This window comes from Arvicanthis niloticus, chromosome 3 (assembly GCF_011762505.2).
Source record: "Arvicanthis niloticus isolate mArvNil1 chromosome 3, mArvNil1.pat.X, whole genome shotgun sequence".
NCBI lineage: Eukaryota > Metazoa > Chordata > Mammalia > Rodentia > Muridae > Arvicanthis > Arvicanthis niloticus.
This window is the reverse complement of record NC_047660.1, coordinates 65,438,038-65,510,126: the sequence shown is the minus strand read 5'-3', so window position 1 is coordinate 65,510,126 and position 72,089 is coordinate 65,438,038. Positions and strand designations below refer to the sequence as shown.

At 39.4% G+C, this 72,089-nt stretch overlaps 1 long non-coding RNA gene across 2 annotated transcripts; it reads right to left on the bottom strand.

The window, feature by feature from the left end:
* Positions 1–21,193: 21,193 nt before the first annotated feature.
* On the bottom strand, positions 21,194–55,821 carry LOC143441725 (uncharacterized). Of its 2 annotated transcripts, none has more exons than XR_013109366.1 (6): positions 55,626–55,821; positions 54,882–54,949; positions 48,715–48,823; positions 43,394–43,562; positions 41,922–42,053; positions 21,194–24,156 (listed from the first exon to the last, which is right to left on the bottom strand). It is a non-coding gene; the product is annotated as an uncharacterized LOC143441725 (long non-coding RNA). The 2 variants fall into 2 exon arrangements; XR_013109365.1 differs by lacking the exon at positions 21,194–24,156 and adding an exon at positions 27,044–27,381.
* Positions 55,822–72,089: the final 16,268 nt, after the last annotated feature.

Here is a 72,089-nt window from a genome sequence, read left to right as displayed (position 1 = left end):
GCTGAGGAAGCATCAGTGCTGTGGAGGACAGAGGAGGTGAGCTGATCACAGAAGTATCTTGCCTGGCTGAACGCCACAGTCTGGAAGGAGAGCAATGAAGACAGTGACTGGACCTTTGTTCCTGTGCTTGTGGCTGCAGCTGAACTGTGAGTGAGAGTTTTGGGGAACAAGGTATTGGCCAGTGTTCATTAACAGTCCGTGGAGCAGACTGGCCTTGTCCAGATTGCCTGAAATCACCATAGGAAGGAAAGCAGTGTCTGGAGAATGGCAGCCTGATGGTCTTCTGCTGTTTTCTTTTGCACAGGTGTGAGCAGAGGCGAGCAGATGGAGCAGCGCCCTTCTCACCTGAGTGTCCAGGAGGGAGACAGCGCCGTTATCATCTGCACCTACACAGATCCTAACAGTTATTACTTCTTCTGGTACAAGCAAGAGCCGGGAGCAGGTCTCCAGTTGCTTATAAATGTTCTTTCAAATGTGGACAGAAAAGAACAAGGACTCACTGTCCTACTGAACAAGACAGACAAATATCTCTCTCTGAACATCACAGCTGCTCGTCTTGGGGACTCAGCCACCTACTTCTGTGCAGCCAGTGCACAGTGCTCCCCAGGCACCTGCTGCCTGCACACAAACCTGATCCCACAAAGACATATATTTTCCACCTTTAAGATGAAGATATTTCTGTATTGTATTAACAATGGGACATTTTGAAACATCCTGAAATTCTATTTTCAAAAGATACAATGAGTTCTAGAATATTTCAGATTATGTATAGATGAAAGTGAATTCTTAGCTATAGAGGGTCTAGAATCCAAAGTTCAGGATCCATTTAGATTCACTTCCCCCACCAAAGGAACACAGTGTCACTAACAGAGAATACTCTACTCGTCTTCATGAAGAAGCTCTTAATTTTTCATAACTATTTATTGTTTCTTTTAGAAAATAGCAGGCAAAAGAAGAAAAACATGAAGTGTAAAATTAAAGTGTCTTCTAATCCTATATTATAGATAAGTCATGATTCTGTGTGTGTGTTTGTGTGCGCACGCACACACACACACGCGTGTTTATAAAAACAGCATATACTAAGTTTGGTTTCAGCCATCCATTAGGAGTTTTGAGACATATCACCTGTTGACAGTAATGGTAGACTAGGCTTTGATGCAGTTGACATGGAAACCACCAGAGATCACTGCTATTATAGATGTGGTTTCATATGCATTTGGGGCATCCTAGGCTGAACACACATATTTCCTTTTATATTTCCTTTTTAGACACACACATGCAGAGAGAGGGAGGGAGGGAGGGAGAGAGAGAGAGAGAGAGAGAGAGAGAGAGAGAGAGAGAGAGAGAGAGAGAGAGACTATTGTACAGAACCAGTTTCTTGCCTATGGGAGAGTAGTTTCTAGAAAGTATTTTTGGAGCCTAGCCTTGTAAGATTGGGTGTATTGCAAGAATCAAGGATCAGTTTCTTCTACTAGCATGCTTTCTATCATTTGGTCCAGTATTGTGATCCTCTTACTATTTGGTAAGTAACATTTTCTTCTAAAGTCAAAATGAACTTTATTCATCTCCCCCTATAGCAAACCAATCTTATTTATTTCTAGAGTTGAGCAATGAAAAGTCCATAACCCTCACAGTGGGGGCATCTCTGATCCTGAACTGCACTTATAAGACTCCTTATTTGAATACTCTGCTTTTATGGTATGTTCAACATCTCCACAAAGCCCCTCAGCTACTCCTGAAGAGCTTGGAAGATAACAAGGGGACCGAGTACCAAGGATTCCACGCCACTCTTCACAAGAGCAGCAGCTCCTTCCATCTGCAGAAGTCCTCAGTGCAACTGTCAGACTCTGCCCTTTACTACTGTGCTGTGAGAGGCACAGTGAGGGAGGCTGTGGGGGAAGGTGCACACAAATCACGCTGCAGGAGGGCTGATGGAAGTGGCCCTGTGAAAGGGTTGTGTGTGTCTTCTCTCAGTACTATTGACTTGGCTTTCACAAGAACAGCACCAAATCTCTAGGTTAAATTCCAACACCTGGAAGATCATGAGTTGATTACTTTGAGGCAGCATAAGATGGAACACAGTGTTTGAGAGAACCACCATTGAGATCCACAAACTCAGTGCTCAGCCAGGAAAGCTGATCACCAGGAAATCTCACAGCAAATGTTCATGGAAAGCCTGTTTGCAATTAATCTTCGCCAAGACAAAGTACAAAACTAGCTTTAAAAACTTTCACAGATTTTGTGTTCCCCTTGCACTCAATTGTAACCCAAATAAAGACATATAATTTTTTATGAATCCACTTCAGCCTTTACAAGTAAGACTCTGCATTCCCTTGGATCACGTTGCAGTGCTCAACCTAAACTTCCACCAGCCTTCACTTCATGAGGATCTTACGAGGCTGAGATGTCAAAAGACACTCAGTGAGGTCCTGAGAGTCAATCCTTCCATGTCCTCACTATGTATACTGCATGAAGAGGCAGTACAGTTAAGAAATCCTATGTCCAGGAAGTCCTTCCTCTTTGTGGCAATTTTCCTCTGTAATCATCTGACCTTAAATACAAAGATATGTCTTCTGTAGTTATACTTGGATTCTCTGATAATTCTGAACAAGAAAGAAAGAGACCAAGATTTGACCCACCTCATGTTTTAACACAAAATAGAGCTAAAACTTATCAATATTCTACATTTCCTCTACTGTACAGGAAACACAGTATAAAGATACAGATGCCTCTCATAAGAGAAAAAGTTTGTCCACATGTACACAGAGCAGTAAGATAAATGCTGTGTCATATACTGAGGGAGCCAAATGGAACAGCAAACCTTGTTTCTGAGTCAATAGTCAATATTAGCTTGTGTTCTTATAATTGGTCTCATGAGTTCAGCTGAGCGATGCATTAATGAACTTACTGAGGGCAATGAAGATATTCAGAGTTTAAACCTCTCTCCTTCTTATTTGGAGTTTTATTCTTTTTCCCAAAATTCATGTTTTCTCCTTAACTGTGCTACCCCGTGCTACAATAGTTCAACTATTGTGACCTGCATCATTCAGGTCTATTCTTTTCTTATTCTTTCTAGAGTCAGTCTCTGCACAGAAACTGGGGAGACCAGTGAGCTGGCATTCTTTAGTCTAGTTGAGTTAATACAAGGTTAGCCATTATAACATTCTATTGTGAGAATTCATCCCATAAAAGAAATCTCCATCCTTCATTTATTTTATCATCATTAACGCTAAGCTTCCTAAACATCACCAACTGTATCAGGCATCATGGCACATGCCTTTAATCTCAGCATTTGGAAGGTACAGGCAGGAGGATGGCCAGCCTGATCTATGTAGCAAGCTCTAAACCAGCCAGAACCACATAGTGAGACCCTTTCAAATAAAAACAAATAGTATGAGCTCTAAGACTAGGGTTCTCAGTAAGCAAGCATGAACGTCTGAGTTTGAACCCATATAAAAAGGCCTTGACAGGTAGTAGATATTTGTAATATCTTCTACTATGATCCAAAATTTACATGCAAAACATACATGTAAGTATGCCTTCACATATGTGCATGCATACACACATGTACAAACATACATATGTGCATATAAGAATGATATGAGCTATATTATGGAGTAATAACTATAATCATAAACATACTGACACTAATTTATACCCAACACATATCACCAAACTCAATTACAACAACCCTGTTTTGTGTCAAGTAATAACACTGTTAATAAATTTCAAGGTTCATAAACACTTGCTTTTAATCACAGGTGGGTTAACACGAAATTTAAAATTTGAAATCTTTATAAGGTAATATATATTACCTTTGATTAACATATTATTTTATGAACACATTAATAATAAAAGTAAGGACATTCACTATGATGTTCTATACCATCATATAATGTGATTTGACCTAATTCACCCATTTATATTATTATTGTTGGTTTTTTGGTTTTTCGAGACAGGGTTTCTCTGTGTAGCCCTGGCTGTCCTGGAACTCACTCTGTAGACCAGGCTGGCCTCGAACTCAGAAATCCGCCTGCCTCTGCCTCCCAAGTGCTGGGATTAAAGGCGTGCGCCACCACTGCCCGGCTGTTGTTGTTGTTGTTGTTGTTGTTGTTGTTGTTGTTGTTATTCCCTTTCCTCATTTTTAACATCTATGGTGCTTTTAGTTTTTTATTTATTCTTCTCTCATACATTACATCCTGACTGAAGTTTTCCCTCCCTCCACTCTTCCTAATTCCTCCCACATCTCCTCTCTCCCCCAGATTCACTTCTACTCAATTTCTGTTAATAAAATAGTAAGCATCCCAGCAATATCAATCTAAGACAGCATTATAAGTTACAATAAAACTAGGCACAAGCCTTCTTAAAATCTTCCCATATCCTCCTCCACTTAGATCCCTGGTATCTCTAGTATCTCCAGGACATTTATCATAAAAAGATGCTGGGTTTTGTCAAAAGTCTTTCTGCATTATACTATTTTTATTACTGTGCCCCTGTAGTATATTTTGAAATCTGGAATGGTAATCCTTTCTTTGTTTCTCAGAAATTCTTTGGCTATTCAAGGACTGAGCTGAAGGGGTTTGCAACCCCATAGGAAGAACAACAATATCAAACAACCAGACCCCCCAAAACTCCCAGAGACTAAGCCACCAACCAAAGAGTACACATGGAGCAACCCATGCTCCAGCTGCATATGTAGCAAAGGATAGCCTTGTCAGGCATCAATGGTAGGAGAGGCCCTTGGTCCTGTGAAGGCTCGATGCCCCAGTGTAGGGTAATGTTAGGACAGGGAGGCGAGAGTGAGTGGGTAGGTGGAGGAGCACCCTCATAAAAGCAGGGGGAGGGTGGATGGGATAGGAGTTTTCTGGAGGGGAAACTGAGAAAGGAGATAACATTTGAAATGTAAACAAAGAAAATATCCAATAAAAGAAAAAAGATTATTTTTTTCTATTCTTATCAAGACCATGATGAGGATTTTTTTGTATTGGATATTTTATTTATTCACATTTCAAATGTTATCCCCTTTCCGGTGCAAACCCCCTATCCCATCCCTGCTCCCATTGCTTATATGAGGATGCCCCCCCCCTTAAGTTTTCTTTGAATCTGTAAATTGCTTTTGGTTGAAATTGACAATTTGATTCTCCCAATCTATGAGCATCAGATATTTTTCCATTTTCTAATGCCTTCTTCAATCTCTCTCTTCATGAATTTTGAGGTTTAGTTGCAAAGTCATTAATCTCAAGGGTTAGGCTTATTTCCATACTGTTTTTTACTTGAAGCTACTATGTTTGTCATAATCATGATCCTATTCTCTCTCTCTCTCTCTCTCTCTCTCTCTCTCTCTCTCTCTCTCTCTCTCTCTGTGTGTGTGTGTGTGTGTGTGTGTGTGTGTGTGTGTATTTGTGTAGCAGGAAGTATTAGAAAAGGTGGTGGCATGGCTCTGGTTAGCTCCCTGGCCGCTCCCATGTTCCTGCTCTTACCCAGGCACCGGCTAGCCAGTGGCGCTGGCCTGGGACCCATGAGAAGTTGTCATGGCTGCCTCCACCAGTCAGCTCCATGGAGTCCAGGGCTCTAAGCACGACTCTTGGGCCAACTCTGCCAACCTCATAGTGCTTGGTTCAACCCCAGACAATAACCACCATCCTCTCACTACCGGGTAGAAATAAGACTCTTAATTCTTAAGATTATCCAATATATTAGCAAATGCTCAATATACAGGATGCCCACACAATTAGAATTGTTAACCCAATATCTAACCTTTTGACATGAATAACTACCCAAGACTCCTAGACATGTACATCTGCCTCCATCTTGCTTCTCCTCTCCCTTCTCCTTCTTCTTCCTTTCTCCTTCCTTCCTCCTCCCAACTCCTAGCTCCACCTGCCTCTTCTACTACTCAATCACAAAGCTTCACTGCAAATACAATGGGCAGGAAAAGTCTTGCAGGGTCTGGCTCGCTGGGTCTCTCTCGCTCTCTGTCTCTCTCTCTCTCTCTCTCTCTGTGTGTGTGTGTGTGTTGGTTGTGTACAGAAAGGCTATTGATTTTGTGAGGTGATTCTGTAAGCTGCTATGTACCAAAATTGTTGATTGTTTCTAGAAGTTTTCTGGTAGAATTTTTAGGATATCTTACATATAATGCCTTATCATTTACACATAGAGATAACTTGATCTTCTTTTCCTATTTGTATCCATTTAATTTCCTTCTCTTGTCTTATTGTACTGGCTAGTGCTTTGAGCACTATATTGAAAAGGAGTGGGGACTGTGAACATCCCTGTCTCATTCCCGATTATCAATATACATCCTTGTTGCTAAAATTACTTCTCCTGGATAGCAACCTCTATTCTTCTTTTCAGATCAGAACAACAAATGAGGCAAGATTCCACCAAAGTTTACTCTGTGAAACCAATGAGTTTATTGGGCTTCCTTACAGAGCATAAGTGAGGGTTTATATAGTGGAACATGCATGTTCCTCCTTCAAGTAAGATGCCTTATTTAAAGTAAGATAAAGCTAAATAAGATAAGCACTTACCCAAAAGGGATGAGGGCTTCCACATAGCCACAGAGATGGAGCCCCTGCTCTGGATAATCCTCTTCCCTGACCTACATATACTCTAGCTCCTCCCCTATGCCATGTGTTGAGTTAGCACGCGGCAGGGAGCAGCTGGATAGTCAAGCAAAAATCTTGTGCTCTATTCTGTCCCTGTATGTGGAGACTATGAAAAGTTAGATACAGCTGGGATTGTGCAAGATGACACAATAAAATGCCCCAAAGTGTCAGTTGATTATCTCAGAGGACAGTTACTCATGATGAGCATTTACTATATAGATGTATGTCCCTTCCAATCTTACCCTCTAGGACTTATATTATAAAGGCATGCTGGATATTTTTTCAAAAAAAATTTTCTACATGTATTGAGATGATCATGGAGTTTTTGTTTTTAAGTCCATTCATGTGATTCATTATGTTTATTGACTTATCTGTGTATGAAAAACCAAATCAGGTAACAGAATCATTATTTTATGTATATCTAAAATAGCATATAACATGTATATGTGTGTACATCTAATTATAATTTAAATGAAGTTATGCCACTTGGGGTCATAATGCTACCTTCAAAAGTCATGTATTATCTAACAAAATTCTAAGTACTAGGTATAAGAAACCCCCTTCCAAGTTGTAGGTAAGAATCCAAAACAATATAGGCTATTTGAAGATAAGTCCCCATTACTGAAGACACTATGCATTTCAAACACAGGACTTGAAGGATTCAAGCTGGACATAGGCTAGAAACCTTCTCCCCAAGAACATTTAGAGTAAGGTGCTACTCAAGTTGTCAGTGGAGAAAAGTAATCAACAGTTCTATTCTGATTTGAAGCCTACAAACCAATTACCAGCAAGGCAAAATATCCCCAAAGGTGCAACAGTGCCACTTAACATCTGGTCAAGAACCACTTCACCAGCTATCAAATTGGGTTTATAACTCACTCAGTGGGATGGAATTCATACTCAGAACTATAAGCCTAGGAACCAGTGGTTGGGTACATAGAGCCTAGAAGAACAAACTAGTATAATCTCTAATTGTATTCTTGTCCTTATGCCCACAGATAAGTGTAGCTCTCACCTTTCATCAAAGAAGCTTCATTTTGCAAATGATGGAGACCATTGCAGAAATCCACACTTGGAAAAAAATAAAAAGAACAACTGACTGTGAAGTTCCCAACCCAGCTGAAGAATCTACAGAACAAATACTCTACCTAATGCTCAAGGAACATCATGTAAAAGGCCTGGAAGGATGGAAAGAGCACATGTAACAGAGCATCTGCTGAGATTGTATCTTCTATGTAAGATAACTAACCTTCCACCCATGATTTCTCAACAATATGGTTGACTAAACTACACTTGATCAATGACACCCACTGACAGTGTCAGCATAGATGGAGTCATGCTCATGAGGCCCCCTCCTACATGAAGAGCTAAAGGCAATTCATGACTGCTGGGAAAGTGAGAATCAGTCTTCCCCAAAGATGAACACCCTATGTGGTTGTTCAATACTACATCCAGTAATTTGTCAGTCCTGAGAACACTGCAGCTTTGTGAAACAGTTCAGCTTTTGCCACACTTCTGACCTACAGAAATTGCAGGGCAATAAACAGATGTTTTTATAAGTTCCTAAATTTGTGGTGATGTGTTACACAACAGTGGGAAACATAAAAAGTTAATGAAGTGATTAATGAGTGTTCATGACACTCATGACCTATTACAGCATTAGAATACTTGAAATGCAGTAAAGTGTATTGTACACATTTCCCCCAATGTAACTATATCTCTAAAATTACACATGATGTTATCATAATGCAACATGAATAAAAAATTAATGATGTGGAACAGTCTGGGACCTCCCTGCCACTTCTCCCACCTTTATCAGACCTGCTGAGCCTGAACCATACAGATGGAAGTCTAGGTGGCTGTCCTCTGAGAGGATCCACCCAGCAATTGACTCAGATGCAGACACCCACAGCCAAACAGTGAATGGAGCTTGGGGACTTTTAAGAAAGAATAAGAGGAAGGATTGCAGCCCTGAAGGGAATAGGAACTCCACAAAAAGACCAACAGACTCAATTAACCTGGGCCCTTGGGGATCTCAGAGTCTGAACCACCAACCAAAGAACATTCATGAGCTGGACCTAGACCTCCCGGCACATGTGCAGCACATGTGCAGCTTGGGTCTTCATGTGAGTCTCAAACAACTGAGCAGGAGCTATCCCAAAAGCTGTTGTCTGTATGTGGGATATTTTCTTCTAGGTGGGCTGACTTGTCTGGCCTCAATGGGAGAGGAAGCACCTAGCCTTGTAGAGACTTAAAGTTCCAGGGTTGGGGGGATACCCAGAGGAGGCCTCACCCACTCAGAAGAAAGGAGGAGGGGGAAGGATTGTGGGAGAGGTAGCCAGGAGGGTGACAGTGATTGGCCTATAAGTGAATAAGTAAAGAATTCATTAATTAATATAACAATTATAAACTTAGTATGGGGATTTTCTCTGTATATTAATTGATGTTCGAGAAATATTCAGTCATGTTATGATGTCTCCCAACCACTGACTCCAACAATGGAATAGAAACTCTCTCTACTCAGAGGTGGAATGTGAAATAGTGTTCCCCTTAAATAACCACTATTTAGAACTTGATGGCCAATCTGGCAGCCAATAGCCAGAAGCATCTATTGAGCTCTTGAAAGTGCCAGCTTAAGTGAGGAGCTAAATTGTTAAATTTCACTGAGATGGGTTCTAAGTGGAATATATGAATTGAATTTTGAAGATAATGCAAAAGTGGTAAATATTACAGTAATACTTTTTAATATTGCTTACAAATTAAAATGATGTTTATAACTACATTGAGTAAGAGTATTATTAAAAGTAATTTTGTCCCCCAAAATTAATGATGCTAGGTAGACTGTGTTATCTTTCTTTTCTCTCCATTGGAAATATTATGAATATGTTCTCACAAAAAAGAGTATAAAATTATGTCAATAAAATAAATATTAACATTATACAACTTTCTGAATTCTGTTGAATTGTCCTTTTTAATTTGTCATTATTATGATTTTTTTCTAAAAGTTTTTGTGTGCCTATTTTCAATCTGTAATTTGGATACTTCTTTCATTTAAGAGTATTATAATCTAAAAGATTTACAAAACACAAAACCTCCCCTATACATAATCATAAAGTTTGACATTCAAGCCTGGGAAGGACAGGAAGGATGGTTGAGCATTCACTATAATCAGGAATTTGTCCTCAATTTTCTATTTGGCTCTTAGAGGGTGGTATTACTTAAGGAGGAAATGACAGGCACCTGTTATCCAAGTGCTGGGAGCAGAGACATGTGATCACTGGAGCTCACTGACACATTAGCCCAAACGTCAAGTTTAAAGTTCAGAAACCATGTCTCAAAATTTAAAAAGTGATAGAGGGAGACACCCATTGCCAACCTCTAGATTCCACATCTGCCCCACATGTGAGTGTATGGGTACACACACACACACACACACACACACACACACACACACACACACACACGGGGATGGGAGGGGTCACTCAGGACACCAATTGAGCAAGATGGCATGAAGTTGGCTGTGAGTTGTTTTTAGGCAAATCAGAAATTCGCCTTATATTATTATTAGTCTCATCCTGCATTCAGTAAAGCATCCCAGAACAATTTTAAAACCACCTTATTTTTCAAACTGCACTATCTCCATCATATTCTACCTTATCTCTTGACTTCAGTAGTCTGATTCTTCTGATAAAGAAGGATTTCAGCTCACTCACTGAAGGGCATGAGGCTGGAGAACGTGGTCAAGGCTGTCTTAACAACATGTAAATGACTTTATAGAAATCTATGAAAAAAAAAAAAAAAAAGACTTTACACAATGAGGCTAGTAAACAGATACTGCTACTTAAACTTAAGGTTCCACAGTGTCTCCATGTGACCTTGTGAGTGGTGTGTGAATGAGCTTGCTTTTTCTATTTCAGCCATGCAAGTTACTTCTCTCTCTTTCCCTCTCATGCCATCACTTAGGAGGTGCTGAGGATTGACTTCAGGGCTTACATCTGTTAGTAAGTACTGTCTCTTATCTATGTGCTCAGACCCCTTTTTCTCCCTTCAAGTTAGATTTTTTTAATTTCCGTTAAGTACCCATTATCAACTGAAAGGCCTTTCCCTCCCTACTTTGTTCCCCACAGTGCCCATCACAAGCAGCTGCAGCAGACTTGAACAGCTCATCTGGACTTCAGTCTTTGCAGTTAACTTTGTCCTACTCTGATATAAATAGAAGGAAGAGCCCACATTTCCCAGTCTTCTTTCTACCCTACTCCATCTACAGTGGGTTCTCATTTATGATTTGGGCAAAGACATAAACTGTATCTTGCTCTGTGTTGGATGTATACATATGTGTTTTAGTGAACACCCACATGGGGAGGCAGTGACAGGACTACAGGAATGTGTGGCCATGCCCTGCTTTGTACATTTGTGGTGGATTTGAAAGCAGGTCCTCTTCCTGCAGCTGGAGAACTTGGTCAAGTCTGTCTTAACAATGTGTAAAGGACAACTCCGTAGAAATCCATGGTAAAAAGAGCCAGTGCTTTCATTGAGCCATCAATCATCCTAACCCCTAAAATTATTTTCCATGTAAACTTCCCAAATCAGCATTTCATTTCATTCAAAATATTTAATGTTACCTACTAAAACAGAAAGAAAAAATTACAAAATCCAAAACATTAACATTTTAAATGAAATTTAACAAAAATTAAAATTTCGCATTCAAAATATTCAATGCTAGGTCACTGAAATAATCAATATATGATTTTTCAAATCAGAGTTTCCTAAGTAACTAAGGCTAATCTAGAATTCACTATAATGTAGCCTGACCTGACCTTAACTTGCTGCAGTTCTACTGTCTCTGCCTCACAAATTTTTGGGATTACAAACATACACTGTTATGGACTATAGTTTCAGTCTTTTTGCAGGTTAGCAGTCAATGTATAAAAGCAATCTTAAACAACTGTTGCAAATAGTGTCCTAATTTGTGATCCCCTATCTGTGCTATAAATATATGCAGAAAACAAGCAAGAATCAAAACACCAAATGCCCCAAACAAACAAAATATTAAATATTAAAAATATAAAAATATTGAAAGCAGTAAGAAAAAATGGTCAAGTGACATATAAAGGCAGATCTATCAGAATTATACCAGACTTTCACCAGAGACTATAAAAGCCTGAAGATTCTGGCCAGATGTCATACAGAACCTGAGAAAACACAATTGCCAGCCCAGGATACTATACCCATCAAAACTCTCAATTAACATAGATGAAGAAACCAAGATATTCCATGACAAAACCAAATTCACACAATATCTTTCTACATATCCATCCCTACAAAAGATGATAAATGAAAAATTCCAACACAAGGAGGGAAACTACATCCTAGAAAAAGCAAGAAAGTAATCTTCTTTCAACAAACCCAAAAGAAGATAACCACACAAACATAATTCCACCTCTAACAATAAAAATAACAGGAAGCAATAATCACTATTCTTTAATATCTATTAACATTAATAGACTCAATTCTCCAATAAAAAGACATAGACGAACAGACTGGATACCTAAACAGAACCCAGTATACAGGAAATGCACCTCAATGATAAAGACAGAGAGACCTCAGAGTAAAAGGCTGGAAAACAATTTTCTAATCAAATGGTCCCAAGAAACAAGCTGGAGTAGCCATTTTAAAATTGGATAAAATCGATTTTTATCCAAAAGTTATCAAAAAAGATAAGGAAGGACACTTCATACTCATCAAAGGAAAAATCAACCAAGATGAAATCTCAGTTCTGAACATCTATGCTCCAAATGCAAGGTGACCTACATTCATAAAAGAAACTTTACTAAAGCTCAAAGCACACATTGCCCCTCATACAATAATAGTGGGAGACTTCAACACCCCACTCTCAGCAATGGACAGATTATGGAAACAGAAACTAAACAGTGACACAGTGAACTAACAGAAGTTATGAATTAAATGGATTTAACAGATATCTGTAGAACATTTCATTTTAAAACAAAAGAATATACCTTCTTCTCATCACCTCATGGTACCTTCTCTAAAATAGACCATATAATTGGTCAAAAAACAAGCCTCAACAGGTACCAAAAGACTGAAATAATCCCTTGCATTCTGTCAGATCACCACGAACTAAGGCTGGTCTTCAGCAACAACAAAAACAATGGATATCCCACATACACTAGCAAGCTGAAGAACTTGATACTCAATAATAGCATGGTCAAGGAAGAAATAAAGAAATTAAGGACTTTTTAGAATTTAATGAAAATGAAGACACAATGGAGTATTACTCAGCTATTAAAAATAATGAATTCGAGAAATTTTTAGGTAAATGGATGGATCTAGAAATTATCATCTTGAGTGAGTTAACCCAATCACAAAAGAACACACATGGTATTTACTCACTGTTAAGCGGATGTTAGCTCAAAATCTTGGAATAGCAAAGACTCAACCCGCAGACCACATGAAGCTCATGAAGAAGGAAGACCAAGAGGGGATGCCTCAGTTCTACTTAGAATGAGTAACAAAAATACTCAAGGGAGCAAATATAGAAACAAAACATGGGGCATAAACTGAAGGAGGGGCCATCAGGAGACCATTCCACCTGGGTATCCATCCCATGTACAGTCACCTAGGCTAGACCCTGATGTGGATGCCTGGAAGTGCATGCTGTCAAGAATATGATATAGCTGTCTACTTAGAGGTCTGCCAAAGACTACATTCAGAGGATGATGCTCACAACTAACAACTGATATGATCAAGGGTTTCCCAATGGAGAACTTAGAGAGAAGACTGAAGGAACAGAAAGGGTTTGTGACCCCAGGAGGAAAGCAACAATACCAAATAACCAGAGCCCTCCAGGGTCTAAACCACCAGCCTGGGAGCACATAGGGAAGGACCCATGACTCCAGCAGTATATGTAGGGGAGGATGGCCTTGTCGGGCATGGGTGGGAGAGGAGTTTCTTGGCCCCATAAAAAACAAACACAGAGTGTGTTTGGGGGGGGGAATGTGAGGGTGGGGAGGGGGTAGTGGGGGGTAGGTGAGGGCACTGCCTCATAGAAGCATGGGGGGGTGGGAAAGGAGGTTTCTGGGTGGTGGGAGGAAGTGGGGTAAGGGGATAAAATCTGAAAGGTAGATATAATACCCAATTTAAAAAAGTGAGAGATAAAAAAGGGGGAAAGGAGAAAAAAAGAAAAAAATAGGAGATTTAATAACATAAAAGAAGGATTTAAAAATTTAGGAGGCAATTTATGTTAATGGAAACAGCATCATAGAAACTGTAAAATCACACCCTCATAGAAGCACAAGGAGGGGGATGGAATAAGGGGTTCCTGGGTGGTGGGGGGAATGGGATAAGGGGATAAAATTTGAAATGTAAATATTACAACCAGTTTTAAAAAGAAAAAAAAGAAAAGTTGCTAGAACCAACATCTTTAAAAAATGTCAACCCTCTAGGAAAAAAATTTTTTTTCTTGATACTAAAACTTGTTCTGAGAATTGTATATTGCAGAATGCATAGCCTTGGTGTATCTACTCATCAAGCATACTGAGCAGACCTGCCCAAACCTCCCATGTCCTGGAATTCCATCTGGATGCAGTGATGACACAGTGTCAGAGGCTTATCAATTTACTCTTCCCCCCACCCCTCTTCTAATATCTCAATCAGCTTGAAGAAGTTAAAGAAGAATCAGCACCCCTATTCCCTGGGCTTGGGGACTAAGGTGGTTAATATTGGTCTGTCTTTCTAGGGAAAACTAGTGGTTTTGTTGGAACAGGGAGGATTAGCTAAGACTTACTGCATAGCCATAACCTATTGGTAGAAATCTATATAATTAATATCAAGATGAAGTTATAACTTCTTAAATGGTACAAGATTTACTTTGATTTCAAATTTAAGGTTTTCATTGGTATGAGCTTCTTATTGATATAAAAGTGAGATGAATATTGATACTCTCATGGGCATTGTGCCTGTATAACACATTTAGGAATACAAGGCTTAGACCCAGTCCTTCTTTAACTTTTTTAACTGATTTGGAACGGTTAGCCTATGAGTTAAGGGACTATAGCAAATTCATGGCTTGGAGTTTATTGTTAGGGTGTTTTCTATATTTTACTTAGAAATAGCTGAGAGGAGTTAATAGACAACAGTCCAGGTTACCTTACATGGATATAGTTGGTTTTCAAAACGTCAGAAGTCCATAGAATTGACGTTACAAACATTTCTATATTAATGTTCATTTTGATTAGAGACCTGTCTGCTCCTGACAGTTTCCTGTCGTGGATTCTAAGAAGAAATTGAGTATCCTTGGAGTTACTCCAGTTGTGAGGTGACAGCCACTAGGCAAGAATTGCCTCTTCCCATCTACAGACAAATTACTGTCCAGAAAAGGACACACTTGCAGAATAGTCGACTGATTATATCTGCCTAGACAGAGTAATCAGCCCTTAAAAATCCTGCATCACTAAGATCTGTCAGATGATTCTGGGCCAGAAGGCTGAAGATTTGATGCTCCAGTGTTCGGTAGTATAAGGGTTTTCCAGGTGTTCAGTGGTCTCTATAAATTGGCTAAGTTTTAGAAGCTATGCTTTGTGCTTCCCATAATTTCAGTTAACTCAGTCATTCTGGATTTCTGACGGGGTTGAAAACCTATAGTCTCATAGCCAATCCTGGCTATTCACTTTGAGAGAAAAGATCTGAGTGAATGGTTTTCAGCTGGCATTCATTCTAAAGCCAAGAAAAAAGCCAGGTTCAGAACTAAGTGTGTTAGTTAGGAGAGATGACAGAGGTTCTGGTTAGTCAACAAAATGATGGACTGGGTATCAGGACTATCTTGTATCTCACTGGTACAATTAGGAATAATTATGCTCTAATTGCATTTTGAGAGAAAAGTTTTATTTTAACAGGAAGAGTGAAGCTAGGTGATGAGAGAGAGAAAGAGAGAGAAAGAGGGGGTGACATGAAGGCAGATGTTCACATGTCTCCACCAGTCAAAGATAGTTTATATATCTAGGTTGGGTATTGGGTTACACTTCTGATTGAGCATTACCAAACTTATAAAGCCTTTGATTAACATTTTTTAAAAAAAATGTATAAAAGCAAAAAGGAAAAGGGGGCATGGGATAGGGGTTTTCTAGGGAGGGGAAATGGGGAAAGGGGATGGCATCTGAAATGTAAATAAAATATAAAAATAAATAAAAAAGGAAAAAACAAAACAAAACAACAACAACAACAACAAAGGAGCCCTCTTTCCTCAGCAGGATCCTTCCTACAAATGTAACATTTAACAGAAAGTGTGTTATTCCAGGAATCTCCCAATCCACATATCTTTCATAGATAAAGGATAAAGGCTCATTAAATATATACCTTGTAACATTTCTGATCTAGTTATCTTGTATGTCTGGAATGAGTTTCACAAAATTAATTTAAAGACCTGTAAAGATTTTATTCAGGACACATGCCTGTTTCTTGATGTAAGCATGTGAATACTCTGTCTATAGGTTCTAGTTAATATAGCCACTGAATGTCCCTCCTCCCCTGGGGCCCTCACACTTCATATAACCCCAGGGTCATACCAAAATGCCCATCTCTCCCCACTGTGTTCTCCACCCGGACTCTCAGCCAGGTCTGGTTTGGGAGGTGCTTCAGGCTCTGAAGTCAGGCTCTGAACTTAGCAATGTCTGGCTAGGCAGAGTTCCTAGGTGGAGCTAACTAGTTGCAGGAAAAGGGGACACTTCAACAGCCACCCTGACACCATATCCCAAGGGTTGGTTACTTGCTTCTGTCTCCAGCAGCCATGTAAGCACCATGAAGAGGCTGCTGTGCTCTCTGCTGGGACTTCTGTGCACCCAGGTTTGCTATGAGTCTGGCTGGCAGCATTCAGGGCACCTGAGAATATCTGGCTCTGCACATAGAGGGGTGGGGAGAGCAGCTCAGGAGTCCTGCAGAGCTCCCACCTTTTCAGAGGACATGGTGTGCTCAGGGCTCTGTGGACACTGCAATGACAGCCATTTGTGTCTCTTTCTCTGTTTCTAATCAGGGTTGAAAGGGCAGCAACTGCATCAGAGTCCTGTGTCCTTGGTTCTGCAGGAGGAAGAGGACACAGAGCTGCAGTGTAAGTTTTCCTCCACAGCAAACCGGCTGCAGTGGTTTTACCAATGTCCTGGGGGAAGCCTCATCAGCCTGTTCCCCAATCCTGGAATGAAGCTGGAATGAAGCAGAAAGGAAGACTGACCTACTTGACAGTCACTAAGGGATGTCGCAGCTTTTTGTATATTTCCTCCTCCCAGACCACAGACTTGGGCACTTTATTTCTGTGTGGTGAGAACACAGTGCTCCCCAGGCACCTGCAGCCTGTACACAAACCTTCCGTTAGGTGGGCGTGGCTTCCTAGTCACAAGACATCAGGAAGCCTTATACTATCATTTGCATAATCTAAATATTCCTTTCCTACTGCCACTTTTATCCACAAATATTTTTTGCCTTGTGGGTTTGGGACTTTGGTTTTTGTTTTAACCTCTTGAAATTTCTGCTGCCTGTGCACTACAGATTTCTGACTTAGAGTAATCAGAGGAACAGATAGGACAGGACGACTGGAGTGAAATACATATTCAATTGCAATGTCCTGGCACACCAGGAGACAAACCAAAAGGAATGAAAGGCAAAGAAGTGTATTAACCTTAGTTGGAAGTCTGAAACATGTTCATGTCTGCCTCATCAGAAGTGTCTCCATGGGTAAAGGTTGATCCTGCATGTGTGGCCGTATCTACCATTGCAGAAGGAAAAGGAAAAGGTCACTAAGTTCTCATGTGTGACAAATCATCAGGGTGTAGACTTAACATGTGCATTCCATCCAAGTCCCATCATGCCCTTGAGCCATTGCGTGTGCTGGTCTATCCTGGACCATGCACTTGTGCATGATTTAGAAACGTGCTGCTACATGGGTCTGTGAGATGCAGTTGCCTTGTGGTGTTGCTCATCCCAGGTTTCCTTATTATTCTGTCAAGTTGTGACTAAAGGCAAACTGAATATTCCTCTCCAGAATTCAATCATCTTTGGCTTTGTTATGTCAGATGGTGAAGATGTCGTCACCCTGCTCAGAAGTCATACCACCTTTCTTCTTTGGCACAAACGAATACCCAGGTGAGAGATTATATTTCTGATCTACCAAAGTTCATTTAGTGAGAGTGCAAAGAGCAGTTTCTGTTCTGTCTTGTTCCAGAAATCCACTAACTCCATTAGCCTCGTCATTTAGCCTTACATCTGGAAAACTCGGTGCTCTCCAGGCCCCCACAGTGTTTGAATCGATAGTAAACCCTGGACAAAGCCCAGGAGCTCACTTGAGCCATCCACTGAAGGATCCTGCCTGAGATGCACACCTGCAGACTTCAGGCAAGAGGGCAGCACCGTGGCTGCTCTATCTGTGGCTGGATCAGAGGATACTTACAAGTAAAACTGTCTTCTTTGAAAACTGTTGTCAGGAGTAACTTTCCTCTAAGACATTTTGTCTTGAATTCTTGAATCATAAGTAGATCACACAGAATGTGTGTAAAGATTTTTAAAGGTAAAAACTATTCCACAATAAAGTATCAGCTTCATTTAAAGAAGCTCACAGCACAGATCTTGGTGTAGTTGTTGGGACAAACAGTTGAACTCATGTCCTTGCCCTCTTCCCACTAGGCTTTGTTTTTACCTACGTGCAAGCAAAGATGTAGGACCACAATGAGTAACAAGAATAAGAGATTAATTATAAACATTATAAGTCACATGGTTCCTAGAGCTAGCGGGAACTCTGTGCAAAGCTGTTTTCCTTGCCCAAATTTGCAGAGGAGTTGGACTAACACATGGGAAGGAAAGCTGGATGATGGCAAACACTTGGCTGAACTGTGACCTGCAAGGATGTAACAAGGACACCTACAGTTCACAAGGACAAACCCTCTTCAATACTGTTTGGAGGATGACCTCACCTTGGGAAGCAGTTACTCGGCACCACTGTACATGTATACATGACCTGAGACCAAGAGAAGCTCAAGGAGGAGGCATGGGGGAATACTGGGGTGGGGGGGAGTTCAGTAAGAGAGCTGATGGGCTAAGCATGTAGCTGAGTGCTAGTATTCTCTTAACATGCACAAGGCCTTGAGTGCCATCTTCATCTCTGAGGGATGAAAATAAATAAATAAATAAATAAATAAATAAATAAATAAATAAGAGAAGCTGATAAATTGATAAGCACATACAGGAGTACCTGAACCCCAGGCCTACCTGCAGAGACCCCCGCACCCATCTTCTTCTATCCCGCACAGTTTCTTCCATGGTCAGTCCTAACATGTAAGGGAGAACGTCCAGGAAGTGTCTATCACCAGATGGTTGAGACAATGCAAATCTACCACAGTGCCCACTTGTGAACTCGGCATTGTCATAAACCTCCCTAACAACACTTACAGTTAAATAAAGAAAATAGAAACATTGGGCTTCCTGTTTACACCATGACTCTCCCCAAAGAGGAAATATAAAGTTCATTCTATGGATGATACGTCATCTTCTAGCAAAGTCACGTTTCCTGCAGATGCTCTGTGGCTCCACTACTGAAATCTAGCAAGATGCAATGTTAACTTTTAATAGCACATCTTACGTTAAGACATGCAAATTAGTGGAGGGTTAGGAAAACATGCTTAGTACATCCATAAATATACTTGCTCTGAGTTTAACTCAGAAGCAGTTTCACAATGATAGTGATCTTTGTTTCTATGAACACTCAAATGTCTATAGCTGGATTTTACACACAGCTTTTCCATCTCTTTAACTGAAGCCCATAGTCACTCCAGCACTGTATTTATTTTTAATATAACAGTGTCCTTAATCAGGAAATCATAGGTATGATGACAGTTCCTCAAGCTGACCACTGTGATTTAATCAAAAAAGTGTGACAGATATGAAGGAATCAACAGATTTAAAACAAAGCAAAAAGTTAATGAGTTCACCTGTTACCAGGGCTGAGTGTGTTCGGGGTCACACCTGCATTCCTGTACTCTGAAGTACAAAGAACCTAAGGGGCACATTAGGAGAATGGCTCCCCATCAGGGTTTGTGTTCCTGGTCTCGGTGTAACTTTACTCAAATGTGAAATTTGTGTCTCTTTTCTTGCTGTGGGGATCCTGCTGTGGGAATCAGGCTGTAGCAAACTCCTCCCTAGGGAAAATGGAATAGCTCTTTGCTAAAGGATTTTCAACCTGATGGCCAACTAACAGGTCTTTTCTGACTTTAATCTGGCTTTGCTGCCCTCTAGTGTTCATAGCTTAAACTGTTTTGAAGCCTGGTGTAATAGCTGACTTTGGGGAAAGTACTGCCTTCCCTTGCGGTAATTAATGCAGGAGGGCTCAGGAGGACTGGCTGGCTGATGATATAATGCCCTTTTACGTGGATTACTGGAGGTGAGAAGTAAGTGTATGTCTTGTAGATAAGTTCTTGGCATGATTACAAAAGGCAGAGAGGATGTTTGAGCTTGTTTTCACCCTCTCCACTACCTGTGTCCCCCTTCTTTCATTACTTCCTCCCTCCCCCTTCTTTGTTGCTAACTTATGTCCATCGCCCTTCCCTTTTTGTATTTAAAAGACATCCTAATAAACGGGAGCAAGAGTAACTGATAGAGAAAATAAGCGGCTGCAGGGAACATTGTATAATACACACTTTGTAACAGGCAGCTAACTCCATGATGTAAGTACCATTCAGGCCAGAAGACTCAGCATGTGAACAGTACCACCTGCCAAAATAAAAACAAAGACCTAATCCATCAATGCTCATAGTTATGGGAGTCTCTAAATGTACTAACTTTGTTCTTTTGGCTGCTGTAGTTCTGCTTCTGGCTAACTAACTGTTCTTGTTAACTGAAGTCTGTCAACCCAGGATATGGATTGTGCTCAAAAGCTCACCCTGGGAAAGGCTCGGTGCTGCACTTGATCCTGAATACCCATTGTAGTCACTGGCTGACTAATAAAGACTTTCTACTGACTTAAAACCATGTCCCCCACAACCACTTGACATGTGATGTTAGAATTCTAGAGTACAGAGGTCCAGAGAAGCCATTTCCTCCAGACAGAATGGATGAAATAAAGCAACAGAACTAACTGACAAGTCAATTTGGAGAAACAAAAAAAGTCAACTCTGTGCACATGAGGGCTACCTAAGCTATATCGATGGAAACCTGTTTCTGCTACTTTCTATAGTGATTTAAGTATCTGTTTCCTGTCTCCACACCTTGCCCTAAGGCTTCTGGTGCAGCTTCTCTATCCATGAAAACTGTGAGGGTGAGAGAACTGAAGTCTCACACTGCCTGCCTAGACTCAGTACACCTGTTCTTCATGGCAGTGGAAATGTACACAGAGACTCACTAAGGCATAGAGGAGTGTAACAGCTGTATTCCCCAAACCTCGGCTACTAGTTTTTCTATACATATAAGGACTTTCTTTTTTTTACTGAAACTTTATTTTTTTATTGGATATTTTATTTATTTACATTTCAGATGTCATTCCCTTTCCCCATTTCCCCTCCCTAGAAACCCCCATCCCATTTCCCCTCCTCCATTTTGCTTTTATACCATTTTAATTACATGCATATACAGTTCTAGGTCGAGGAACTAGCAATACCATAGACAAAAATAGTCAAGGAACAAGCAAGACAATAAAGTTTCATGAATACTCTCATGATCACTATTTCTAAGGGCTTATCAGGATGACCAAAGTAATTGAGCCTACTTCCCTGTCCTAGCCCAAAGTCATTTTCATGTCTGAAGCCTATTTCCTTGTTCTAGCCTAAGATTTAGATTTCTGCCCGAAATTCCTGCCTGAAATTACTTCTTTGTTCTAGTCTAATGTCAGATTCCTGCCTGAAGTCCACTTCCTTGTCCTTGGCCAATGTCAGATTCCTGACAAGTAGCTCATTTCTTTGCCCTTGGTCCATGTCAGATTCTTGCCAAGCAGCCCCAAAAGCTTTCCACCTTTCCCCCTTTTTTATTTCATAAACAAGACTGATCCTGTCTTAGGTCATTCTGACTAAAAATGAACCCCAAGACAGAGTTATTAAATTAACAGTCTGGCAAGTCAAGGACAGGTAAAATTCTGCACAGAGCCTTCCCAACCTAAGACATAAGTGCACTGCTTTTGATAATGCATATTCCACGATGGGTAAGGAAGGCATTCTTGACTTATAAGGAATTTCAATTAGCCCTAAATCAATGCACTTGAGAAATTATGACATATATTTGAAATGAAGGCTTTCTGGTAGTGGCAAGATCTTAGCCCAAAGCCACCATGAAAGATTTGAAAATTAGGTATCTTAAAATGTGTTCAAAATTGAAAAGTATATCAGAATCTTTCAAATAAAAAAACACTTCTGCAAAACTAATCTCCATCAGTGTAGCACAGTATCAAGCAATAAAATGATCACCCATGAGTTACTTACCATTAAAGAAGCCATAGAGCATGATGCCCTTTTTAAGCAAGGGGCTCAGAATCCTGGCAAGTGCCCCTAGAAGAGGTTCAGATGTCATCTCCTCTCTATTCTTCCTACCTTCCTTGCCAACCTAACAGTGATGATGTGAGGAGCCGTATTCGCCATTATAAGATGGCGCAGGCTTCTGCTTCCTGGTTCTTCATGGAAGCTTTACTTGAGAATGCGCCTGCGCATGGTGTGAAAACCGAGTATGACAATTGGATGAAAGATTTGAGCCAATGAGGGATCTGCACGTCTCCCAAAGCTCTATTTAAGCAGCGGGCTTTCTGAGCTCAGCGTCCTTCCCCTTTTCTCCATCTTGAAGAGCTGTTCAATAAATGCTGTCAGAAGAATCCTCAGTGTGGTGTGCTCCTTATCGGCGAGGTAGCGTGTTACAAGTGGAATTGAAACCCGGGATGAAGCCGAACATCTCGGGGTTTTGACCAATCACGAAGGACCCTGTTGGCTCACAGAGGATTCAGAACTGACGGCGTGGAGAGTCTCAACGTTAGAGCTCCAGTAAGTGGGATACAGTGGAAGACACCCTGCGCTGGAGAACCAGTCGACTGAAGGAGCTGGCTGAATTCAGAAGTGAAACAAAGGTGATTGCATAGTAACAAAAATGGGGCAAGAAAAAAATAAGCAGAAACAGATGAAAAAAGTTTTAAAGATGCAAGGAGTAAATTGCAGGCTGCTCTGAGTCAAGAGAGCCAAACAGAAAAATAAATAAAGGTTATAGTAACGAAAATGGGGCAAGAAATAAGTGAGTAAAAACAGATGAAAAAGGCTTTAAAGACGTGAGGAATAAATAGAAGGCTGCTCTAGACAGAGAGCTAAACAGAATGATAATGTTAATTGATTTAACTTTCAAAATGGGTGTGATTCTGAGTTATATAGTTATATTTTTCTGGATAAAAACTCAATGTAAAGGTTTTTCTGGTTACTGGCTTAAGGAAAGGTTAATTTGGAAAAAAAGGTTTTCTATGAGTTTTCTGATGAGGTCATTAAGGTAGTAGTTATGTCTTCCAGAATTATATGGATCAGACATGACAGAGGTAGGCCTCCAGAACACTAGATTTCAGAGAATCAAAATAATTATCTTGATACTAAAATTTGTTTTGAGATTTGTATATTGCAGAATACACAGCTTTGGAGAATAAATCTTATCACCTGCATGTTCACTGATGCCCTGGACTTCCAGCTGGATGCAGTTAAGACAGACTTCAGATGCTTTCAATTTACCCTTCCCCTCATCCCTCTTCTAATATCTCAACACCCATGTTCAGCTTGACTCGCTTGGATTTCTCCTTGACCCAGGGACTCTCCTCATGGATCTCTTCCGTCTTTTCTTACTTTAAGGAATGGGTGGAGGTAGGGTTATTTGGCTGCATGATCTTTGGGGGAGTGCTGCTTACCCTCTGGTTGCTCTGCAAATTCAAACAACAACATCAAAAGGATAAGGTGGTGATCACACAAGCATTGCTTGCCGTGGAGCAGGGAACATCCCCTCAAGCCTGGTTGAATCTGCTTAAACAATGAGACACCATCACTTAACAGGATATCCTGAGGGCTCGTGTTCCCATTGCACCAGGTATCCTAGTGGTGGTCCTCCACACTTCCCGGGGCTCAGGTTCCCATTGCACGGGATAAAAGGTGTGGAGGGTCTCGTACTGTTTAACTGCCTTGAACGCCTATCGGTAGAACGGTGGGCTAGATCGGCAACCTAACAGCCCTCGATTGTTGTTGCAGTTTAATAAGGAAGGGGGAGATGTGAGGAGCCGTATTCGCCATTATAAGATGGCGCAGGCTTCTGCTTCCTGGTTCTTCACGGAAGCTTTACTTGAGAATGCGCCTGCGCATGGTGTGAAAACCGAGTATGACAATTGGATGAAAGATTTGAGCCAATGAGGGATCTGCACATCTCCCAAAGCTCTATTTAAGCAGCGGGCTTTCTGAGCTCGGTGTCCTTCCCCTTTTCTCCATCTTGAAGAGCTGTTCAATAAATGCTGTCAGAAGAATCCTGAATGTGGCGTTCTCCTTATCGGCGAGGCTGTGCGCTACATGATGGAACAAGTTTGGATGTTTGTATTAATTGGTCTGGACATGGAAAAGAACACTTAAGCCATACATTTTCAGATCCCCAAAGATGTTGCCTGATTTGTTCAATTATGCGACACTTTGGAACTTATAAGACTGCTGCCCTTAAAATTAGAACGTAAACATAGATTCACCTGGAAGTCAAATAACATGGGGGTGAGGGGCTCTTCTGTGGTAGGATGGAAAAATCAAAACTTTATGCCATTTTCATGGAATTGATTGTAACCTTAGTTAAAACTTTATGTCAACTTGACATGGGCTGGTGTCATCTGAGAAGAGGGAACATCAGCTAAATGTGCCTCTTATGATTGTGCTGCAGCAATCCTGGAGGACATTTTCTTCATTAGTGATTCATGGGGAAGGACCCAGCCCATTGAGGGTGGTTCCATCCTTGGGATGCCGGATCTGGGTTCTATAAGAAAGAGGCTGATCAAGCCATGGAGATCAAGGCAATAAGCAGCATCCCTCCTTGGCCTCTGCCTCAGCTCCTGCCTCCAGGTTCTGATTTCCAGCTTTGGCTTTCTTCCTTGATTGGACTACATTAACTCTTTCCTCCCCTTCTTGCTTTTTAGCCTTAGTGTTTCATTGCAGCAATAGAAATCTTAAGACAAATTGGTACCAGGATTATGGGATACTGCTATGCCAAGGTGAATTCTAAACAGCTTTACAAACAATACTGGTAGGTCAAAGAGTTGCTTCTGTATCTAGGGAAAGAAATCATCCCATTCCCCAAAGCACCTGAAAAATAATCACTTTTTGAGAGAGAAAAAAATCAGCATATTTAGGATCCAGTTTTGATTGTCCTCAAATCTAAATAGATTTGTCTGATGTTTTATAGTCCTTCAACAATTATTCTGTTCTTTTATTATTTTCTTAGCAACCATCAAGGTATCTTTTAACTACAGACAATGATGACTCTGATCTTTTGACTGTCATTTTCTCCTGAGGAGACACTGTACAGAAACAAGGCTTTGGCTGACAGCTTAGCCTTGACTCTAGTATATGTGGTTCTGTGACCCTCCATAACTCTGGTCCTCATGGCTCTGTCCTCCCAAAGATCATTGTTTAGGACACGTGTCAGGATCTCCCCATGCAACTGTTGTTTAAAACACCTAAGTAGAACCTACTTAGGACTTTCACAGAGGTCACTGATCATATCTCCTTTGTCAGCCTCATCTGCATGCTCCTCCTCCTGTGCAGAGCAGTTTTCCCACTCTCTCCACAAGGCTAGCATCACTGTTTACATTTCTTTCTTTTCCCTCACTCATAAGATGTATGATTTAAAAAAAAAAAAAAAGTGCAGCAGAACTCCTGGGAGGCCTATAGACTGTTGGGTCTTCAGAGGAGCAGACAAGCTGGAGATCTGTGTATTTATGAAACCTAGTTAGTTCTATAAAGGCTTGCTTTCCCGATCATTATATAAGGACATCTGACACTGTAAAAAGCTGTTGTGGTGAGTGTGCATAGCCATTTGTCATTACTGATGGGCCTTCTTGGCCACAGTAATGAGAGAAACTCCAGGCTTGTCACTTGTTATGACATACACTTTTTTCCATTCTTCAGCTTCGTAGTTTATAAAATAAAGACAGTAGCATTTTCTAGCTCACAGATTAAATGATACTACTTAATTCATAAAATTAAGTCATCTGCTTAAGACGCATTCTCACCAGAATTGCTTTAATAGAAGAACAACAAAAAAGTTAAGAGGTAAATCTTTTTCACCTTTGACCGCCAGGGGGCAATGTTGCATAGACCGAATGTCTGTACAGAAAAAACCTGTCTGTGCAGAGAGCCCTTTTACTTCGCAGCTCTCAGAAGTGCAGTTCTAAATAGAAAGGGCGGCAAAGCAGTCATTGCCAAGGGAGCATCTCTCAGTTAACAGTCTCCAAGTCTTAACCACAAGGAGATTACTCTGAATATACCTCTCAGCCTTCTCACTGCCTAGCCATGTTCCCAGTGACCATTCTGCTGCTCAGCGCGCTTTTCTCACTGAGTAAGTATTATTTCAGTCCTTACTTTTGTTTCCACAGAAACATGTTCCTAGCCAGAATTCCTACAAGAGACATAGTATCATTACAAGAAGGTCTATGCTGGGCTCACTGATACTACATTGGTATTACAGGAGGAAACAGTGCCCAGTCCGTGGACCAGCCTGATGCTCACATCACCGTCTCTGAAGGAGCCTCACTAGAGCTCAGATGCAGTTATTCATATGGTGCAGCACCTTATCTCTTCTGGTACGTCCAGTATCCTGGTCAGAGCCTGCAGCTTCTCCTCAAATACATCACAGGAGACACCGTTGTTAAAGGCACCAAGGGCTTTGAGGCTGAATTTAGGAAGAGTAACTCCTCTTTCAACCTGAAGAAATCCCCAGCCCATTGGAGCGACTCAGCCAAGTACTTCTGCGCGCTGAGTGCCACAGTGCCTGAGGCTGCAGGGGGAGCTGAGCGCAAACCTCCTGAGACTTTCTGTGCTTGAGGGCACACCAAGAATGATTCACAACAAGGTCACTAGTAATGAAAATAAGCAACGTAGAAGAGCAAGAATATGAAGAAGGTTTGACTCCTAAAAAGAAACGGAAATTTGGCATATTCCTCATTTTACTATGGCATCATGTCTGAATTAATTTAAGGGAGATCCTCAGGTCAATGTCCTAATGTGTGGAGGCGCTGAGCTGTAGAGACACTGCACTCAGGACTACAGTATAGCGTGACCAAACCTGACCTCCCAGTTTTCCCCAGTCATCCAAATGCTGGCTAGATCACCAACATTTATATTTCAACAGTACTAACAACGGCATTTCTAGCTATAACATGAGTAATCAGAGATTTTTGCACTCACCTCTCACATATAATTCACTATAAAATTCCAGAAATTGATCTGCCCACTAGCCACTGCTACCTCCTTGTGTAAGCAGTGATGGGCCTCTAAAGTACCTTGCTGCATGCTGTACTCCAGTCTACTCCGAACACAGCAACCAGTGAGGTTCCTTAACACAAGATGGTGTCCTATTTGACTCAGATCCTTGCAGTGGTGTTCTGTTTTTCCCAGAGTAAAATCAAAAGTCTTCATGGTAGCCCACTGTAGTCTCTGCAGTAGACAAAGCTCTGTCCCATATATTTTAAAGACTTCTTGAAAAATGTCAGTCCTGACTTCTAAAGACAAATGAAAATATCCTGTAGAAACTATAGTAAAATAGGAACATTTTGAAATAAAAACAAATGGTGAGAATTCATCCTCAGACTTCTAAAAAACAATTTGTGTGTCTATGTGTTCATAAGTACACACATCTACATATGAGAAAAACCCCAAAGTGTTTATCTTTCTGAATTGGGCTTATTAGTAATATAGTGAATCTCTCAGGGGTAAGGAAGAAGGCCAGCAAGAGTCGGCAGGGGCATGGGAGAAGGCAGTGGAGGAAGAGTGGGAATAAGAACAAAATACAATGATGTGTAATTTTAAACAGAAGAAATCAAGAAGGCATTCCTTCACGCTGGATGGAGAGGCTCTCCAAGAAGACTGAAACCTTGCGAAGGAAGGGAGAGTGGCAGAAACAGTAAATCTACAGCAAATACAAGAAACAAACCTTCTCTTTTAAAAATAGGTATATTAAGATAAAATTATATATGTAAGCCTCCCATATTTAATACTCAATGTGATGAGTTTGGGCACACATGCACACCCTTAAGCCCACATCACAGTCCCTCCTCTGGGCATTTATTTGTTGACATCATTGCTATTTCTAAACATCTCACACACAGTTTGTCCTCTTAGGTCTTAAGCTCACATTGGTATTTTGTTGGCTATGCAGCCTCTAAAACAGACTCTTGCATGACTGAAATGCTGCAACCACTGGATGGCAACTGCTCTATTCCACTGCCCGGAAAATGACATTCTTTTTTGTGTCTATTTGACTATTTTTAGATACTCGTGCCAATGGATTCAGTATCTGCCCTTCTGTGACTGACTTATTTCATTTACTATAATGTCATCTATTTTCATCCACTTCATCACAAATAGAAGAATGCCCTTCATTCCCAAGGCTAAACAGCACCCCATTGTGTCCGCATGCCACATTCTAGTCATTCATTTGTCAATGGACTCTCATCTTGTTCAGATTGCTTCTATTTCTTGGCTACATTTTAGATGATGAAGCACAGAACCCCAACACTGTATCATGAAGATAAAGCTCAAAATGAATTAGACTTGAACCTAAGACCCCCAACTCTAAAACTATTGAAGAAGATATGAAGAAGAAGCATCATTGCATTGATCTTAGAAATGACTTTTGTGTCAAAAGTACAAGCAAAAACAGCAAAACTAGGCAAGTACAATCGCATAAAATGTAAAGCCTCTATGGTGGTTTGAATAGGTTTGACCCACATAGATTCATGTGTTTAAATGTTTGGCCATAGTGAGGGGCACTATTAGGAGGTGTGATCTTCTTGCAGTAGGTGTGGCCTTGTTGGAGGAAGTGTGTCACTGTGTAAATGGGATTTGAGGCTCTATACTCAGGCTCTGCCCAATGTAGAATGACAGTTCTTTCCTGGCTGCTTGCAGAAGACACTCTTCTTCTGGCTGCCAAGATTAAGACGTAGAACGCTCAGCTCCTTCTCCAGCACCATGTCTGTCTGCATGCTGCCATGCTTCCCACCATGATGATAATGGACTAAACCTCTGGAACTGTAAGCCATCCCCAACTGAATGCTTGCCTTTATAAGAGTCTTTGGTCATGGTGTCTCTTCACAGCAATAAAACCCTAAGACAGCCTCCAAACCACAGAAGAAAAAGCATATGCAATAAGAAAAGTATTTGCAAGCTGCCTATCTTACAGAAGAGTGGTGCCCAGTATATGCAAGGAACTCTATAACAAAGCACTAAAAGGCAGCCTGGTTTTAAATGCTAAAGGCTGGAGAAAGAAATTTCCAGTAAGAAAACGTGTGAACATCCAACAGCTGTGCAAAGAAGTTTTCAGTACAGATCAGAAATAATAAAATGCAAGACTAAATTAAAGTGGTATATTAAATCACAAACAGCAAGTTTTGGCAAAGCTTGGACCCTTGCACACTGTTGTTGAGAATGTAACATGGTGTAGCTGCTATAGACAACATGAGTGTTCCTCAAAAAGTAAAAAGTAGACCTGTAGGCTTAGATTTTTTTAAACCTTACTTTTAATAAAGGCTCTCAGATTCTTTAACCCTCCTTCTAGCCCACCATCCAAAGGTAGGGGAGAAAAGATACTAAATAGGAGAAGGGGATGTGAACCTATTTAGAATTAGTTCTTTCAAGCGATTTCAATCTCTTTGTCAGGATACCAGCAGTCCAGTTAAGTAGTGTTAGGATACCAAACATGAATCAGCAGTGGTAGCATGTTCCAGCAGGAACAGCCAAGTTTCCACTGAATCCCCATGAGTCAGAGACTGACCAGAACCAGCTGGGGCACCAGGAGAAGTTCTCTGCCATGCCTCTCTCAATGAAGTGATGATCAGCAAAGACAGGAGACCAGAGAAGTGTTGCAAGACTGGCATTATATGCAAGCACCCTGCCACTATACATTGAGTCCTATTTATACTCTCTCCAAACATCACATATCCTCCCACAGGTCTTGTGCAGCAAAATACCATGTGAATCTGTCCTAGTAAGACACCATACGAGTCTATATCACATGGCATAACCAGAAACTTCTACTTCATACATCATACACCATACGAGTCTATATCACATGGCATAACCAGAAACTTCCACTTCATACGTCATTCAGCAACCCAATGTCTAAAAGTACGTCTGAGAAGGCTGAAATCATACTCTCAGCTTTGGTCTCTTTATATTATGTATATAAAAAAATCTGCATTCCCCTGATTCACTGTGCATATTACACTAATTTCTCTTTTTGAGCTATCTAAAGTGCACATCATTACATTCTGACATTTTTGAGGTCTGAAGGTAGAAGACATCTGAGACCTAAGGAGAGAGTAAAATAACTTAAACTGTTTTAAGACTTAAGTTTTTTTCTTAAAAAGAAGAAATAATAATAAACAGACTATGAATAATTAAGTGTGATAAATAACATCATCCTCAGAGAAACCACAAAAGACATGAATAGAAATACGTCAAAAACTCAAATGAAGACATATATACATACATAAAGTTTCTTGCAAAGAATAGAGAATGAAATACTAGGAAGCAGAGCTGCTGGGAAGGTATGAGCAGAGAAGTATGGAGAACAGGCACAGGGTAAAGTTGGACATGAGCAATAACTTCTTATATTCCAGAGCCCAAGAGACAACCAGGTTAGGAAAGGGGGCTTTTATATTTTCAGTGCAAAGAAGTGATGTATGCCTGGGGTGATGGATATGTCAGTTGCCCTCTGATCACTGTTGTGTACATGTACGGAGCCTTACACCATATCCCACCATAAGCTTATATTGAACAATGAGGCTGAAATAGTAACAAAAGGCCTAAAACCTAAAAGAAAGACCAAGCCCTGGATTCTCTGCTGAATTCTACCAGACTTTAATGAAAAAATAATATTGTAAGGCCCCCACTAAGGGAAGACCTCACCCAAGTCTCGGGAATTCGCGGCCACCTGTTTAACTCACAAGACACCAAACTTGATGTAATCAGCAAGAGGTATATTTCTGATCAGTATACTGAGGTCAAGACCCATGACCCACTCAGGGGCAGTGGGGTCTGACCCCCAGGCTTTGGAGACAGAAAGAATTTAAAGCCAAAAACCACAACTCAGGGGGGAAACTACAACCCAGGGGGAGTGAAGGAGGGTTATTGGAGAGTACCTGTGGAAAGTCCCAGCCCATTATTCAGTTTGTGACAGAGTCTAAGGAACATTTTGTATAGGCTATTCTCTAAGAACTTGTACGTAATCAGCCATCTATCTTGTGGTCAGCCAAGTTCCTGAAACACAGAGCTCATGACCAAGCTGACCTGCACTCTTGGTTCTGCTTGCCTGTTAGGAGTTTTTGAAAAATTTTAACCTTTTCAATATCAGTATTTCCAAAATTATTCTGTAAGCTAAAAAGGGAAAGAACTGCAGTAAAGTGAATTTACCCTGGTACCTATATCATTTAAGGACACAAGAAAATGAAGAAAAGTATAGCTCGGTCTCTTGATGAATATGTGTCAGGGGCCATCATAGATAGGACAAGCTAATAAGGAAATGATCTTCCTGAGATCACTCCACATTGGATTAAAAATCTACTATAAAGCTCTGGTATACATGGCCCATGAGAAATTTATTTTAGGAAAGATTCCTGCTACTAATATGCTTTTCCTGGTATCATTACATATATATAACAATCACTAATTTCTCTTTTTGAGATATCTAAAGTGCATATCACTACATTCTGACATTTTTGAGATCTGAAGGTAGAAGACATCTGAGACCTAAGGAGAGAGTAAAATAACTTATTATTAATATTGATATTATGTATTGTTAATATTAATAATTATTAATATTGATATTATTAATTATTAATATTAATTAATATTGATATTAATTAGCCCACCCTTTTGAGCAGATCTCCGTAGAACAATTAAGATTTACTGTCTTGTAGTGATGCTATATAGATAAGTAGATGATTTCTTTATCTTTAATAATGATCCTATAAGAATTCCTAAATTTATAGTAATTATCAAGCTCTTTTAATCACATTGCTATTAAATGCTTTTTGATAATCAAAACTGCAATGAGAACTCTGCCAGTCTTTAGTGTCATGAGTTAATTGCTTCTGAGATAGTAAAGAGACATTCTGCAATTTAGAATACAAGAGGTTGTAAAGCCATTAATCAAAGGTCATAAAAGGGGAACTAATGATTTAGTATAGGTGCTAGGACAGAAGACACAATATTGACTGGATTTATCTATACAAAACTCCTCTAATAACTTAGTTATGTTTTTTAACTCTCCATGAACCTGTGGAACTGTTACAGGTGATGAATGTTTAGCCAGATAATTACTCCTAATGGATATGCATGTAAACATTCTCTGTTATAAACTTATTCAATTTATGATTTGAATTTATGTGTAAACTTGTGATGAACTTTTTACTATGTCATCATGTATTCTAAAAGATGTGTAAGTGCTGAGGATAAAGAGAAGAGGGCACTTCTTATCCCCCTTAACATTCCCCTTATCCAGCTTTTCTTAGATTTGGCTTATCCCCATTTTCTTAAACCCCTTATATCCCCCTCCTCATTTTTTACAAGCCCTTTCCCCCTTTTTCTTAGAGAGCTTTCATAAGAAACTTCTTACAATTTAGAAATGCACATTAAAATCACTTTTCAAAGTGTCCCTTTTTCTTTCTGCAACTTCAACTAGCAAGCTGAAAGTTAGAGCCATACAATTCCTGAAGAGATAGAACAAAGGCTGCTTTACTTAATCTCCTGCTGTTTTAGGATGAGGTGCTAAACAGTTTTTCAGAGAAACTCAGAAGGCAGGTCAGCTACTGAAGCAAAGTGACTTAGAATTGAGACAAGAAAACGTTTCATTATTATGCAGCAACCCTACATTTCTCATAAAACTAAATCTTATCCCCACTGACACTCTTCCCCCTTCACCACCTCAAGGAAAACCAGAACAAGAAAGAAGACCTGCCGGGGCTGGCCCCTGCAAATCCGAATGAAAAGTTCTCAGTGAAATATTTGCTAACACGAAGTAAATGCAGAAAGCAGGAAAGTACAAAGGGGCCATGGGAAGGGGTGGAAGGAACCCTAGACAGTGTAGTAGGGCACAGGTGCTATGGAAACGGAAAGAGGATACTGGGAAGGAGTTCATCTGAGGATGAAGGAGAGAGGATAGTGCAAAGATAGGGGAAGGGGTAGGGGATAAAGAACACTAAGGAGGATTGAAAAACCCATAGGGAAACATTATTTTACTTAAAAATACACGCGATATATATGTACTTAAAATATATAATATATGTACATGTCTGTGTATATACATATACATACATGCACATACATAATATATATGTACATATGCATATATAATTTAAAAGAAGTTAAGCTACTTGGTGTGATAATGTTTTTCTACAAGTGATACAGACTAACAAAAACTTCGCTGCCAGGCATGAGAATGCTCCCCTTGGAGTTGTGGATAGAAGAATTCCAAGAGATGCAGACAAGCAACACTGAATGAACTCAGAATATTCCGTGTGTGTGTGTGTTAAATATATTATAAATATTACATGTAAAACAATAAAAATTAAAGATGAAGACATCATGAATTTGAGAGGAAGTGGAAAGGGACATGGGAGGAGCTGGAGGGTGATGACAGTGTGTTGGAAATGATGTACATATAGCACTAATGCATGAAATACTCAAAATAAATGTAAAAAATATATTTGTTAACCAAATTCTATTACCTATCAAAAATATCATTCAGTCTGACCAAGTAAGCTTTATTCCAGGAATTCAAGTATGATTCAATGTATGTAAGTTAATAAATGTAATTGTGACAGCTAATCTTGGTTATCAACTTGACTACATCTGAAATCAACTAAAACCCAAATAGATGATCACGTGTGAAGAATTTTTTGTGATTGGATCATTCGAGGTTAGAAGACTCACATTTTCTTGTGGTGGCCTATATAAAAGAATATGGAAGAAGGAAGTGTTTAGCCTTTCTCTGCTCATCTTTGTTTTCTCTGGAAAGTTTATCTATCTTGACTATAAGGCATTCTTTAAATGATATTAGAGCCTGCTTCTTTGGGATTCCAATGAATACTGAAGATAAGCTAAGACATCCAGACTCATAGACTAAATGAACAACTACTATATGGTTGGAATTTTCATCATGAGATAGCCATTGTTGGAGTTACTGGGTCATAGCTGTAAGCCACTCTGATCTTTCAATAGATAAAGATTTATTTTAGCTGTACTGTTTCTCTAAATAACCTGACTATACAATAGCATGTCACTTTAGTGCACGTAAGGACAGATATCACACAACCATCTCAATATACAAAGACATTTGACAAACCAAACATTCTTTCATTACTAAAGAACTAGAAATAGGAGTTTCCTCCACATAATAAGGACCACACATGACAAACCTAAATCCAGTATCATACTGAATGAAATGCTTTCTTGCTCTGCTCTTAGTCAACCAAAAGTCAAACAAACAAAACCCAACAAACAAAAACCAGCTAGAGCAATAGGAGAAAGATATAAAACAGATATACACAAAAAGAAAAGAAACCCCAAAGTATCCTTATTTGCATACAATGTAATAGCATACATAAGAAATCCTAAATATTCCACCAGAAACTCTTATAACTGATCATTTCAACAAAGCAAGTGGATACAAAATTAACATACAAAAACCAGTGGTTTTCTATGCACCAATAGTGAACATGCTAAGAAGTCAAGAAACAGTCCCTTTTGAAATAGTTTATAAATAAATAAAATACATAGAAATAATATACCAATAAAGAGAAGAATAACCACAGTAAAAAATTAAAAACAGCAAAGAAATAATTTGATAAGACAATGGAAGATACAAAGCTCTCCCGTTCTCATGGTAACAGAACCAATCCAGTAAATATGTTCATATTGCCAGTAGCGACCACAGAGTCAACACAGTCACTTAAACACTCAAATTGTTCACAGAAATACAAACATGCAAGCCTAAAGTGCAATTGGGAACACAAAGACACCAAATAGCCAATGCAATCCTGAGCAAAATGAACAAGGCTAGAGGTATCACAGTAATTGATGTCACATTACACTACAAAACCACAGATGTAAAAACAGCATGGTGCTCGCACCAATATTGAGGCAAAAATCAAAGAATATAATAGATGACCTGGATGTGAACTCACCCAGATGCAAATCTGGTATTTGAAAATGCCAAAATCACATATTGGGAAAAGAACAACTTTTTCAACAGTTGCTCAGTGATGCTGTGAATACTGGATACCTACACATAGAAGGGTGAAAGCAGATCCCTGTTTCACTTGGAACAAAAATTCTAGTTTGTGGAGAAACATGGAAGACTTTGAGATTTTGAACTAGAAAAACAGCTGAACGTTATAAGCAAATTGTAATGTGCTGTCACGGTAGGAGCTTGGAAGACAGTAATGGATGCTAGAGGCCCAACTCAATGGGTTTCTAACAGGAGCAATATTAGGAGCTGGAGGCCTTTCTGGTGATATTTTTTTTAGTTTGTCATCTTCTAGGATGTGGATGCTTTCTACCCTCATTTTAAGAGATCTTGCCTAAGGCTAAATTAAAAAGTAATGCACTTATTTCTTTGATGGAGAAAGTTTGAAGGCAGACGAATATTGACTATCATGGGGTAACAATTCTTGTGCAGATCTACAATAAAAAAGAGCAAATGGGGAAAAAAGAAATACAAATGTACAGTTTGAAGAGGAAAAAGTGAACAGAGAAATCTAATGCTTATGCGGAAAGAGATAAGGAGTTAAAGGAGAGGCCTGATCTACACTGGCATAAAGGAAAGGACACCCTCAGGGCAATATTCTACCTAGATGAGATTCCAACTTGTGAAAGGAAGAGATCTAGGGAATTTTCTGCTCTTAAATAGCCATGAGTCAGAGCTGCTGCAAATGCAACTCAGAGGAATCAGGTTTCATCCCAAGTTCATAGCCAACCTTGGAAATGTCAGCTACTGTGGGGCTTTAAAGTCACAAGGAATACATGGTTAAGAGGAGCCACTGAGGCCAGGCAATACGTGGCAGGACAATCCATGCATGAAGGTCCCTTGAGGGTAAGAGACCCTAGGGGGTTATTTCATGAAGCTTTAAAAGTGAAGCCTGCATTGCTTTGGAGACTTCAAGATGTTGTACATGCCAGTAACATGTGATAGCTGTTGAGGGGAGCTGCATATAAGGACAATCAGCAGAAGAGGGGGCCGAGCTGGACAGGCTGAGTTATCTAAGCCTTCTAACATCAAACACGGAGCTACAGGATTAGGGTTTCTCCCTGTTGGCTTTCTGTCTTGCTTTGGCCCAGGACTTCCTCTCCGTGCTCCCATTCCTCTCTTTTGGAATGGCAATGCGTATTCTATGCTATTGTATATTGGAAGGGGGGAAAAGGAGGTGGATGAATAATAAATAAAGAGCAAAAAGTAAGTAAATAAATTGTAATGCAATACTAAGAACTAAAATGATAGCTTAAAAACAGGAAGAGGATAATGAAACTACAGACAGACACCAATCAATAACATTAGCAAGTTCTGTAAGTCTACAATTCTAGAGCAGATCATGGGCTTTGTTATACAGTAGTAAACTCAGAGAGAGTATGGGAGCACTTGGCTTTATCATCTGTTTTAAACTATCAACTATGTCAACAATCTTCTACAAACTCATGCTTTTATTCACTTGATAAACTATACTAGGCAGAGGACAATGAAAAGTACCTCATAGTACATCCAAATTTCATCATGTGAGGTGGGACCTTACTGTTACTGGAACTATTCCACTATGTGTTTAGGCCACTGAAAGAATAAGATCAGGACTGCTCAACTACACCATGAGTCAAGCCTAAGAACAAATGGTGAGTCTGAGTGAGCCACAATAGGTGCCAGCCTGTGGATGAGCCTAAGAAGCAAAATGGAGGCCTTCCTCTCTCCATGTTCCCATTTTTCTTGTAACCTTATTGTACTCCAATGTGACACTCTAGCAACATGCTGACATCTTTGTTAACTGCCAGAAACATTAATGGTGTGGCAGCAAGATGTTCAGCTTCTTTGTATTTTGTTTGGTCTGAATGTAAAAATCAATTGTGTCTGGGTAGAGAGGGAGTAAATCAGAACTCCCTGTGCTTTGTGCTAAATTTTTCTGTAAACCTAAATCTGCTCTAAAAATAGCCTATTACCCCTTCGAAAAAAAAACCAATGTTAATAGGCATGTTTTTAAAAAGAAATACCAATCCTAAGCTTTACCTTATAAAAATTATTTATTTTAACCGTCTCTCATAATTTCTTGCTTTCCTGTACTCTCTGACTTTTGGTATATGCTATGTTCTTGCCATGCATATACTGTGAAATATGTATCATAAAATTTTTTTTACATGTTCAATATTATTTAGTTATTCTATGAAAAGGAGAAGTAACTACTCATAAATAAAGTGCTATGAGTCACCTAAGAGAACAGGTTTGTATATTGGATAGACAGTAAGTCCAACTCTCAGTTCTGTACATTGACTTACAGTAGAAGTCAGTGAATATTTTAAACCTTGGAATTTTATTCATATACTGAAGACCATTATTATGACTCTATTCAGTCAACAGTTGTTTCAATGATCCAGCATGGAAATATGATTGGAGGGCCTAGTTTCTATCCTAGCTTAATGTAAACATTTAATAAATTCAGGGAAGACTGCTCTGTTCCAATGGAAAATGGAGGAGGAGTGGATCTGGGGATAGGAGAGGGCCTGAAAGGAGAAACTTTAGTCAGGATGTAATATACTAGATAGAAGAATAAATAACTTAATTTTTAAAAAGGAAGCAGAGTTCTATGACCACATGATCACACATTCAGCACCTTATGAAGAAAGAGCTGAGTTTTTTTTCATCCATGGGAAGACAATTAATCTCAGCGTTCTCTATTTATTATGTCACTGAGATGTTGTCTTTCACACACATGCTGGGAGTGAAGGATGGGCAGAACAGAAGACTGGTTCATGGAAAGAGGAACCTGGGGAGCATTGTGAAGCTACAGAACACATATTATCTCAGGTGTTCAATTACATGGCTGGATACATTTTCTGACATCTGTGGAGGCTGAGCTGCAAATCTGACAGAGGGGAGCCTGGAACAGTACTCTCTAACCTTTGATTGATTTGTTCCTCAGACCTGGTCTACTTCCATCTGCAAAGCTGTAAAAGTCACGTGCTTTATAGCTGCTGCTCCCCGGGCTGATGAAAGAGGAAATCATTTTTCTTCTGTCCTGACACATCTCTCATCTTAAACTGCAGTCACATCTTTGCTTCTATACAATCTTGGTGCAGTTTCCTCTTTATTCTCATAAAGCATTCAAGCCAACTGGTCTGAGAGGAGAGGATGGTGGTACTAAATGTGCCCATTATTCAGCACATGAGCCTGTATTAAATGAAAGGAGACACTCGCAGTTTATTCCTGAATTCTTGAATTTTCATTCATTCAAACCTCTGCTGAACAGCTTCTGAGGACTTAACTCTCCAATGGTCATTTTCTATAGCAGCAGGCCCTTCCCTGGGTAAGTTGCATTGTCAGAATTAGAAAAGAAGAGATGTATGCCACATATTATCAAAGACATATTTATAGGATCAGACAAGAAAGAGTTTTAGAGAAAACTCAGTGATAGAAGCAAAATTCAGAATGGAATTTGAGCTCACTTAGGGGATGATAGCAGTTAAGAAAGGATAACGGAGCCTGGACGCTTGGAGATGCCATGTTTCTATGCAAAGCTCTGTGAGTGCAGATATAACCTGGAGTGTGTGAAGATATGTATGGAGTACTGGAGACAGTGGGGACAGTGGGGTCGTTGGGGACATGCTTCTTCCAGATGCTCCTTTGCCCAAAAGTGACTCCCTGGAACACTTCTGCCTTGAATGCAGATGTCTCTTCTTGCTTTGTCCCTTCCTTAACATGTCAGACTTTAGGCTGTATATCATCAAAGATCATATATTCCATAGAGGATAAGTTTCAATGTTCCAGTGCAGAGAGCCTACTGTGCTCTTCTCTTGGGCCTGCACATTCACACTCTGTTCTTTCCATGGTCCTTCTCTGAAATTACCTACACAGCTGTGACTATCCACACAGACCTGTAAGAGACTGGGCTTTTCAACCCTCCATCATGGATCTGGAAGGAGTCCATGAGGTCCTGTCCTTTCCCTAGAAGTTATTGGTAGATGATATTTGCCTGGGGAGGGGAAGGTGCCATTTTCTTAAGTGGCTTAACCACTAGTAAGTTGTCCATACTATAATAAATAACCACCTTACACATGCTCATGCAAACAACTTAGACAAAATCAGTGGATTAGAAAAGATATATAGAGAGAGGTAGTGAGGGAGCTATTGGGAAGATGTAGGGATCAGTAGGAATGGGAGGGGATAAATGATGCTAGCAGGTGAGTATGATTACAATATGTTGAATATAAGTATGAACTTGTCAAAACACATAAATAAATAATTTTAAGAATAAGATGTTCCAAGTCAAGGATTCAAGAGTCCTATGACAAATTATATGTACAGCTTCTCATTTATTCCAGGCACAAAGTCCCCAAGAAGCTGAGCCTGCCTCAGGTGAGCCAGAGAGATGCAGCCAGGTATGACTGTGCTCTGGGAGGCACAGAGTGATGAATGAGGCTGTCTCTATCTAATGCCCTCATGATAAAAATGGATGGAGAGCTGGAAAGAGAGTGAAAGAATATACAAAAGTATCTTCTCAAAGCCAGAATGCTAAGAATTATAAGCACCGCATTGTCAATTAGATAGTTTAGTCATTTATGAATTCCCCCTAAGAAGAAACCCTAATGACAATTTATTGACTTGTACACGGGAGCATGGGGCAGGCTATTGAACATTTGAGCAATCTGCACTTACACATTCATACACACTCAGACTTAAATCTGAATAAATACTGTTGTAGTAATTATTTTAAAACGGCCGCCAGTGAAGCAGACTACCTAGGATGCGGAGGCTCTACCTGGCTCAACCACGTGGCCAGAGGCCATGTGCATGCTGCAACTTACTAGAAACGGACAGCCAAAGACACCAGCCAAGACACCAGCGTGGGAGATGGCTCTGCCAATCTTCCACACTGTCTCTACAAGGCTGGGAATTTCCCAGACCATCCCGCCATCCATGCTGGCCCAGTAGGAAGATGAGACTCTAATGCTTAAATTATCCAAAGGTTTTATATATTTGGTAATGATCAATAACAAGATGCCCATACAATCAGAGGTGTAACCCAATACCCAACCTAGATTTACCAACTACCTTTGACTGCTACAGACAAGTGAACATTAGCCCCCATGCCCCCCCATTCTCCTCTCTCTCCTAGCTCCTCCTCTTCCTTCTCCTCCTCCTCTCTTTACTCCTCCCACCTTAGCTCCTCCTACAAAGTACTTCCAGTGAATGCTAATTTTTAAATTATTAATATATTTTATTAATTATATTAGAATCCCACATATGCATGTAATGAATTTGAAATATATTCATCCGCTATTCCTCTCCATATCTCATCTAGGATCCATTCCCTAGGTCCCTTCTCAAATTCATGTCCTCTTTTTGGTCATTACCTACTCTGTCTATTTGTGATTTGCACAGACTTATGACTATGAGGCCATCAACTGGAGCATGGTTGACCTATTAGGATCCACACCCTTAAAGAAAATTGACTCTCCCTTCTTTAGGAGCCATCAGTTATCAATAGCTCCTCAAGTAAGAGTAGGGGCTTGTCCTCCCATCTGGCCTCCATGATGAAATGCTATCTGACTTGATCTTGTGCAGTCAATCAACTCAGCTGCTCTGAGTTCATGAGAATGGTCGTCCTGTCATGTCCAAAAGGCACTGTCTCACTCTGGTCCTCCCTGACCTCTGACCCTTACAGTCTTTTTGTCCCCCACTTCTGTGTTGTTCTCTGAATTGGGGTAGGAAGTATGATATGTGTATCTCATTTGTAACTGAACACTCCATGGACACTTCTCTGCATTTAGACTAGTTGTTTCTGTATTAATCACTATTTCCTGTACCATACGTTTTTTGATGAGGACTAAAGCAGCATAGGTATTGAAATAAGTGTTTAGAAGCAGTTCTAAACATTATATCCAGTTAGTTAAGATAATAGTACTAAGTTCAATGACTTTTCTCTGCCAGCATCCTACATATTCTTTTCCAGTACTGTGAGAGCTAACCAGTGGGGAGAAAGCTTCCCAGTCAGTTAGTACCATCTGTATTTTCTCATGTTGTCTGACTAAACTCAGTGGTGTCTTTTCTATAATAGGATCCTGCTATTAAATTCTAGTAGGTAACCAAGAGTGCTGGCAAGATCCTATATTGTTTAGAGAGTCTCTGAGACAACTCTGGCAACCTGAGGGAGAGCATATCATTCCTGGCCCTGGCGTATTTATTAAAAGAGTTATGGTTTTAGTATGTTTTATTTATTTATTGACAATTTCACACAGGCATACAATGTATCTTGATCATATTTACTTCCAAATTTTTTCTTGTCACCCCAGATGTCCTCCTAATACACATCCTTCTGTGATGGTTTGAATTAGAATGTCTCTCTAGGCTCAGTGTTTGAATACATGGCCCCTAAGTAGTGGGACTGTTTAGGAAGGATTAGGGGATGTGTCCTTGTTGGAAGAGGCATGGCATTCAGGGCAGACTTTGAAGCCCAAGTCATTCTCAGCCTTTTCTGCCTCATACTTGTGGATCAAGATGTAAGCTCTCAGCTACAGCTCCAACACCATGCTTGCCAACCTGCTGCCATGCTCCCTGCCATGATGTCATTGACTCTAACAAACATTCTGAAACTGTAATCTCCAAATAAACTCTTTTATAAGTTGCCTAGGTCATGGTATCTTATCATAGTAATAAAAATGTCACTAAGACACCCTCCCATCTTCAAGGTCTTTCCATATTTTTTTTCTTTCTCTTTTCCCCTTGGTTTTTGTAACCCTTGAGTACAATTAATGCTGCCTGCTGGAATATCTAAATCTTATTGGCTTGATATCATGGAGATCTTATGCAGCTCACCTTAGCAGCAGTGAGTTCATAGCCACATCATGTCCAAAGACATTTCACAGTCTTCCTCTCCACCCTCTGGCTCCTATTTGTCCTTCTACCTTTTCAAAATGAGGCTTAGGAGTGTTGATATAGATGTTTCACCTACAGATAAAGAATCATAGTCACTTTTTCTCAGTGCTTTGACCAATTAGGAGTTACTATATTAACTTTACACCACTGGAAAAGTTTTTTTTTTGTTGTTTGTTTTTTTTTTTTGCCAAGGCACAAAAGTATATGCAAAACCATAAATATAGAGAAGTTAATTTGAAACACCCATTTAGCAAAACAATAGTAACTCCACCACAATCACTACTACCACCACCGCCCCGCTGCTATTGGATTTTGACCAAGTTTACAGTACAAAGTATGACTTCTTTCCTGTGGAGCAGACCTCAAGTTCAATCAGAAGGCAGTTGAAAACCCTGTAACTACCATGCCACTATTGTACCAGTAAATATATTTTCCCTGGTAGGTTGGTATTGTAGCATTCAGGCTTCATCACAGGACAATGCCATTGATGGTAGTTTCCACAAGTAGTCTGCCTAGCACCTTTGGCACTATGAAAGTGTGTTGTAACTAATTCTGGTAGAAAAGCAAAAGCAAATGCTATAGCCCATGGTTTGGGAGGATGCCTTCCATGACCAATATGGAAGTATCCTACCTTACCACTACAGTTTTCATTTAATAACCTATATCTTCTGGAGGAAGTATTGGAATGATTGGAATGATTGTCTACCCATGTATGGTACCTATGTTCAAACTACCTATTTTCATATATATAATTAGTGTCATAATTTCATTCTAGAAAGGTAATAAAATGCAAAAATCTTAGAGTAGAAAGAATTACTTGGCTTACTATTTCAGGTCAGTCTTTCCTATTAGTGTAGTCATAATGGCAGGATCTTGAGCGGCTAGCCATATCCACAGTCAAGAACAGAGAGACTGAGTGTATGCATGTTTAGTACTCACCTATCTTTCTTTATTCTTATGTAACCCAAAGCTCTAGACCAGGGAATGATGCTGCTCAGAAGTTGAGACTTCAACCATCAAGTAATATGTAATGAAAACAAGGCTCCCACAAACATGTACACAGGCCAACATGATCTACAGACTTTCATTTAGGGTCTTTTCCTAGGTTAGTGTGTATTATATAAAATTAACAATTTGAACTGTCACAACACCAACCCTGCTTAACCTGACGTCACTTTTAAATCATAACCTTTTCCCACTTATCCCACGTGTCTCACATTGCTGGGGATATATATATAATAAAACAATCTAATTCAAAAGTTCCCCAAATTCTTAAAAAGTCCAACACTTTGGAAGCCCAGAGTGTCTTAACTGTGAGCTTCTATAATCTAACAGCTTTGCTTTATAAAATTTGTGCATCTGTGTTTGTACCATATGTTCATAATTGGCATGTCCTCTTGATAGATTGTTACCTTAATCAATATGAAGTGGCCATCTTTATCTTTGCTCAATGGTTTTGAAGTTTGTTTAATCAAATACTAGAACAGCAACACCACTTGCTTCCTGGGTCCATTTGCTTGGAATACCTTTCTCCTCCTTTTGGTGTAAGGCAGTGTCTGTCTTTTGTAGTTGGGTGAATATCTTGGAGGCAAAAAAAAAGGAAAGTTCCTGGTTTTGTACACAATCTACTAGTCTGTGATTTTTTTTTTTTGATTAGTGAATTGAGACTACGAATATTTGGAATTATTATTAAAAGTTTTTGTATGGGCTTTTATATTTTCTGTCAAATTTTGTTTTTGTTTGATTGTTCGTTGGTTGGTTGTTTTTGTAAAGCCGTCTTAGTGTTACTGAATTCCTTTAGCCTGCTTTAGTCTATTTTTATCATGGGATAAAGTTTTACTTTTCTCTCAATTTTGACATGCAGCTTTGCTGGGTATAGTGGCCTGGTTCTGTAGCTGTTGTCTCTCAGAGCTTTAAATATATCTGTCCAGACCCTTCTGGCCTTTAAAGTTTCAGTTGAATGAACTGCTGGCATCCTGATGGTCCTGCATTTATATGTAACTTGGTGTTTTCTTCTGACTGTTTTCAACATGCTTTCTTTGTGTTGTGTATATGGTGTTTTAGTTATAATATGACAAGAAGAATCTTTCTTATCCTATCTGTTTGGAATCCTAAATGCCTCCTGGATCTAAACTGGAATTTTTTTCCTACCTCTGATATTTCATTTATTCTTCTAAAAACATGGACTGTGCCTTTGGAACTATATTCTTCTTCAGAGCCTACAGACTCTAAATTTTCTCCTTTCAGAGGGTCACCTATATCTTGCAGCTCCCACTGGTCCCTTTCTTTGTCTTTGTTGATGGCTCTGGTTTTTCCGCCTTGTCTTTGAGTCCACACAGTCCCTCTCCTGCCATTCTACTGCTGACACTTTCCAAGGTCTTTTGTTCAACAACCGCAGGTTTCTTTGGTTTCTTTTTTCCTAGCATTTCCGATTGGCTTTCTTCAGTATTGCTATCCTTTTATTGAACTCCTCTTTCAAATCTTACATTACCTTCTTTATTTCACTGATGTGTTTGTGTCTCTACCAGCAGCTTATTTTCTTCTTTGATTTCTTCCCACACACTTATTACAGAGTTCTGTCTGAGATTGCATCTGCCTCTGTCTGTCTTGCTGCCTTTACTGTGGGATTAGTGATTTTTATGTTATCTTGATTTTTCATCTTTCTTGTGTTACTGTGATGAGATTTACATATCTTATGTTCTTTCTTTGATTTGTTTACATCTTTTAAATAGTTATATTCTTTTAAAGTATTAGAAATGTTCATGTGGGACTTGGATATGGTAGATGTAAGTGTACATTTTAGAAAATAACTATAGATCTTAGAATGGAAGATGCTTGGTATACATTTTATATTTCTTGAGTACGACTGTACATGTGAGTACCACCTCTTTTTAACATTTACTTTACATACATATTATACTATCAATTAATGATAATGCCTCCTTTGTCTTCAATAACTGCTGGGCAGAAACAACCAAAATTAGTATAACATATACTTGTGTTTTAGTTAATAAATCGAGGAGTGAGAGGGAAGTGTGGCAGGTAAGTATAAAGATTAAGTATCCAACCAAATTTTTTAAAAAGAGAGATTATTAATATATTTAGAAGAGAAAAGCTAAGATATTGTTAGGGTTACCAGATTTTAGAAATTACTAAAGATACAGAAGGTTATGATTAAGAAGCTAAAGAGGAAAAAAAGAAGCTAAAGAGGAGAGAATGAAAATGAAAAGAAGAAATGGCATTGGGAAGAGATGAAATGGATGAGGATTAAGACTGTAGCAAGAATGCCTTACAGTAGTCTGGGTTAAGAAATATGATCAACAGTCTTAAACCTAACCGGCCAATTACAAACAAAAACAAAACCACCATGAGATGTATGTGCAAAAATGAAAATTCCATAATAGAAAGGCAATAAAAAGAATGTGTAAGAAGTGAAATGCCATGTCTGTCGTGTTGATTTGGAAGTTCTCAGATCTCTCTGGTTCCAGCAGGCTCCGTGTAGAGTTGTGTGAAGGAGGCCTGAGGGGCCAAGAGAGGTTCTGGTATAAGGATGGGATGTTGTAAGTCCTTTCCTGATAGCTTCCCTGGTAGCTATCCCTGATAGCACACCAGGTAGCTGCTTCTGGCCCTGCAGGGGGCACGAGGAACAGAAAACACTGAACTTTAAATATGTGGTCATTTCCCTTCCACTTTCTTTTCTTTCGGTGTTACATATATTTCATTTTTCTGTCCTTTCTCACCCCTTCCCTTTCCCACCTCTCTATGGTTTCTTAGAGGTCTAAAGCAAAGGAGAGATGGTCTATAAATGTCAGTCCACGTGTATTCTGTTAGCTGAAATAGGCTTTCTCTTCTACCAAATGGAACTACATTTTCCCACTCAACCTCTTCCGGGATTATTCTAAGTTATATTTTAAGATACATATGTCAAAATTTATAAAGAATTATACAAATTATGGTAAGGCTCATATAAAAATGAATCAAAATGGGGATGTTTTGAGATCTATTTCATACTATGGTATAATATTATTCTCAGGTGTTTGTTCTATTTAATACATAACTATGCCTATAAAGAAAGCAAAGACAGTTGTTTGATAAATTTACCAGGGCCATGGGCCAACTAATTAAATTCTAGTGCTTGTTAATATCCAAGAAATTTAAACTCATGTTCCCAAAATTGAGATCTAGCTTTTTACATTGTAGTGATCTCAATAACTATTAGATAAGCCAGGCATGGTGCATGCCTTTGATCTCAGCACATGAAAGCATTACTTAAATGAGTTATTTAATTTGAACTGGCTGGCAAGTGTCAGTCATAGATTTTCAGTCTAAATTTGCTTGACTATGCCAACAAATCAGTAAGGCAGACATTATCATTGCTTCATCAAAACTTTTAACTGTTAGAAGTGCTTTTGGAAACTTTCAGATCTGAAATGTTGTATCTTCAAAACTTGTCTACTCTGATGAGAATTGGCATCTGCAGAAGGGTTGACAGCACTCAGGGGAGGCTTGCCCAGCACACAGCTTTTACACCATTCCTCACTCTACCAGCTCTAGAGCTCTGGTGCAACTCAGAATGAAAAGCAAATGGTGCATGGGAGTCAAATGCCCTAACCACTTCTACTTCTAAGGAATTTGGTGTAATTGGAGTGAGGGGGATAATTATGTGTAATATTCAAGAAATAGGGGAATGACCCAGGGCCCATATTTGGCCCCACCCATTTTTACTTTTGTTCAATATACAAAGGGTTTTCTTTTTCTCTCTTTTTCCATGAATTTATTTATTTATTCACTTTACATTCTGATCACAGCCCTGCCTCTCTCCTCTCCTCCCAGATCCACATTTAAAGGGCTAATCTAATCTTCCTGCTTCCTTCCATCTTGGACAGCCATTTTCAGTAAAAGTATTGCATCTCCCATGTTTGCTTTATAGTTAGCTTAAATTTTTTTAATATACTAGCTTTAAAAATTGTCTCCTACAGGAGATGACATTTACTCTGAAAGTACAGAATGCAGATATTATGCCTTATTATATTTTTATCTCTATAACCTAGGGTAATGTCTGAGGATCCATTAAACAAACAAACAAGTGAGTTAGAAAGTCAAATTCTAGGAAATGCTTTTATGAGGCTGTAATGGTTTCTCTGAGCCCCAAGTTGGGATGTAGTATTTATGAAGTGGAAGAATCTTTGACAGACATGAATGATTTAGACCACCGTGTATATTGAGTTCTCTGTATCGGTTAATGCACTACAGATAACCTCAGAGAACACTAGAATGTGTTGATGTCACATTAAGGAATGAAAACAAAGCCATTTCCTCTAGGATTAATGTGGCCAAGAACAACCCCAAATTCAAATTTTCCACTTCTCTGTGTGTGTCTTCCATTATCAATAGTTTGTGGTTACTGATGTGAGTTATGCATATTCCTGTGTCTGTCCCTGGCAAAAAAACTTTGCTCTGTATTTATTGAATAGCAGAGAAAGCATGAGAAAGGGGTTAGGGATTATTTATAGAAATCTTTAACAGTTTTGCAATAATCCACTTTACTGAACCCTACTGACATTGAATAGCACTCAATACAACAAACAGACATTATGAACCTATATATCTACATACTGCTTCCAACATTTATGGTGGATATTTGTTTTAAGGTTGCTTAAGCCTTAAGTGTTATAAGCAACCTGGTAGCTCCTTTCAGAAAATGGCTGCAAAATGAAATGCATGCATACGTTGATCTGGGTCAGGGTTTTTTTTTTTTTAAGAGTGCATAAGTTAGGATTGAAGCTATGTATTAGTTTATTTTGTAAATGCTAGTTGCATGAGAAACCCAAAACTCAAAAAGGCTGGTAAAATAGGATAGCAGGTTAAACATAGTCTTAAATAATTTCAAGACAAAGCATTAACTTTTTGGGAAAGTCTGGAAACCTTCAGTTTCTTGAATGCATGAGGTATTTTCAGAAAATGTAGCACTATAGTTCATAAAACATCAATGCAATCAAGAGACAATAAAAGAATAGTGAAACATACAAAGGGGTTGCTCTGGGCCATTTAAAAACAAACAAGAGAAGATTTGTATCAAATTAAAATACCTAGAGATAAAACTAACAAAATGCTCAATGATGTGCTGGCGAGCATCTGGAAGATTTTAAAGACTGAGCAGCAGTTCATAAAAGACATAAGTAATCAAACAGTATCAATGAAACTGAATAAGCTTGACCTAGTATTGGCTCAGTTATCTCCCTATAGTATATGACATGGAGTGCACTGGAAATGAATATGGTTTGCCTTCCCCCAAGTCTTTTCAGTACCCAGATGTGGCTGATGGAAAGGTACAGTCCATAATGCTGACCCAGAGTTTGGAAGAACCATGGAATGAACTCTAATTGGCCAGCAGGCAATAGTATGGCCTTGGTTCTGCTTGGAACTGATCCAGTCTAAGCTGTACAGGCCAGTCCTGCCATGATTTTTGGTGGTAAACTCATATACAGCAATCTTAATACAGAGTCAGCACCTTAAAATGGTGAAGTCAAATGACTTACAGGAAGTGGCTAAGGATTGTAGAGGGCCAGATGGAGTGTGATTCTCCATCCATGCTGCCATAGCCAGCATTGCTCTTTTGACTGAACAATTAATAGAGATGACAAAATCTTTCACATTGCATTTGACCTTTCCAAAGTGTTAGCAAAGGTGTTTCTTTCCTACACTTAGCAACTCAAAATTAAATTGTACTTACTTGGAATGGATGATTATGGGCCTTCAGCAGTACTGCCCACTTTCTGTGAAAAGGTTTTGTTTACACAATAATAACCTTCAATAAATTGTCTTCTGATTTGTACACACATCTGGAAAGACAGCAAAGAAAGCTATTGAAGAGCATAAAGTAAGATACCTTGCATAAGTAAGAAAGGAGCTAGTAGGCTAGTGGGTGGAAATATCAGTGCCAGGGCTGATCTGAAACAGAAGGTCATTCTTCAGTGATGGGGTCCCAAGAAAGAGAGGACCAGGAGATTAGCAGATGAGAAAATAGAAAAGTTTGTGATGAGGATGTCTTTCACAAGCCACATCAAGTAAATTTAAGAAATACAGCATCTTATATACAATTCTTACTGGTGATATAGGATGAAGTCAACATAAAGTTAATTGAACACTGTTACTTGAGGGTAACACCAAACACCTCGAGGTCACCTAGAACACTGCAGCCTTGGGACTGATAAGTTCAGTTTCTTCAGAAGAAAAAGCCAAGCTCCCAGGAATGAAAACCTTAACTCAGTTGATGTTCTGCCTCCCCAACCTCCCCAAACCACAACCATTTCAGACCAGACCTTTCCAAATCTGCTCCTCGGAAAGCACACCGTACTAATTTCTTTGTTTTTTCCTCAGGGCCTCTGAGAAAGCCTTGGATCAGCCTGGTTCACAACACAAGGACATGCTACTTTTTTGTGAGTCACTGGCCATGGAGACCCTCAAGGCTCTACAAACCATAACGTCTCTTGTCACTGCTATTGGTTGCATTCCGAAACTAAATGATAAGTTGCTATTGCTAAAGATACCACTCATATTGGCTGTGGAATGTGGAAAAAAAATCAAGCTAAGACACAATTAGAAGCTTCCTCCCTGCAGGTTGGATCTCATAATGCCAGAAGGCATCATGCAAGCTGGCAGAGGCGAATTGTCACCAACATTTCTGCTCAGCTACAGACTCTAGATGCTGCATTTCCAACATACTACGCAAGGCACACTCATTGGTACAATAACAGCATGACTATTATAGATGCAACCAACTCTTTTTCTGTTAAATTTAAGGCCTGCACCACATGAAGAAATTAATGTCTGGTACTGTAAGCCAGAGCAATAATCTGTGACTGGGGAAATGATAGTCCTCGGTAGGTAAACAAATGTTTTTGTTCTGTTGAATTGATGTGCTGTGCTTATCAAACTGCCTTCTAAACATTTGTACTTATGCCCATAGACTGTTGCTATCAGCTTCAGTCAGACGTGGAAACAAACATTTTGCAAAGGGTAGTTTACCTTACAGACCCTTAACTTTAGCTGACTCTCCTGTGACTCCTATGACTGTTGCTAAGTCATAGTGATCCAATCAATAATCATAGATGGACTTCAATATCACTCTCTCCACGGCTCAAGGAGCATTGCAGAAAAGATGACAAAAAGAATTCAAAAAGGAACTGAAGAGGTGGTGGGTCATTGGAAAAAAAAAAACATTAGCTTTTCTTTCAGAAGGTTGAAGTTCAATTTCTGGTACCCATGACTGTCTACTCTGAATTTGATAAGAATATAATTCTAAGCACTGGTATTTGTTGTGGTCTTTGTTGGGTGGGAGTTTTGTTCCTTGGTTTCTATTTCCTCTGGTTCTTAGGAGAGTGTGGTGACTGTGTATTACTCAGTAAGAAATTCTTCTGGTATTCTCACAGGTGTAGTCATTGGGGAGTCCGAGTAAAATGTGTTTCTATGTATTGGGAGCTGACACTTAGGAATGTTGGCTCTACTAAGGAAGCGGTGGTGCAGTCAGTACAACTCAGAAAACTCAATCATCCTTACAGCCCATATCAAATCAAGTTTGTTTGGGATTATTATAATGCCTGTGGAACAATGTCAAATCTAGAGTACAGTGACTGAACAGCAAGATTCTGTATCTGCTAACCAACAATAGAGTGTTTCTAGTTTTTGCTATTCTGAAAAACTTTATGTCTGAGTTTTAACTGCTAGGTCACATAACCTAATATATAAACCGTGAGATGTATCCACTTAGCTCTGCTTATTCTGTAGTCACACAGAGTTGAGAATATTAAAGCAGAACAAAAACCCATTAGGGAGAATCACAGGTACCTTGCTATAAAAGCTTTCTGGTATGAAGCATAACATTAAAGAGACATGTGTCTACCACCACTAGAACAGAGCCATCCACTCTGATAAAGTAGGACATTGTTCAAAGGGTATTTTTGGTGTGGATAGCTAATTTATTGAAGACATGCCCTATATACACAAAGAAAGAGCAAAGAGAGAAGAAAAGTATCCTTGATTTCTTCTAAACCTTCATCATGGCTCTTCTTACATATTTTAGAATCATCTTAATGTACAGCACCTCAATAAAGCCACTTTAAACAAGGTGCCAAGTAGGCTGAGACATCATTTGTTAACAGCCACTCTCCAGTCCAAGTACATGCTTTCTTTTTATTCCCTATGCCTTTATTTGGCCACAGTAGTAGCTTTGAGCAATGCAATGAGTAGTTGGGGAGTATCCATCAAAGCAAAATATCTGCAAGCCAGAAGCAGAGTCTCAGAAATCAGGACTTAACCAACCCAAAATTAATATAAAAAAAAAACAATAAATCAAACCTTGTTCCTAAGATCTTGCTGATGTTACACTGAGCAATTCTGCAGGTAGCTGACATACCAAGTCATGTTATTGTTTGTTTGTTTGTTTGTTTGTTTAATGGCTTTCAGATACTGCTTCTCAACTTCCTGGTTCTTATCAGATCCAGACTTCCACTTTCTTTCTACTGATTAGTTGGGATAGTTTCTTAATTTTGTCGCCTACCTCTTCATTCATACCTCTCACCATCACTCAGACTCTATCTACAGCACACATTTAACTTGACTACTTGTCTCAAGACCTCCCATAGCTCTCTGCTGTGCAAATGAACACATCTCCAGTACTAGTTCCTGTGGTTTTTCATCCTCATCCCCATTTTTACTGCATGGCTGCAGGCAAATGAGCCCAGTCCAGCATCTTTTTTTTTTTTTTTTTTTTTTTTTGGTACGTCATTCTTCATAAACTTGAAAAGCATGACTCATTAATGAAACCTCTACAAATGCCACATCCTCTCAGAAAGCCTTTCCCCAATCTAAATGATATTACCAAATTATGAAATTACATTTACAAATCAAAATTATAGGTACTTGCCCTTTTCTTCTTTCAGCATTTTCAGGGCAGTTTTACATTAGCACATTTCATCAAATTATGCCCTTTTCTGCCTCTTATATCCTTATTAAACCAAGTTCCTCAGGGATAGAGGACATTTCTGGTTCATCTGGTTAAACTCAGCTCTTAATGCCATCTCTGTCATATAAGTAAGAAGCACTTATACCTAATCCCCCATGCATCTTGACAGGAGACCCTGGTTCAATGAGAGCAGGTTTGTGCTAGAAACGTTGAACTTCAAGGGTGCTTGAACGTGTCTCTGGTTCATTATATCTCTCAAGTCAACCCATCATTGTGCTTTCCTCTTGCTCTTCTGTATTCTATCCCCTTGGTAAGTTGTGATAAGGTTTTTTCTTCTGGGTGACTATGTTAGAAGATTTGAGTATTTTTAAATGTCATTCTAGATTCCCATTCGATATAATGACTATGATGTCATTATAGTGTTGAAGAAAGTTATTCTTATCTCCTTAAAGTTATATCAGTTAGTCCACTGAAAAGAAATCTACATTGTTCTCTAAATAGCATGAGTTATGAGGTGTCTCAAAGAATTACCCAACAGCCTGTGATCCCTGAGAATCTCTTAACATTCTTGTCATCATTAATCAACCCATTGTTTTCATCTTGTTTGAGGAATCTCAATTATGGTACACCTGACACAGAACAAAAATATAAAAAGAAAATACATTTGCACTACTATTGTCATTTGAGATACTAACAGTTAGTCATGTGGCCATCACCCATCACCTTACTGATGTTTGTGAGCAGATATAGCCTCATTCTACACCCTACCACAAGCATGCCCTCAAGTCCCTGCACTAATCACATGCATGAACACCTACATACATTTACTTAGTATTTGGTAACTCTGAATTTGATGTTTCCTAATAATTTTCAGAGTTACATAGATGAAAAAACAGAATCCTTCCCTTGGGGTACTTACCAGAACACCAATGAATATATTAAAATGTGATGTGGTCAGGGCTTTGTTCCATGTAAAACAAGACCTAGTGTCAGAGCACTACAGTATGGTACTTGCCAACTCTTCTTAATAAATAACACACAGAGAAACACTGTTCTTTAATTTAGTAAAAACAGCTGCATAACAAATTATTAACTCATGCCCCCTGATCTGAAAACCTGTAGCTTGTGCACACACACACACACACACACACACACACACACAGAGAGAGAGAGAGAGAGAGAGAGAGAGAGAGAGAGAGACAGAGAGAGAGAGAGAGAGACAGAGAGACAGAGAGACAGACAGAGACAGAGATGGAGAGACAGAGACAGAGGTTCAAGCATTATTCAGTAACATGCTTCTAGAGGAAATAAAACATGATAAAGTAATATTTCCATTACCTTCTATTTTTCTACTCTTCTGGCTTAAAATGATGCACTTTAAAAAGAGATAGTTTCTCTTTCTTTAGGTCACTAGATTCTACATAAATATTGATGATGAGCTACACCAAATGAAACTTAGGAATCAGAAGCACTCAAAAACAAATCACTTTCCTATCTCTCCACTGGAGGGTAGCATTTCAAAAGGCAAAAATTTCTCAAATTTCTCAAAGCAGAGTCTGGGGCTAGAGGGGCAGGGGTGGGGGAATCGGAGGGCAGAGGGTGAGAGCTAAGTTAGTCCCTGGTTGCCTCACATAGGGTTTCTACATCTTTCTAGAGATCAAAGTGCTAGGAACACGTGTTCCAACCCAGAAAAGTCTTTTGCAAGAGAACTCTAGATCCAGTGACCTCGGCCACCTGTGACAGGAAGAAAAGATGCTTCTGAAACTCTCTGTGTTGCTCCTTTGGAATCAAGTGGCTGGTAAGTTCAGGAGATTTTCAGTTACTCATAAAGAAAAAGACAGTCTCTGGAGTTAAGACCTAAGTTTGAAGGAAGGAGGGAAGAGTAGATTGATAAATGAATAATGGAAAGAAAACTCACACCAACTTTAAAAGGATTACCTAAATCACTTGTGCCTTCATATTTTTCATAAATTAATATGTATGCTCTTCACAATGTGGGATTAACTGTCTTCCATAAAGCCTGCATGAGTAAACATCCATAATCCTTCTACCCTCCCCCATGTACTCCCTGGTCCTAAATAGTCGCCATTAGACTTTTAGGCCCATAATTTCTTTTTAAGTTTATACAAACGAGCAAGAGCATTTTAATTTGACTCTTTTGTGTCCTGCTTTGTTTTGAAACAGGTGTGGGAACCCAACAGCTGGAGCAGAGTCCTCAGTTTCTGAGTATCCAGGAGGGGCAAGATTTCACCACATACTGCAACTCCTCAAGCACTTTTCCCCAATTTTACTGGTACCAACAGGTCCCCGGGGAAGGTCCTGTCCTCCTGATGACATTAGTCAGGGGTGGAGAAGTAAAGAAGCAAAAGAGGATAACTGCTAAGTTTGGTGAAGCAAGAAAGAGCAGCTCCCTATCCATCTTCAGAGCCCAGCCTGAAGATGCAGGCACCTACTTCTGTGCAGGAACACACTGCTCTTGTGGCCTCTGCTACCCGCCCCAAAACCCTGCAGCTGCAGACTCTTACCATACTGCTTTCACGAACCCCTAGTTCCTTCTTTCCAGCTATGGGCATGAACAATGATGACATCCTAACCCCTCCTTGCCTAGTGGAGCCATTTTTGCTGCCTTTCTAGAAAAACATGGACCACAAACATCCCTTCTTCTATAAGATGAGGCTGTGCATGTGGCCGCCTCTTAAAAATCAATAACAATGTCAGCCAACAGTCACCCAGGGCCTATAGGCCATGTTGAAGGTCAATATGAGGGACCAATGAAAGTTATCAAACAGAAAGTTCCATGATACAAAAACCTAATACCTTATTCCACACTGTCTTATAGCGTGGGCTTGCCTATAGATAGATTCTAACCAATGATGGGATCACAGATCTCAGAATTGCCCACATGTATTTCTGATTAATGAATTGTGTTCACAGACCTGTTTTCCATGGTGATCTCACTTGTGGTAAAAGCCTAAAGTTCCATCCTCTCCATCCTCTTTTCCTTCTGCAACACAGTAGTAAGAGGCATGCCATAAGGTCAAGTGCAAGTGTAACTATTGACTGCAGCTCCACCTCAACAGATGAATCTGAGCATAGAACCATTGGGCCATTAAATCACTTGCTACTGTAACCAAACAAGATCCCAATTACTGTAAGACAGATGCTTTGCAGTTTCTCTTTACATGTGAAAGTGCAGTGGGAAGTGCAAGACATTGTGCTGTTTTGTGAAAAGAGACTTTTTAATGGATGTTACATATTTCTCAAACCATTGATATTCTTATAACGAAAAAGCCTTTCATTAGCAGGGCCTCCTTTTTTAAAAGGCCACATCAATTTCCTACAATTATGGAAGACCCTGGAATCCAGTTTCCTCTAAGTCTTGTAATTAAGCCACTATGAATATATTCCTCCCACTCTCCTCCTAGTCCTTTATCCCACCTCCCCTCCCCCTACATCCCCTCCATTGCTCTTCAGAAAATGGAAGGCCTCCCATGGATATGAATTATAGAATATCAAGTTGCAACAAGACTAGGCACATCCTCATTCTCTCCTAATGAGGCTAGATGAGACAGCCAAGTAGGAGGAAAGGGTCCTAACATCAGGCAATAGAGTCAGAGACAGCCCCTGCTTCCACTGTTAGAAATCCCACATGAAGACCAAGCTACACAACTATAACATACGTGCAGAGGGACTAGATCAGTCCCATGCCAGCTGGCTTCCTGGTTAGCAGTTCAGGCTCTGTGAGCCCCCCTGTTGATTTGGATTAGTTGACTCTGGATTAATTAGTTTTCTTGTGGTGCCCTTGATCCCTCTGGCTCCTATAATCCTTCCTCCCTGATTTCTGCAGGTTTCACCAAGCTCTGCCTGATGTTTGGCTGTGGATCTCTGCATTTGTTTCCATCAGTTGCTAGGCGAAGCCTCTCTGTTGACAGTTATGCTGGAGTCCTGTCTGCAAGTATAGCAGAATACCATTAATGGTGTCAGGGATGGGCTCCCTCTCATGGCCTGGGTCCAAGCTGGGCCAGTCATTGGTTGCCTGTTCCTTCAATTTCTGCTCTCTCTTTTAACCCTGCACATCTTGTAGGCTGAATAAATTGTGGGTCACGGGTTTTGTGGCTGGGTTGGTGTCCTAGTTCCTGCATTAGAAGTCTTGCCTGGTTACAGGAGATGGCAGGTTCAGGTTCCATATCCCTCATTGCTAGGAGTCTTACCTAGGGTCACACTCATAGATTCCTGAGAGTTTTCATTGCCCTAGGTTTCTAGCTCCTCCCAGATATTCCCGCCCAGCCCCAGCCCCATCACTGCCATTCCAGCTGTCAATCTAAGTACTCTCCCCCTCTGTCCTCCCCTCACCTGATCCCTTCTGTTCTCATCCCCACTCCAACCCTGTCTCATTCTTACATTACAATTCTAAAAGTTACTTCCCATGGTTTATAATCTAACATTATTGCAGTAGCCCACTCTAAAATCAACTCTTGAAAGATTTGGTGCATGGCTTACCTTCATCATAAGTTTAAGGGAAAATATAAATTTGTAAATAAAAAGACAGTGACTGAAGAGATGGCTTCATGGTTAAAAGCAATTGCTGCTATTGCAAGGGATCCAAGTTTGTCTCAACATTGAGTTGCTCACAACTTCCTGAAACTCCAACTACAGAGAATGTAAGAGCCACTCCTAGCTCCTCAGGTACCAAAATAAAGGCACACACACACACACAGAGAGAGAGAGAGAGAGAGAGAGAGAGAGAGAGAGAGAGAGAGAGAGAGAGAGAGAGAGAGAGAGAGAGTAAGCTAGGACTGATGTTAAGAGGTCTTTTAAAAAAATTTAAAAAACAACTTTAGTCCTCCCTGATACAAGGAACGTGATGCTGTCCCTTTTCTTCTCCTTCAGCCCTAGATTTAGAAACTTACTGTGAATTCCCTCTGTGTTAACTCCTTTGAGGTATACATAAATCTTTTTTAAAAGAAATAAGATCCTTGCCAGTTTTATTAACCTACAGCTGTCTTTCTCAAGGTTCCGGGAGCCATAACTGTGAAATGCAGTGCCTCCTCTGGAAGCTCTTATGTGCAGGGAAGTAGCTAACCTTGAGGTACTTTCTCCAAGTGTAAGACTGATTTCCTGTCATAAAGGTAAGCCTTATTTTTCCTTCAGAAAAGTGGCATTCAGACCATAGCTATCTTTGATCATGTGCTAAACTAAGGCTGGGTCAAGCATGCTATTCAGCCTGCCTATTTGAAAACTCATTTGTTTGTCTTGAAGAATCATGTGTATTTTGGTCCACCTAGCTATATATAAGAAAGAGATGTCTTTCAATCTTCACTACGCTTTTAACAGATTGCCTGGGATATTCACACATTCTGACTTATTGCTTATTAAATTATAAAACTGTTTCCATTTTCTTATACCTTTTTGGAGAAGTGTTCTTAGCTACAAAAGACTTGATTACATTTTCCAAATAAGACTTCTCATCTTCTTTTTATAACCACCGAGCCTACAAGTCTGTCTCCATGAAAAGCAATGCAAACACTGGAAAAAAAAAACAAACACTGAAGGACGTTTGCAGTATACTGAGTACGTAATGTGGGAATGCTTTTTCCTCACAAGATCTGTTGTGAAAGGTAAATGTAAATGTTTAACTTAGGGCAGGCACATTGTGAGGATTAACAACACTTTGTGAATTGCTTACCATTACCACAACTTTCATAAGACACACTCAAAGTTTCATTTGTATCCTGCATGTATTCTACACAGACAGTATATAACTGATGCAGTTTCTTCTTCTAAGGAACTCACTCATGTCAGCTGGTTTCCATAGCCACCATTCCCTAGAGGCCAAAATCCTCTGGTTAACAATCTCCATTTGAAGGAGCAATGAAACTCCTCAAGCACCTGTGCCTTCCTGAAACTACACTGTGGATTCTATGGATTCCGGGATCAGACACAAATTTCTGGGATATGCAACAGCCCTGTCCTGTCCAGAAAACAGGTGTGTGGGTTCATTTCTGGGTCTTCAATTCTATTTCATTGATCTACCTGTCTATCTCTGTACCAATACCACATGGTATTTTATCACTATTGCTCTGTAGTACAGCTTGATGTCAGGGATGGTGATTCCCCCGGAAGTTATTGTATTGGTTATTTTATTGTTTAGAATTGCTATCCTGGGTTTTTTGTTACTTCAGATCAAGTTGAGAATTGCTCTTTCTATCTCTGTGAACAATTGTGTTGGAATTTCGATGGGGTTGCACTGAATCTGTAGGTTGCTTTTGGTAAAATGGCCCCTTTTACTATGTTAATCCTGCCAATTCATGAACGTGGGAGATCTTTCCATCTTGTGAGAGTTTCAATTTCTTTCTTCCAAGACTTGAAGTTCTTGTCATACAGATATTTCATTTGCTTAGAGTCACACCAAGATATTTTATGTTATTTGTGACTATTTTGAAGGGTGTCGTTTCTCTAATTTCTTTCTCATCCCTTTTATCCTTTGAGTAGAGGAAGGCTATTGATTTGTTTGAGTTAATTTTCTATCCAGCCACTTTGCTGAAGTTGTTTATCAGTTATAGGAGTTCTTTGGTAGAATTTTTGGGGTTGCTTATGTATACTTTCATATCATCTGCAAATAGTGATATTTTTACTTCTTCCTTTCCTATTTGCATCTTTTTGACCTCCTTTTGTTGTCTAATTGCTCTAGCTAGTACTTCAAGTGTTATATTGAAAAAATTGGGTGAGAGTGGGCATCCTTGTCTTGTCTCTGAATTTAGTAGGATTGCTTCAAGTTTTTTTCTATTTAATTTGATGTTGGCTGTTGGTTTTCTGTATATTACTTTTATTATGTTTAAGCATATGCTTTGAATTCCTCATCTTTCCAAGACGTGTAACATGAAGGAGTATTATATTTTGTCAAAGGCTTTTTCATCAACTAATGAGATGAGCATATGATTTTTTTCTTTGAGTTTGTTCATATAATGGGTTATGTTGATGGATTTCCTTATATTGAACCATCCCTAGGATGAAGCCTGCTTGATTGTGGTGAATGATCTTTTTGATGTGTATTTGGATTCAGTTTGGGAGAACTTTATTGAGTATATTTACATTGATATTTATAAGCAAAATTGGTCTGAAGTTCTCTTTCTTTGTTGGGTCTTTATGTGCTTTAGGTATCAGCATAACTGTGGCTTCATAGAATGAATCAGGTAGTGTTCCTTCTGTTTTTATTTTGTGGAATAGATTGAGAAGTCTCCGTATTAGGTCTTCTTTGAAGGTCTGATAGAATTCTGTGCCAAAAACGTCTGGCCCTGGGCTTGCTTTTTTTTTTTTTTTTTTTTTTTTTTTTTTATTGGGGAACTTGTAATGATGCTTTTATTTCTTTAGGGGTTATAGGACTGTTTAGTTTATCTGGTCCTGACTTAACTTTTGTGCCTGGTATCTTTCTAGAAAATTGTCCATTTCATCTATATTTTTCAGTTTTGTTGAGTATAGGCTTTTGTAGTGGGACCTAATGATTATTTTTTTTAATTTCCTCAGTTTCTGTTATGTCTCCCTTTTTATTTCCAGTTTGATTAATGTGGATACAGTCTCTGTGCCCTTTAGTTAGTTTGGCTGAGGGGTTATCTTGTTGCTTTTCTCAAAGAATAAGCTTTGGTTTTGTTGAGTCTTTATATTGTTCTCTTTGTTTCTAACTGGACTCTTCTGGATACAAATTCCTTGTGAGTTAAGAACATCCCTTGTGGAAGCTAGTAGGGACATCTTTGCCTGAATTGGGAGAGGGGTACCACACAGGAGAGAGGGAAGCAGTGAAGGAAGAAAACACCCAACTGCTTGGGCTGGTGTGCCTTGTATTGTAAGTGGAGAAACTAAAGAAAATTTCTCTAAGACTGCCAATGGGCAGCAACAGCTTTTCCAATAACCCCCACTGGTGTCTGCTCCCTGAGAAATTCCCATGAACTCGGATCACACTTCAGCAGCTAGAGGTACTTCATTGCTTCATCAGTTGGTAGAGAATTCCTTCTCTGACCCTTCAACTGCCCCTCAGTTTTTACTTCCCTTAGTCCTTTCAAAAGTGCATAAGCACAAAATCTTGTAATGAAGCCTCTCCCCAAGGGCATTCTGCTCTGTCAGTTGCTCTAAGACTGATGCACTAGGCAAACGCAAGTGATTACGATAGGGCACCTTTGTCTTAAGAAATGTGTGCAGAGGAGTCTATGGGATGAAAACAGCAGCAGGGATGAACAGCTCTTCAAAGACTTCAGTTAACAATAGAAATAATAGAGAAAAGAAGGCCTTTTGTGTCTGAAATAATGGATTTGAGAAGATAAATGTATCACCATGTGCAATCTAGGAATAACATACTTTTAGCAAAAACTCTCATTTGGAAAAAGTACTTTGAATATAATTTTAAAATATGAACACAATCCCGGGTTGTTATAATAAAGGTATTAAAGGATAAACTCTCACGCTCCAAAAATTCCTGGCAGGATTACCAAGCAGTCTTTATTAGGAGGCAAGAATTCATTACACATACGCATCTTTACACACACACACACACACACACACACACACACACACACACACACACACACCGGCAGTACAGTCTATACAAATAAAACTTTAGAAATACTCTTCTAATAACTCATCTCCAACTCAAACAACTTTCCTAATGGAGATGGTTGGATCTCCCGTGGTCAGTGACTCTACATGAAGAGTGTCAAAATATAAAATAAACAAGATTGAGGCCCTGGCCTTCGGCAGATATTATTTCTATAGGAACACAACCACCAACATGATCTCAGCAAGCTTCATGCTGAATGAAGAGCTCAGCCTTCTGTATACTTCATAAGTCTATCTTGGGAATAATTCCACCTCCAAAAGAGAAGACTCCTGATCTAGTGTGGTAGTGCAGCACCAGCTCAACAAGAATGAAAGTTCTTTTTCATCCTAGTAGTTCTGTGATGCTTTTGCATCATTTTAAGAACATAGTCCACAGTATAAAGAACTCCCTACTACTGCCACCTTCCTAAACCAATTCCTTACTGCATTATAAATACTTACTTATATACTCATAGATGAGAGTGGTCTCACCTATCATCAAAGAAGCATCTTTTTGCAGCACACAGTGGCTATTACAGAAAAACAACTAGTCAAAATACAGAGACCAACTGACCATACAATATCCACTCCCAACTGAGGTATAAATACATATTTTAAATATATATAAGCTTGTATAAATATATATTATATATAATTATGCATATAATTATATATAATTATGCATATAATTATATATATATAATTAAATTGTATATATGTAAAATTTCTGAAATTATATATAAATATATATAATATATATTTTATATATTATTATATAATTATTATATATATAATTTATATATATAATAAGGCTCAGCAAATATCATAGGAAAGGGAGTGAAAATATTGTGAAAGACAGAGTCTGTGGTGGGATTGTGCTTTCAAGCTATGACAGGAAAACTAGAATTATGAAATTTCAACAACATGTCTGCAAAAACAAAACTTGAGCAATTGTAACACCAGTTGACGTCTGATACAGATAAGAGAATCACACAGGATCCCAACCTTAGATGAAGAGCTACATGCAATTAACATCTGCTAAGGAGAGAAAGTTAGTCTTTTTCAAGAATGAGGCCCTGATTGGTCATCCAATAGTGAGTTACACAATAATGATCCAGAGTCAGTCCTGGAAACACGTACATGAAGACACCTCTGAACAAACTTTGCAGGTTATATGTGCACATTTATTTGTCTGCATATATAACAAAAATGGTTAAGAGAGATGAGGCTGTGAATTTGGGGGAAAGCAGACATGAAAGGGGTAGGATGTAGGAAAGGGAGAATAGTATGACTATATTTTTATTTAGTTCTCTATATTTCCATATGTCATATTTTAATCTCCTTCTTTATTGTTTCCTAGCTCCTCTTAGATCCTACCTACTTCCCTGCCCACCCAAATTCAAATTTAGGTTTTTACTTTCCTAATTAAAAAAAAAAAAAAAACATCAAACCATACCAGAAGGAAGCACACAAAGAAGCACAAAGTCCATTTTGTGTTGGTGGACTCCTGAGCATGAGGCCTGCCCTGGAGTGTGGTTGACCAATGTCAACCCATTAAAACACAACCCAAGAATGGAGCCCTGTGAGGAGAATTCTGAGTGGTTGTGAGAAAGCTCCAATAGAACAAGAGTCTTATGACCTCAGTTTCTTCAAAACACAAAATTATTTTTGGGAATGTGTTTTCCTGCTTCTCCTCTATGTCTCTATGCCTCTATAGAAAAAGATGTTTCAGCCACTATGCAGCTTCCTCACCAAGCACAGCCCACCCTTGTGATTGTACACTTTACTCATGTGACTCCTCTTAACCCTCAGAGTGTAAACTGTCTGATGCTCTGAATAAAGCTGGATATTGAATGAGAATCTAATCCACATCATCCATTTATCATCTTCATTCTCCCAGGCCCCACCACCAAGTAAAGCAATGGCATCACTCCACTGGAGAAAACTAAGTTTCCCCCTTTAGTAGGCATTGATTGCAGATAGCTTCTTGGCTCCCTTTCTGCATGCTGGGATTTTATCTGACTTGATTTTTTGCAGGCCTTGTTCCCCCTGTAACAATCTCTGTGAATTCATATTGGCAACAGCCCTGTTATGTCTATAAGACACTGTTCTCTGAGAGTCATCCACCACCTCTGGCTCTTATAATCTTTCTGCCTGCACAGAGCTCTGAGTCTTGAGGGGAGGGATTTAATATAGACATCCCATTTAGGGCTGAGTACTTCAAGATCCTGTATATACATTGTCCAGATGTAGGTTTCTATGTTAATTTTAGTGAAGAGGATTGGATGATGCACTGATCTATGGATATAGCCATATGTCATTAGGAGTAGTTTTATTGCTATGTTCATTTAGAATAATAATAGTAGGTTTGCCTCTAGGGTCCATGACCTAGAAAATACCAGGTTATTGGCCTCATTAACAGTGTTAGATAGTGGTTCCATCTCTTGGAGTGTGTCTTACATATAATCAAAAAGAGATTGTATGTTCCTATATTTATGACATTATTATACCAGTATGTCTCTGTTGTAGATCACAGATTTGTGACTGGGTGATACTGGTGATTACTATTCTTCTTGGTAGCAAGTGTAGCAACTTCATGTGTGAATGTTATTCAGTAGTGGTGAAGCTTCTAGTATGAGCTAGAAGTATGGGTATGAACTAGATTTCTCCATATTCTATATAATAAGCATGATCTAACTTCAGCATTAGGGCTTTATTGTAATGTTGTGGAAGGTAACTGATGAAGAAGGCAGATGGGATGAGGTCATTCTATTTAATTAATTTTTAAAATTAAAGTTCAATACAAAACTTAAGCCAAGGCAGGACAGGTGACAGAAGCCACCTAGGTCACCCTACCTTCAAAGAATGGGTGACTGACACTACTACAATGAACAAATATGTAGTGGAGAGTTGAGGAAGATAAAAAAAAAAAATGTCAGTGAGGACCAGGCTGATCTGAGTAGGCATTGCCACCTAAGGCCATGGTGATGTCCCAATCTGTGCTGCCCTCTGGGGCCACGGTCCAACTACAACCAGTCCATGTTGATGTCCACAGCTTATGTTACCATTGAATGCCAGTCTGATGTCCTTGATCCACCCTCTCTGCTGAAGCCATGTTGATCTCTGTGGGCCATGCTGATCTGAGTGCCCTGCACTGCCTACTGAGGCCATGGTGAGATCTGCGGCCCAGGATGCTTCCAAGGGCCTTGTCTGGGTCTATGGGCCTACTGCAGGTGGGGACCATATTCATGGTCTGTGCTGTTCCCAGAAACCATGTGGAATCCCATGATTGATGCTCCTGCTGACTGCAAAGAGCAACAGAACTACTTTTGCAGTGATATTTCAGATGCATAGTGGAGAAAGAGGGACAAGGAAGGCTTCTGTGACAACCCTTGCCACCACCTCCCAAAAAAGTAGCAGCCTAAACAGGAACCCATAGAAGAGATCTCAAAACAAAAAAAGTGTGACAGAGATAGATGCTCTGCACAATTGGTGAGTTCTGAGGGAGATGCAGGGGGGTGGGGGGGGAGGACTCAGCTCTATTTAAGGGGCAGGCCACTGGGACCATGCTCCTGTGAGTATAGAGTAACGCAAATTAGACTTGTTTTTTTTTCTCTATTTTGTTTGCTTGTTTTTTTAATTTTAATTTTTTAATTTTCTTCTGAGGGGTTAAAAGGTTGGAGGGTAGACATGGAAAGACTGAGAAATGAGTGTGATCAGGGTACATGATATAAAATTTCCAAAGAATCAATAAGAATAATGTGTTAAAAAAAAAAAAAGAAAGTTACAGACAGGAAAAAAATAGACAAAAAGCCCACCTCTTGTGGTTTCTGTACTGATAGCCCAGAGGAACAGAGTCTCCTTACCAGTGACTAAGCCAAACTACCTTGCCTCTGCCCCACTGACTGCAGGCTCCAAATGTCTTTCAGTTGCTTCTGTCATGGCCTCCTTAGTCTACTTCATCTTCTAGCCTGTGTACGACTTTACTTCCTCCTGAGACACACCTTAGAAGAAAGCATCAGAGGCAATACAGTGTGTCTCCTAGCATCTGTAGACAGGGCCAGGTAAGAAAGAAGACCACCATATACTACTGACCCCAGGACTCCCTATTAGGTCTGAAAGTCTAGTTTCCTGGCTTCTATTTCAAATCTACTCATGACATATTCTTTCTAATATCAACTTATAAACGTGCTATACTTAAACCCTAAACTACTGCCATAATGGACTGAGTAAATTTTAAAAACACGTTTGGTTATAATTTGCTTTGAAATGGCCAGAAATGTTCTCTACCTATGTAACCATGCTCAGTGTCCCCTAATCCTTAACACCAAATTACAGCTTTACCTCACCGCTCTGAGCTCTCACCTGACTCCATACTGCAAGCCTTCTCAGTAGAATTAATTGCTTACCACTGTTCCCTCTTCCTATATACCAAGTTCTGTATCTGATACCTTTTAGAAACTGTTAATTGAGCACTCCAATTCACTGAGGAATCAGTGAAAATTTCTTTACCTGGGAATGAAGAGATGGCCCCATGTTAAATAATGTTAGCATTCATATCAACACAGACACCTGTAATGCCAGCTACAGAGGATCTGAAACCCTCTTCTGGCTCCAAAGTCACCTGTATTTGCACATATGTGCACATACACACACACACACACATGCATAAACAAAAAATAAAATACATATTTTTAAAGAAAGTTTCTTCATTAAGGAAGCCTGATTTATATGGTTTGAAAATATGTAATATGGCCAGAAGGTGGTGGCACAGGCCTTTAATCCCAGCACTTGGGAGGCAGAGGCAGGCGGATTTCTGAGTTCGAGGCCAGTCTGGTCTACAGAGTGAGTTCCAGGATAGCCAGGGCTACACAGAGAAACCCTGTCTCGAAAAACCAAAATATATATATTATATATATAATATGGAGTATGGATGACACACTAGATACCACAAATGGGCTGAATGTTGTGACTTCCAAGATATTAACTTATAATTATCCTTCACACATAAAAATATTCTACCAAGGTATGATAAATTACTAATGTATTTTGTCATATTTTTTAAAAACTAGTTCTAAATAAACATCTTGGAATTTACAATTAGTTATAACCATTCACTACCCTATGGCATTAAAAATACAATTGATTCTTCTTATTTCTCCTTTCATTAGGCTGTGGCCATGACTGAAGCAAATATGTTACCTCTGGCATCTTCTGACTTTGAAGAAGAAAGTCTAGTGTTGCGTGCAGCCTCTGCAGGATGGTGCCATTGTTTTTCTCATTAGAAAATAGAACATCGACTAATCTCATTCAAGTTCCAAGATGGATAACACAGTTGTGGGTAAATGCACAGGATAGATTTTGTGTGTTCTTAAAAGAAAAAAAAAACCTATCCATGATTTAAATCCAATTTAATTATCGCGTGCCATTTACTTAACCAAAAAAAAATTGATACATCTGAAGAGCATGCTAGGATTCCAATTACACTAAAGACAAAATACCTGAGCATCCTGTATTTTAAATGTGCAATCGTTTTACTGAGTAGAGCACTATATTTTTATGTGGTCCTAATACAAAACAGATCTTTGTAATATTTTAAACAAGGTATCAGCATGAGTTTTCACCTAGCAATTTGTCAGTCATTTAACATAATACAATTATTTACATGTTTAGCCTCATTTCCTACCATTTCAACACACACACACACACACACACACCCGTGAACTCTGAGAGCCTTCCTTCTGTTCCCTTATTTTTTCTTTTGGTGGGAAAAGCATGGCAAGTTGAACTTTAGGAAATGAGGCACACATTTGAAATTTTCTCCATTTGGACTAAAGGGGGCAGTGTTTACTTTGGCAGAGACGAGTAACTTTACTTAAAAACAGTTCAATCTGCAGATTAAACCAAAGAAAATGAAGTCAGGACAGGAAGATGAACTCTGAGTTGCTGTCCTTTGAGTAGAAGAGACAACTCAAAGCTTCAGAGAAGGGATGGCCGGCTTCCTGAGTGCGTTGCTGTTGTCTCTGTGCCTTCGGCCAGAATGTAAGTTGCAGATGGGATATTTGGAAGTGGTAAACAATCTCCAAGGACTGCTCCAAAAAAGATGAGGTAGCTGGGAGATTTTGCTTTGTTTTGCAGGAACATTAATAAAATTTTAAACCCTAAATTACGGTCTCTCTCCAAATAGGGGTAAAGAGTCAACAGAAGACCGATGGCCAGCAAGTCAAGCAAAGTTCTCTATCGCTGACTGTTCAAGAGGGAGGGATATCTATCCTGAATTGTGACTACGATAATGATATGTTTGACTATTTTGCTTGGTACAAAAAATACCTTGCCAACAGCCCCACATTCCTGATATCAGTACGTTCAAATGTGGGTAAGAAGGAAGATGGAAGATTCACAGTTTTCTTCAACAAAAGCGGCAAACAATTCTCACTACACATCGCAGCCTCCCATCCTGAAGATTCAGCAGTGTACCTCTGCGCAGCAGGTGCACAGTGCTCTGCGCATGCCTGCAGCCTCTACCCAAACTCACAGCGGGGGCCCTAAGCAGGACTTCACGTTTCAAACAAGGGCATCTGCGACCCTATTTCCATTGCACATAGTAGCATGGCGGGATGTGATTTAAGTTACTGGGGAAAATTAGCTTAAAGGAAGGCTGTACACAGCAGCATGACAAGCCATGCAGACAAATCCCAATATTTAGGAAACTGAGGCAGGAAGAACATGAGTTCAGTGCTAGCCTGGTCTACAAAGTGAATTTTAGGATTGGGATATATGGCCAGATCATGTCTCAAAAACCTGAATAAATATGTACATAAGGTAATAAATAAATTGAGAAAGTTCTCCGAGCTTCCGAGTGTTAAATAGCTGGTTGGCTCTATTTTTACTTTGAGAGAGCGGCTGCTGCGCTCGCCGAAACAGAAGTCTCACTACTCCTTTTGCTGACCCTGTTCTTTTCTTTTCATTTCACTTTTTTCTTTTTGTTGTTATTATTTTATGAGGCAAGTTCTGGTTTTGGTTTGGTTTTTGTTTTGTTTTTTTTTTTTAAATTGTTCTCACTGTTTTCTTTTTTATTGTTCTATTTTTCTTTTTGTTCATTTTTTTGCTATTTCTCTTTTCTTACTTATTTTATTTTATTTACTTGTGTTTTATTTACCCTTTGTGGATTTACTTACTTACTTACTGGGCTAAAAACACTCTGACTCTCTCATGTCCTGTATTAGAAACAGAGAAACAAAGGGGGCTCACTGAATGCTTTCCCCTTAGAAAGTGCACTAGGTGCTTAAGTTTTTGAGTAAAGTAATCAAAATAATCTCTATTTTGTTTTGTTTTCTGGATCATTCTGACTTTGCATGAAACATAGCTGAGGATGTTCGTGCTGTGACTCAATGTTCTCTGTTTCTTTGCTTACACAGGCCTTCTTCAGGAAATCGTTATATGTGGACTCTTTTCCCAGGCTGACATCCAAACACTTGACACACTGTCCAGCAGTAAGAAGCTTTGTCCTGTGACTCACAATTGCAGACACAATTGTGTCACACAGTCAGCCAAAATGCAGACATCTTATTCTTCGTAGACATAGCGATCCTCTACTGACAGAAAAAAGGGATGGAACATTCAGGATACAGCTCAAAGTTTGAACTTAGGAACCAGGCTAAGGTCATTATAGTATTATAAAAATTTAGAAGATATGAGAAATTTCCTAACTTTAAAACAAGTGCCTCTCCTTATCCAAAAATACAGACAGTTCTACTTCAAGCTGACGTCATGAAAATGATGGGATTTCTCGTCTGTGCACCAGTGGGCATGTCATTAGGTTAGGACCTAAGAAAATGTCTGCGTAGATCTTTTACATTCTGACTTCCATTATCAATTCACATGACCACTGATAATTCTATTAATTACTTAGAACAAGATACAGTGTTTCCTCACAGCCCAGGGCAATATGATTCCGCACACCATGAGCCTTTACTAGTCATCTCTTTGATACTATTTATGTATGTGGTAGAAAAGACATTAGTAATTCTGAATTTCTATGAACTATCTCTGCTCTGTATGCCCAGAAGTGTTTGCAATACCTTAAATATAGAATAACAAGCTAAAACATCCCAACTATCAGTAGAAAAACAGGATGAAACACCATGGCTTCTCAAAAAAATAAATCACATGAGTAGGCATACCTATGTATATATACATGCATGCACATATCTGTATTTAAATAAGATTTTAAAAACTTCTATTTTTTCTTCACAAAAAACTGAATCTTTTGAAGTAATTCAGACTCAAAAGGACAATGCTTGATTTCTCTCATATGCAGAATATAATATATAATGTGTAGTGTATAACATATAATATATAACATTATATCAATATATTTATATTAGTATAATTTAAGTATAGACATGAATGTTATATATGTTCATATGAATATTTATGGAACTCTTTGGGATGAAGTAGACTGGTGAGAAGGTTAGAGGTTAAAGAGAAGGGAAGTTGGTAAATACGAATAAAGTACATTATATGCACACTATGAAAACGTTGCAGCAAAACCAATATTGTACAGTTACTAAGGCTGATAAAAATGAAAACTTTCCCTAACAAACATCTCACTAAGAATTGTCAGGTGACCATACATCAGGTGGCCATCAGTTTCCTTTGTCTCAGAGCTAGAAAATGGAGGCAAAAAGTTCTCTGTCCCCAGACTCTTCTAAACTGAGGGACAAGGTGTACGTGCATGTATGAGAGAGGAAGAAAGAGACAAAGAGAAAGGCTTCCTTTCATTGGAACTTAGAAGTAAGGTCTGGAGCCATGAGCTGTCTACAAAACTCCATGGAGGCCCCACCTCTTCCAGTTGAGTGTCATCCTGCCCAGCCACGGGGCACACTATTCAGTGACGCATGCATGTTTGCTGCTGTTGAGTTAGCCACTGTTGCAGTAATGGCGCATTAACCCAAGTCTTTGAGTCCTGATGACAGCTTGCCAGTTAAGTGTGGAATCACAGTTTAAAGTGGGCTCCTCTAAGCAGTTCTGGGATTGACAGAGTTCACGTATGTCTGAGATCAACCATCAGTTCAGTTAGCCCAGAAGTTGTAAAACATCAACTCCAGCTAGCCTGTATCATCCTCCAGGAGTCTCAATCTGGAGACGGTCCGTGCTGTCATGGAGGGAAAGATCAAGAGCTGAGACTGGAAGCACTCTCTGGACCTCTGCTTCCATAACTTGTATCCAAACTGGCTGAAGTACTCCTAATTCAGAATTGAGGAGGCCCAAGGCCAGAGGTTCTGTGGAATCCTACATGTCTCGGGAAGGGATGAAAATGCGATCCATTTTATCAGTGACTAAACTTGAGTTCTTAATACTGAACAACCAGTGTTCAAACAGGAGTCTTCCACCACATTTGTTCAAGTTGATCGTAATTCTGGGTGATCAGGTTGCTTCGGGCTTGTGCAATTCCCAAACTTACCCACAAATCAGAAGAAAATGCTACTGGCTTCATCCTAATAATTAGCTATAATTTAAAATTTGAGTCATAATTAGTAGGATGTTTTAGTAATTCGGCTTTGGTGTTCACTGTGGTGCGTTTGAAGCACACCCTAAGAAACCTCTCTGTGTCATGGGAAAAGTTAAACTAGAGCTTACTGCATTTGCTGCCTCACTTCTCGTCTAGTTGGAGTTATGACAGATTTATTTGCTTTGTGCTTGGCGTCTAAGTCAGTCTCTGAGTCCCAGATCATCTTTTCCTTCTATTATGGCTGGTTTTAAGGTCGATTTGCCACTAATTAGAATCACCCAAGTAGGGAGCCTCAGTTGAAGAGTCTTGACTAATGTGGGAAGACCCACAATAATTACGGGGCAGTTTCTGGGAGCAGCCTAGATGAAAGGGGTATTTCAGAAGGAAGACTGCCTTCCCTCTGGCAGGGTTCCCCTCCCTCCTGCCACTGAGTTGATTTGTCTGGTTGTTGCTTCTTCTGCTGCTTTGCTAATACCAGAGCCAGTGTCTTCAAGCTTTCATTTGGGACTAGGGATCACATGCTCCCCTGTGGGAACCTTCCTGGCTGTGGGCGCTAGACTGGAACTACTGAGGAGCCTCGTCTACTTTGTGACGTGAGAAATTACTGGTTGTTGCCCCCACCGAAAAACAGCTGTTGTGGGAATTATTAAATTCATATATAATTCATAAATTATATATATTCATGCCCCTAGTTCTGTGCTTCTATTCTGACCAAAACGTCCTTATCATTTATTTATATCTTTAACTAATCATTTTAGCATTTTGACATTCTTAATTAAGTTCAATAAATTCTTATCTATTTATTTCTACCATATCATTCATATTAGACCTTCTCTCCACTCAGAATCCCTTAAAATTCTGCTCTTTTGCTCTGCTAACTGTTCCTGTTCATCGTGTTATATAATATAGTTCTATCATTATGAGATATATTTCTTTATATGAGTAATCTATGTGGTATGTTAACATGTAAAATATACATAGTCCACAATAGTAGGAGCTAGAAAGGAGAAAAGTAATAATTTATCATAATATATACTGTATTGAATTATATGTTATATGTTTATATATTCATACATTTATCCCTGATAGCATTGTGCTTATATTTTATTCATAGTGCTTTGTGTATTTTGTTTATTGTGCAATGTTTTATGTTATAGTAATTCAATTTTAGCAGGCTAAACTTAACATTTTTTCACACATAAATGGCTTCTTTGAGTCAAAATTTATTGTAGTGCCAATAATAGAGTAAGAACATCTTATTATTGATATCCTCTCTACATATTCATGTTTATAGTCATTAACATTAAAATATAGTGTAAATTACATTTCTATGGGCATCATTTCTTCTTAACTGTAAGATAAACCCTTAGCCACTCTTGCAGCAACATCTTAAGTCTTTGTATGAAAATATCCTGAATTCTCTTTTGTTCTGCTGAGGATTTTAATGATTGAAAAGCCTTCAGTGCTGTCTAAATATACTTTGAAGATAACATTCCATTTTTCATGGCTGTTGAATTGGTCTCAAGAAATATTCCTTTTGATTGTCATCATTCTGCATGTCCTTTGTCTCTGATTTTCATTTTATTCTTTCCTCTTAAAGAAGAAGGAAGGCCCAAGTGAGGATACTTTAGTCCCATGTAGAAGGGGGGGTAAAATAATCATGGGAGGCAGAAAGAGGGATCTGAGTAGGAGAGAAGATGAGGAAAGGGGGAGCAGGATCAGGTATAGGGGTACAGGCAAGAGGCCCAGAAGGCCAAGAAAATGAATGGAAATATTCACTTGCCAGAGGTAGGTGTTGGTGGGAACCTCTAGAAAGGAACCCGGGATGGGAGAGGTTCCCAGGACTCAATGTGGGTGACATTAACCAAAATGCCCAACAGTGGGTATGTGGAACCTGAAGAGACCACCTCCAGTAGTCAGACAGGGCCCCCAACGGAGGGATGAGGACACCAACCCACCTACAAAATTTTCAACCCAAATTGTTCCTGTCTAAAAGAAATGCAGGGACAAATATGGAGCAGAAACTGAAAGAATGGTGACCAGC